At 46.3% G+C, this 60,948-nt stretch overlaps 1 pseudogene; it reads right to left on the bottom strand.

The window, feature by feature from the left end:
* Positions 1–20,482: 20,482 nt before the first annotated feature.
* LOC132234484 (60 kDa heat shock protein, mitochondrial-like) lies at positions 20,483–40,978 on the bottom strand (annotated as a pseudogene).
* Positions 40,979–60,948: the final 19,970 nt, after the last annotated feature.

Genomic DNA, 60,948 nt, shown 5'->3' with positions numbered 1-60,948 from the left:
TTTTGCTGACCTCTGGCTTTTTGGCCCACTCTGGGGCCGTTCACCATCTCCTCTCCCAGGCCCCAGGCCCCATAGAGGTTTATCTTCTCACTGTCTCTACATAAACCTTGTCATTTCCCACCCAAGCTTTTGCTCATGCTGTTCCCACAGTTCTTCTCTCTTCCAAAGTCATTTTTCTTCAAGGCTCAGCTCAGATTCCATTTTTCCCAGGAAACCTCTTTGCCCTTTAGTCCTTAACAATCTTTCTTTCCTTGTTGTACTGTAAGTTGATACCACAAAGCTCAGCATTCTATGTTTATTTTTATGTTGACTAGAAGTTAAGCTCCATCAGATTGGAGAACACATCCTATATTTCCCTGTACATGTGCTCAATGGGCAGTGATCCTCTGACTGGGGAGGAGGTAATGAAGCCACATCTTAGGCTCCAGACAGGGCTCCATGCTTCTGTAGCCATGTATTAATTGTTATTCACTGGATTATACAACATCTCAATTTTCTAGAGATAGAAGTTGGGATGAAGCAGATCCAGTCCAGGCTCTACCCAAAGTGAATATAAAAAGTCATATAAAGATGGCCTGCTCACAGCCACCTCAGTTTTCAGAGCAGCCTGTGACCTGGGTGCTATGTGTTCTGTGCAAAGTCCTTCCCCTCCCTTGGCCCAGCTCTAGAAGAGGACCCTGGCAGGAAATAGACTACCAATGCCACGAACTGTGTGATATGGTGAGGAAGATAGTGAGTTTTGGGATCAAATACATTAGGGTTTATTTCTTGGCTTTGAATTTCCTAATTATGTGGCATTGGGTAAATTAGCTCACCATTCTGACCTGTGATTTTTTTCACATTTAAAATGAGCCGGTTTGGAAGTGCCCGGCTAGCTCAGTCGGTAAAGCATGAGACTCTTAAAATGAGCCGGCTAATGCCTTCAGGGTAAGGTGGCTGGGATGGTAGACCTTACTGAAAGGCTGCCATGATCATCATCAGAAATTGGTGGCAAACGATGGAGGGCAGAGGATGCATCCAGTCAGACTTAATATCACCTTTTCCCACAGCTATCACTAGGTCCTCTCAGGGTCATCTTGTACAACATCATCTCCTGTGAATTCTAGCTAAGCCTGCTGGTCAGATCACAGGAGACATGGCAGATCTGAGACCCAGTGTAACCCAGGTGTCCTGGGCCATCCAAATGCAACTGCTGTGCGTATCCCCTAACTCTAGCTCACCTCCTGCTTTGCAGTGTAATCTCAGGGGCCTCAACACCCTTTCCTAAGTCCTATTTTCTGACCCCAAAGAAACAGAGACAGTCCCTGTCCTTATCCTACTGCTTTCTGTAAACTAATCCTCAAAGGAACACGGGGTGAATGAAAAGGTTAACACTTTCTCACCAACAATCCAGGAATGCTGGAGATGAGCGATGCCTTGGGGCTATCGAAACTGAGGCCCAGAGAGAGGAAACTGACCATGCTCAAGGACATAACGAGTGGTAAAACCGGGCCTCAAGCATTTATTGCCTGGCTTCCAGTTCACTTCCCTGACCCCACACCATGGAACCTTCTGTGCATCAAAGAAAAACCAGTGGGTTGGGCCCTTGTTCTACATCCTTGGCATTCCTAAGAACTCCCTGAATTTCTCCCACACCCTGGTTACTTTTTTCTCTTGCTGAGAGAAATGAGAGAGGAGTAAAGTCAATTCCACTGAACAAATTCTGTATTAATGGATTACAGCCCTACCGGTGAGGCTCAGTGATTGAATGTTGATCTATGAACCAGGAGGTCACGGTTCAATTCCTGGTCAGGACACATGCCCTGATGGCAGGCTTGATCCCCAGTAAGGGCCATGCAGAAGGCAGCCGATTAATTATGTTTCTATCTCTCCCTCTCCTTTTGTTTCTCTGAATTCAATAAAAACATTGAAAAAACCTCTAGAAAATATATTGATGGATTACATAGGCAGAATCTAGAAGTGGAGTGTGTTAAGGTTTTGCACTCTTCTGCTCATTCATTTATTCACTTTAATTCTGATGCTAATATGTCCATGGCATTCAGTTACTCACATGGACACACAAAGACACAAACACATATATTATCATTTTTGCTATCATTACCCCCCAAATTTTGTGGACAAATAAACAACCATTCTATTTCCTCCCAAGTCTGTGGATCAACAATTTGTGCTGGGCTCAGCTCTGGAAGATCCTGACAAGAAGTGGAAGACTCTCAGATGGTGACACACTTGGTACTTTCTCCAGAGGTCAGTAAGGTGGTTGCAGTCACATGGTGGCTTGGCTGGGTCTGGGTGTCAAAGATGGCCTCACCCACACGTCTGGTGGTTGTGCCGGCTGTTATTCAGGCTTCTCTCTCCACACGGTCTCCCATCCTCAAGAAGGCAGTGGCAGAATTCTTTTTTTTTTTCCTATTTTTTTTTTTATTGCTTAAAGTATTACAAAGGGTATTACATATGTGTCCATTTTTCCCCCCCGCCCTAGACAGTCCCCTAGCCTCCCCTATCCCCCGGTGTCTTATGTCCATTGGTTATGCTTATATGCATGCATACAAGTCCTTTGGTTGATCTCTTACCCCCCTACCTCCTGCACCCCCACCCTCCCCGGCCTTCCCGCTGCAGTTTGACAATCTGTTTGAGGCAGCTCTGCCTCTGTATCTATTATTGTTCAAAAGTTTATAATGGTCTCTATTACCCATGAATGAGTGAGATCATGTGGTATTTTTCCTTCATTGACTGGCTTATTTCACTTAGCATAATGCTCTCCAGTTCCATCCATGCCGTTGCAAATGGTAAGAGTTCCTTCCTTTTTAGAGCAGCATAATATTCCATCGTGTAGATGTACCACAGTTTTCTAATCCATTCATCTACTGATGGGCACTTAGGCTGTTTCCAGATCTTAGCTATGGTGAATTGTGCTGCTATGAACATAGGGGTGCATATATCCTTTCTGATTGGTGTTTCTGGTTTCTTGGGATATATTCCTAGAAGTGGGATCACAGGGTCAAATGGGAGTTCCATTTTCAGTTTTTTGAGGAAACTCCATACTGTCTTCCATAGTGGCTGCACCAGTCTGCATTCCCACCAGCAGTGCACAAGTGTTCCTTTTTCTCCACATCCTCTCCAGCACTTGTCGTTTGTTGATTTGTTGATGATAGCCAGTCTGACAGGTGTGAGATGGTGCCTCATTGTTGTTTTGATTTGCATCTCTCGGATGATTAGTGACTTTGAGCATGTTTTCATATGTCTCTTGGCTTTCTGAATGTCCTCTTTTGAATGGTGTCTATTTAGGTCCTTTGCCCATTTTTTGATTGGATTGTTTATCTTCCTTTTGTTAAGTTGTATGAGTTCCCTATAAATTTTGGAGATTAGGCCCTTATCAGATATGTCATTGGCAAATATGTTTTCCCACACAGTGGGTTTTCTCGTTGTTTTGTTGATGGTTTCTTTTGCTGTGCAGAAGCTTTTTATTTTGATGTAGTCCCATTTGTTCATTTTCTCTTTCGTTTCAAGTGCCCTAGGACTTGTATCAGTGAAGAAATCAGTGGCAGAATTCTTATCTAAGAGGGCAAGGGTGGAATCTGTGAGACCTAGACTAGGAAACCATGGCATGTCACACCTGCCATACTCTATTGTCCAGTTTAGTTATCAAAGCAAGTCACAGGGCCAGCCAAGATTCAAGGAAAAGAGATGTAAAGACTCCATTTCTTGAGGGGTGAGCAAAGTCTCATTTAATGGGGCGTGCATACAGGATCAGAGAGGGGTTCCTGTGGCCATTCTGTCTGTCTCTGTCTCTATCTCTATCATCAATATATTATCTGCCTTATCTGGATATAGATATAAATATAAACATAAATATGAATAGATGGATCAATATTCTTAAATATATACATATTTATGTTTATTTATTTATTTAAAAATACTTTTTGCTCAAAGTCACTAATCATCCGAGAGATGCAAATCAAAACAACAATGAGGTACCATCTCACACCTGTCAGAATGGCTATCATCAACAAATCAGTAAATGACAAGTGCTGGTGAGGATGTGGAGAAAAAGGAACCCTTGTGCACTGTTGGTGGGAATGCAGACTGATGTAGCCACTGTGAAAAATAGTATGGAGTTTCCTCAAAAAGTTAAAAATGGAATTCCCATTTGACCCAGTAATCCCACTTATAGGAATATATCCCAAGAAACCAGAAACACCAATTAGAAAGGATATATGCACCCCTATGTTCATAGCAGCACAATTCACCATAGCTAAGATTTGGAAACAGCCTAAATGCCCATCAGCACATGAGTGGATTACAAAACGGTGGTACATCTACACAATGGAATACTATGCCCCTATAAAAAAGAAGGAATTCTTACCATTTGCAACAGCATGGATGGAACTGGAGAGCATTATCCTAAGCAAAATAAACCAGTCAGAGAAAGATAAACATCACATGATCTCACTCATATGTGGGATATAATGATCAACATAATTTGATGAACAAAAATAGATCCAGAGACAAATGGCAGGGGAGGCGGGGCGGGGGGGTTTAGAGAGCTACCAAAGGACTCGTTTGCATGCATATTAGCATAATGGACACAGACACTGGGGTGGTGGGGGCTTGCCTGGGGTGGGAATGGCTGGGGGCAGGGGGAGGGGTCAATCAGAGAGAAAGGAGACATATGTAAAACTTTAGACGATAAAAAAAAAATATTTTTTATTGATTTTTACAGAGAGGAAGGGAGAAGAGTAGAAAGTTAGAAACATCCATGAGAGAGAAACATTGATCAGCTGCCTTCTGCATGCTGCTTACTAGGGATCAGGCCTGCAACCAAGGTACATGCCCTTGACTGGAATCGAACTCAGGACTCTTCAGTCCAAGGGCGGACGCTCTATCCACGGAGCCAAACCAGTTAGGGCTGTATAGATATTTACATATAAATGCAAATACAAACAAACACACATTCTTGTCCCAGTGGAGCTCACAGTCTAGTAGCATAGACTTAGTTTGATATTTGAAAAGTGACACGAAAAAAGGCAAAATGAGTAGCAAGTGCTGAGCTCAGGGAAGGGAGAGATCCCTGTGGGCTCAAGTGAGGGTGAGTGGGCACTGCAGGGGCTTGAGGGTTCACTTTGAGCACACATGGAACGGGGAGGGAAGGTGTGCGAAGCCTATCCAGGTACCCATGAGTGGAACAGTCCAGAGAAGGTGAGGGGTAGGGTGAGGCGAGGCCAAAATTGGGTGGGAAGTTAGACTGAATCAAGCCAACTCCTCAGTGTGCTGCCTGAGGAATTCTGATCTGGATAAGGGGGAGCCATGGAAGGGTACTGAGAAGGCATGGCTTTTATTTTTAAACTAGAGGCCTGGTGCACGGATTCGTGCACTGGTGGCGTCCCTCGGTGTGACCTGTGGGGATGGGGTGAAACCAGTCCAACACTGCCTGCTGCTCCTGCCTGCCACTCCCACTTCCATTCATCCTGGCCTGGCTGTGCTTGCTGCGTGCTGGTGCCCTGTCAGTCCCCATCCAGAGGCTCGTGCCACCGCAGTAGCGCTCACCAGCCGTGAGCCCTGCATCTGGTGCCCATTGGTCAGCTTAACGGCACTCCCAGTGTGGTAGCACACTGACCACTAGGGGACAGCTCCTGCATTGAGCCTCTGCCCCCTGGTGGTCATTGCACATCATAGCAACCGGTAGACCGGTCGTTAGGTCATTCAGTGGCTTAGGCATATATATCCTATCTAATAAAAGAGAAAAATGGTAATTGGTGTACGACGATACCCTTTTCATTGGCTAATCAGGGCTATATGCAAATTAACTGCCAACTAAGATTGGCAGTTAACTGCCAACAAGATGGCGGTTAATTTGCATATGTAGGCACAATGCAGGGAGGCGAAAGGGAAAGCAGGAAGAAGCCCCCTGCCACTGACAGTGATCAGAAACCCGGGGGGGGCGGGGGGGGGCTAAGAGCTGGGGGGCAGGGCAAAGGCGGCCCTGGGGCCGCCTTTGCTCTGCTCCCCAGCCATGATCAGAGAATCAGGTGCCTTTTCCGCCCTGGCCAGTGATAGCAGGAAGTAGGGGTGGAGCCAGCGATGGGAGCTGGGCACGGTCGAAGCTGGCAGTCCCGGGAGCTAGGGGTCCCTTGCCTGGGCCTAAAGCGGAGCCCGCGATCGCGGGGCCGCTGCAGCTGCAGGTCCCCGCTGCCCGGGCGGGACGCCCAGGCCAGAGGCGTTAGGCCTGGGCAGGGGCAGAGCCTGCAACCGCGGGGAGCTGGGGGTCCCCTGCCCAGGCCTGACACCTCTGCCGGAGGCCTCAGGCCTGGTCAAGGGGCCGATCCGGTGATTGGTGATCGGAGGGTGATGAGGGTCAACTCCTCAGGCCTGGGTGGGGGGCGGAGCTGGGGATTGGGGGGATATGATGGTCCCCTTGCCCAGGCCTGAAGCCTGGGTCAGAGGCGTCAGGCTTGGGCGGGGGGTGGAGCAAGTGATCAGAGGGAGATGGGGTTCCCCTGCCCAGGCATGATTCCTGGGCCAGAGGCCTCAGGCCTGGGCGGGGGCCAGAGCCAGTGATCAGGGAGAGATGGGGGTCCCCTGTCCAAGCCTGACACCTCTGGCGGAGGCGTCAGGCCTGGGCAAGGGGCCGATCAGGCAATCGGAGGGTGATGGGGGTCTACGCCTCTGGCCGAGGCATCAGGCCTGGGCTGGGGGCCGATCCTGCGATTGGAGGGTGATAGGGGTCAACACCTGAGGGCTCCCAGTATGTGAGAGGGGGCAGGCTGGGCTGAGGGACACCCCCCCCCCCACACACACACACCCAGTGCACGAATTTCGTGCACCGGGCCCCTAGTATGTATATATATTGTTTTGGCCATGAGCTTTGGGATTTTCCTTTTCCCATTTTCCCTATTCACACTCACCTGCCCCTTCCCTGCCCCAAGCTTCAGGGAAAGATTTTCCCCCTTTTTTTCTAGGGAGCATGGGCAGGTATGCTGCTCCAGCCAGCTGAAAACTGTGGCTTACTGGAGCCACCTCCAGCTTGCCCCGAAGCTGAGCTCTCTACTGAGATTGTGGGTCATTCTCCCATCCTTTTATTTAGCACATTTATTGGAGCCAACTCTTGTCCAGATACTATTCTACAGCCCATATTCATATTTCCTTATTTAAGCCTCAAAACAATCACCACCTTGAACATGAAGAAACCAAGGTCTCGATGAGGAATGGGTTCAAGGTCATATGGGATTCTAATTCAGACACAGACCTGGCCTCTGGCTCCCACCCCACTCCGGGTCCAGCCTCTTTCCACTGTGCCTGTCACTGACTGGAGGAGTTCACTCTGCCAAGTGGGCTTTCTTGGGGGGAGGGGGGCTCCACAAAAGGGGCATATTTGGGCAGGCTCCCCTGGAGGAGCATTTACAGGACATTGAGGGGCCAGTGGGCCCCCCTTTCTGTCACTGGGCAGGTGGCAGCATGCTGGTGGCTCCTTATCTCTAGGCCCATCAGCTGTGGAGACTGGAGCAGCCTTTGAGCACCCGGAGGAAATGGTGCAGGTTCCACTGGGCGGGGCAGTGGGGGAGGCTGGAGGGCAGCACCGCAGCAGAGAACCGCTGGGGACAGGGCAGGTCGGGTGAGACTGAAGGAAATGCCTCTCACATACTTTTACCTGGGAGGATTTGGGTTAGCTCGATGGCTCTTCAGTGTTCATTTAACCTTGCTTTTGCATTAAAAAAAGTTTTTATTCATTTTAGAGAGAGAAAGGGAGAGTGAGAGAGAGATAGAAACATCAATGATGAGAGAGAACCATTGATTGACTGCCTCCTGCACAGCCCCCACTGGGGACTGAGCCCACAACCCTGGCATGTGCCCTGACTGGGAATCGAACCGTGACCTCCTGGTTCCTAGGTTGATGCTCAACCACTGAGTCACACTGGCCAGGCTGCTTTTGCATTTTTATCCATAAACATTATGATGCTTCTGCATCTATTCTTTCATTTTGTTCTTGTAATATGCCCAAGACAGTACTGGCATGGGCGCTATTGTTCTCATGTCACTCATGGGTAAACTGAGGAACAGCATTAAGAGATGAAGGGAAGATATTTACTGAGTACATATGTGCTGGCACTGTCAGGCACTTTTGTAACACATGTAATTTTCTCGATGACAGCATTTCAGAGACTAGGAAACTGAGGCACAGACAAAGAGGTGGGGCCACAAAGGAATTCTGGTCTAGTAGTTAGAGAGCTGGGGCAAAAATCAGCACCTCAGACACCCAGGGTCTGACTCTTGCCTCCTGCAGGCCCTGTCCCCAGGGTGAGACTCCTGAGGCTTCCCTCTCTCTCTTAGCTCCCCCCCGGACCGGGGAGGCAGCAGAGGACGTGAGGAGCACATTCTCAGAGCTGCTGGGCTGCATGTGGGGAGACACACTTACTGCTCTGCCAAGGCCCCTCCTTGGAGGATGGGCTCTCCCTGCTCCCTCCCCCTATCTTCCAGAGCGGCGCCTCTGCTCCCAGCAGTCCCCTCTTTGGCAGTGGGGCCTGCTCATCCCGCTGGAGGATGCCTGAGCATGCCTTCAGCTCACAGACACCCAGGAGGGGCTTTCCACCAGGCCCAACGGTGAGTTCTCCTCAGCCTCGGGTCTGGGACCTCCATCCGGGGCCTCTTCTAAAGGCCCCAGCTCGCTCACTGATTTGCCCCGGGGGGGCGGGGAGGGGGCGTCTCCAAGGCCCAGAGTTCAGATGCCCTCTTTGCTTTTTGTGACTTATTCTTCCTCTTTGCATGAAAAGGTAGAAGAACCCTATCCCACTCCCACCCCCCAAGTTGTCCAGAGGATTATGAAAGAGAACAAAGTCACACGTGGAAAATACCATTTCATTACCGAGCACCTGGAGGGCACCTGACACTGTGCGAGGCTCTGCAGGTGACAGAAAACACACCGGGAAAGTCCCTTGCTCCCAAGGCATTTACAACACACTAAAGAAATCAAAAATCTGTGCAGATAATGAAAACACAGTAACACATATTCAGTCTCACTGACTATTCCCTCATTTCCTTCTCCTTTTTGACCCACGGTCTCCAGGATCCACCCATTTGTTCATTCACTCATTCATTGATCTGTTAGCGGTGAAATGACACCAGAATGTTACCAGCGATTGGACCTTGGTTCAGCAACCTGGGCACTTGAGTTCTGGCTAAGAAAGAATTCAGAACCAAGACTCAAATATAGGGTGTCCCCAAAAATGTATATACACACTTTGAATAATTATAGAGACAGTGCTAAAATACATTTCATTTTCCAGATTAAGCTATCAGCTGTTAAAGTATGTATACATTTTTGGGGACACCCTGTATAAATAAAAGTTTATTTAAAAGTCACAGAGGTAGAAGTGAGCTGTAGGAGAAGTGAGCCAGCTGGGTTGTGTGGGCTCAGGAAACAAGTTAGAGGCAAAAGAAGGGTTCTTTGAGCTTAGGAGAGAGAAAGGCAGAGAAAATGTGACTGGGGGAAGAAGAGGGAGAAAGGTAAAGCAGGGGGGTAGGGGAGAGAGAGAGAGAGAGAGAGAGAGAGAGAGAGAGAGAGATTGATTGGAGAAAGGGGGGGTGGGAAACCCCAGCAGGGTGGCTCAGTTGGTTGGAGCATTGCCCCATACACCCAAAGGCTACGGGTTTGATTCCAGTCAGGGCACATACCTAAGTTGCAAGTTCAATCCCTGGTCAGGGTACATACGGGAGGCAAAAAAATAAAACATAAAAATAAAAATAAAATAAAAGAAAGGGGTGGGGAAAGGCATGGGCATGCTCAAAAGAGAAAAAGCCTGTGCTGGGCCCTTACCTGAAGGGATTTTTTCTGGAGGTCTCAGGGATGATCAATAGCATATTGATCAGCTTTCCAGGTGTGTCCTTTCAGGGTCATGGTCTCCACCCATTGGTCTGCACCAGGGCAGGGGGTCCTCATGCCAGCTATGGCGTCGCCCCGCCTGGCCTGGCTGCGTTTCTGGGCCTGGAGCTGAAACATACATAACTGAGGACTAGATGTTATCTCTAGGGCTTAATGCTTATGGGAGTGGTCATGTAAGGGCTTGATGGGATTTGTATGAGGCCCCCTTACTCCTCCTCCTCCTCATGTAGGGGGTCTGCCACATGGCTATTGGCATGCCAGGGGAGGAAAGGTCAGCTTGGGGACGAGGTCCCACCCTACAATTGTCTGTTGCTGGGCACCTTCCATACCTGTCCTTGCTCTGCTTGTGCCTGTCTAATTGCCTACTACAGGTCCTTCCACCCATCCATCTATCCACCTATCCACCCATTAACCATCTCTTCATTTGTTTGGCCACTCAGACATTTATGGGGTACAAGGTACTCGTCTAAATACCGGAGACACAAAGAGGACATGACAGACCCTGCCCTGAGGAAGGGGGTTGGCTGTGTAGTAGACGGCAGCAAAGTGTACTACACTAAAGACCTTGGCTTAACAGAGAGCTGAGCTATAATCCTACCACTGAGCACAGCACTCCATTGTATTGATGTCTGCGTCCCTCTCTCCCACGCACCTCAGGTATTACGTTCTATTTGCAGGATCCCTGTTGCTTAGCACAGTTCCTGGCCCCAAATACTATCCCAATAAATTATTGACTGAGAGAACAAACGAAATAAGCAGGGTGTTGCCATCCCTCTCGAAGTCTGCTTTCTCCTGTGAGGAGTGGGTGTTAATGCAAGCCTAGCCTGGAGAGGTTAAACGAATGCAGTACTCTGTATGCCTAGCGGGAGGCCGTGCCTGGCTCTGTAACTATTTCCTTTTTGCTCCCTTCCTTACCTGGGGCATGTCGCTTTCTGCTCTCACCCCCTTTTTACAATCTAACACTGAAGGGGCCAGCCCACTGTCTGAGATCCTGACCCAGTTTGATTCCAAATACTGGATACTAGTCTAGTGCTCCGCCTTGTTCCTGAGGAAGGTTCTGTGCACTTCTCATAGCTGTTAGGCACGACTCCTTGCATATTAATGATCAATTAAATATGAATCATCCGTACGATGCTTCAGGTTCCTCAGGGGTCATACCTCAGTGCTTAGAAAAATATCGTAGCGGAGGTTCCTAACTGAACCAGTGCCCACTACAGCTTTCTTTTTCTTTTTCCTTTCCCCCCCCCGATACAGGCCACTGCTTTTGTTGATTGCGTGGATTTCAGCGTGGCTTTTTAGCGATTGTCCCTGTTTTAGGTCTGAGAAACAGAGCTGCTTATATGGGAGATTGTGATTTAATGAGTGTGCAGGGACGGAGTGCTGCATTTAGTCGTCCAAAATGGCACGTGGGGGCCCCCTGCTGTCACTCAGCCACCGGGGGTTTGGACAAGAAAACCCTGGTATTTGGTCTGCATTGCCCCCTGGTGGTGAGACCCAGTTTTGGACTGCCAGGGCGGGCTCTCCCTGGGCCAGGCCCAGAGCCACCGGAGAAACTGCAGATACGTTAGTTCCAGTGAATTTCCTGGGCACTTCTTAGGCTGTCCAAGACACCACGGGGTCATACAAGAAGAATAAGGACTCAATCTGCCTCCAGGGAATTTGCTTTCCGGCCTCTGACCTTCCCTTGGAGATACCTGTCTTCTGGACTTCTCATTCACTTACTCATTCATTTCCTTCAACAAACATTGTTGAGCACCTTCTGTGTTCCATATGGTGCTGGGTTACAGAGGTAAATGAAACAAACAAGCTCTACCTCATGGGTGCTTACACTCTCGGGTCCCTGCCTGAGTGTCTGGTCCTTGACGTACTCACACTGTCACACTCCTGGAAAACGTGGCTTACACCTGATGGCCATTGAATTCCTTGTTTAGTTAGAACTTACGATGTTCTCCTTCTGTGGGATATTTAGAGTTTGTTCAAGAGAGAGATGCAGGGCCCTGGCTGGGGTCGCTCAGTGGGTTAGAGCGTTGTCCTGATACACCAAAGTTGTGGGTTTGATCTCTGGTCAGGGCACATACAAGAAGCAACAGATGAATCCATAGAGAAATGAAACAACAAAATCAATGTTTCTCTCTCTCCTTTTATCTCTCAAATCAATAAATAAAAAAAGTTAAAACGGGTTCTGTGGAAAAGAGAAATATCAAAGACCTGGAATATATGATTATTATTATTTTAAACATTTTTTTAACAGTCTCCATTTTTTTTTAAATCCTCACCCGAGGGTATTTTCCCATTGATTTTTAGAGAGAGTGGAAGAGAGAAAGACAGAGAGAAATAGCGATGTGAGAGAAATGCATTGATTGGTTGCCTCCTGCAAGAGCCTGCAACTGAGGTACATGCCCATTGACCAGAATTGAACCCAGGACCCTTTCAGTCTGCAGGCCTACACTCTATCCCAGTGATGGCGAACCTTTTGAGCTCAGCGTGTCAGCATTTTGAAAAACCCTAACTTAACTCTGGTGCCGTGTCACATATAGAAATTTTTTGATGTTTGCAACCATAGTAAAACAAAGACTTATATTTTTGATATTTATTTTATATATTTAAATGCCATTTAACAAAGAAAAATCAACCAAAAAAATGAGTTCACATGTCACCTCTGACACGCGTGTCATAGGTTCACCATCATTGCTCTATCCACTGAGCCAAACCGGCTAGGGCTGGACTATATTGTTAATGGTAGAATTTCAGGGTGGGGAGTTTGGGGGACAATTGGGAAATTCCTGACATTCCCCCAAACTGCCACCCAGGCCGCGTCCTGCTCTGCCTTGCATGTATTGGCTCCGCCAGCTCTCTTATCCCAGGGTTGGTTGGGGCGACATCACGAACAGTGTGAGTTATGAACGTGACCCTGGACTCCATGGGAGTACTGTATGGAGTTTCTTTCCAATATAAAGAAGAAAAAGAATCCCGATTTTTATTGTTCTAACCTCAAGGACTTTATTGTGTTCTAAGAGGAGAAACAAGTTATGCACATATACAATTACGAGAGCGGCACAAGGACAGGCTGGAGGAGCTCTCAGTGGGAAGAGTCTATTCATAGCAAGAAGGCTCAAGGAAACTTTTATGCAAAGGGGTGTTTGACTGGTTATATTATTATACTAGAGGCCTGGTGCTTGAAATCTGTGCACGGGTGGGGTCCCTAGGCCTGGCGTGCGGTCAGGGCTGATCAGGTTCCCTGCTTCCCTGCCTCCCCGCCTCCCCCCCTCCTCCTTCCCTAACCTCCCACATGCTGCCACAGCATGGTTCCCTGCCTCCCCGCCTCCTCCGTCCCTCGCTGCCCACATCCACCACCACCCATCCCCAGCTCCCAATCCCATCCCGGGGGCCTGGCCCTGATCAGGCGATTGGAGCCTGTCAGCAGCGGGGAGGGACCAGGAGGTTGGCCAGCAGGCACCATCGGGGCCTGCAGGCTGAGGGCAGCTTCTGCATCGAGCATCTGCCCCCTGGTGGTCAGTACGCATCATAGTGACTGGTTGTTCCATTGTAACAGTCACATAGGCATATATATATATATATATATATATTAATAATAATAATAATAATAATAATTATTATTATTAAATGAAGGCTTGCTGCAGTAGGAGACCTGGAGAAGAAGAGGTGTTTAGACAGCAGTTGGGGAAGTGAAGCTTGAGACCTGAGGGCTTGAGGACAGTGTTCTCATTTGGCCTTTGGAGATGCCCTTGAGAATTGCTAGTCTCCTAAGTCAATGTGCTTTCATGGTCCCGCCCCGCCCTTCACCCAACCCCACTCTCCCAGCGCTAGTGGGCCAGGTCGCTGAGCTAAAGGTCACTACCGTGGGTGGCCTCTGTCACCTGCCTCAGACCCATTCATACTTTGAGTTTCTGTAAGACTTGCATAAGGTGGCACAAGTCAGCTCAATAGCAAGTTTCTCCTACATTAGTTTAGGATTTCGTTTTTTTCCTCCTTGCCTAGGTATTTGCCACTCTGCTATATTTCAGACTGGGATTCGCTTTTGTTTGGGAAGTGCTAATGCTTTAGTTCTGTCTTCTGTATTTTGAAGCTGTGTTGGGTGCTGGGTGCAGTCACATTGTGTGCATCTTATCCATCCTTTGGCGATTTGGAGCAGTGGGACACCGGAAAGACTGGGGGTTGGATTAATTCACATGTGGGCTGTGGAAGGAACCACACTCAACCCAGTGAAAGGTACCCCAGGTGCCCGAGCTGAAGAAAGAGCCCTGCTTATATCTAGGATTCTTTCAGAGCCCACACTGACAGATCTCAGGGAAAAACTGGGGGGCGGAATATCACCTGTGAGGTGGGACATGGGAAAACGTTCAGTTCCCTTGGTCCCCTGGCTGAAGGTCCTCAGCACCAGGTTGGCTGCTTTTCTGTCTCCTGCCTCCAGAGGGCGACCTGTCCACAGCTCTTTCGAAACAAGCCTGCAAGTGGGAGGGTTCAGGCACAATTGCCTTTTCCTCTTATTGTTTGGGCAGACCTGCCCGTATGTCTGGTCCAGAGAGAAAAGAAGGCTGCACACAGGTTTTTGAGCCTAAGGCACGCGTTCCAGTCAGACTTCTCCCGGTGAGTCGTGGATCAGGGTAACATAGGGCTTGACAACCAATGATCATGCCACTTGTGTGCAAACTCCCTTGAAAATGTCAAGGGGGGACACGTGACCTGATGGCTATGACTAGGCATTTCTAGGTCCTTCCTTAGTCACCAAATGTCACCAACTATTTGTTCCTAAGGCCCTGCTGGTTGCTCAGGTACCCAGACCCCTAAAGGCCTTTCATAATCCGCCCCCACTGACTGGCCACTTTTATCTTCTCTGCATTGCTGCTGGCCCTGGTCATCCCTGGGCTTTTCCTTCGACTTTCAAGACGCTGTAGCCCTTACGTGCTGTTGCTTCTTCTGGAAATGTCTTTGTCACCACTTTTTTTTTTTTTTTAATTGGGAAAGTCCTTCCTTTTCTTCAAGCTACAGCACAGACATATCATATTTGGTAAAACTTCTCTAACCGCCCCAACCTCTCTCGGTGACAATGCGACCGTATTGTAAGAAGTTGGGACTGTGTACCTAGCTGTCTTCCCCTGGATGTCAGGGACCCTGACATACTCATCTTCGTGGCCCTAAACCCTAGCATCATGCCTGACACATATGAGATGCTCAATAACTTGTTGAATGATTGATGGCGTGTTTGTGTACGCGCATACATGTGGCATTCTTGGGTCGCAGAACCGTACGGGCAAAGCGTGTGGGGAGAGAAGGAACGTGCCAGGTCCCTGGCTCTTTGTCCAGCGACTGCGTTCTTGACACTAGTTGTCATGGTTCAAACACCAGTAGGGGAGAGGAAGCTGCCATCTGTGTCTCACCACAGGACTGCCTGCTCCACGAACCAGCCCTGCAGCCCGGGTGCGGCCTGACCATGAATCATTCTGACCCGCCAGGCTCCACTGGGCCCCTGAGCAGATGGCGATCATTTAGAACCATTCCAGCTCCTTTAGCGGAATCGAGCTTTTTATTGCTGCCGACTGGCTGCCGGGCCTGCTTCCCCCACGTCCTTGGTTGGAGAAGTCAGCCAACTTCCGGCTGTAAGAGGACAAGTTCCCAGCACAGGCTGCCGCCACCCCTTCCATTCTGCCCTTTCCTTTCCGCTGGGGAGACCTGCTCCGGAGTCCACTGCCCTTTCTGTCCCTTCCACATACAGATGACGGGAAAGGACCGTTCTGGCAGCATCTTGAATGTCAAAGGAAAAGGACTCAGCTGCCCCCACCTCTGCTCTCTGCTAAGCATGTCCTATTGCCTGCACAGTCTGAGGCTATGGTTGGGTTATAGCTGATCTGTAAGTCCCTGTTCTCCTCGTGGCTGCTGCAAATGCCCTGGGGAAGACCAAGAATTTGACTTCTATTTGGAATCTGAAGGAGATGGAAAATACATAGATTGGTCTCGGGAGGGAACCCAGCCACCTGCAGCTGAAAACTCGTGTCTTGTTCAAGGGCTCTTAAAAAAAGTTTTTATTGATTTCAGGAAGAGGAAGGGAGAGGGAGAGAGAGCGATAGAAACATCAATGATGAGAGAGAATCGTTGGTCGGCTGCCTCCTGTCCTCTACTGGGGATCGAGCCCGCAATCCGGGCATGTGCCCTGATGGGGAATGGAACTGTGACCTCCTGGTTCATGGGTTGACACTCAACCACTGACCCACACCAGCCAGGCCAAAGGCTCTTTACTGTCTGGGGCTGACTTGCTTTCTCCCGCTGTGCACCTGCCCCCTTTCTCCTCCTGTCCCCTCTCGCCGGCTCCAAGAGCCCCTGGCATGGCTATATTTCCCCTGCATTGGAGCCCAGGCTTGGGCATCATGTCTTTGTTTGTTTGTCTTCCAGAGAGAGGTTGGTTTGGTGAATGTCTGTAGCAGGTGGATGACTGTAATTCTATCCGATTTGCTGTCTCACCAGGTTGTGGCACCCACCTCCAGCCCCAGACCATCCAAATTCAGGACATAAATCACCCGCTGCTGACATGCTGCTTCCCTGGACAAGAACCTGGATGGGTCTCTGTGGCTTTTGCATCCAAACTACTGCCTGGTTTTCAAGATCCTCCACATGCTGCTCCTGTTTTCATATCCAAACAACTGTATCTCCAGCCTCTGCTTTCCCAGCACAGTTGTCTCCACACTCCCCACCCCAAACTCACATCACGGAAAATTACACCAGAAATAAAAAAAAGGAAATTTAAAATACAGGCAGGCTTATTTTTATGTTCTAGTCTGGAAGCACCCTTCATGTTCACTTCTCTGGCTCAATACGACCCATCTTTTGAGTCCAGTTTCAAATCCTATCTCTTGGAGCACTTGAATCCACACTGACAGCTTTCCTGATGGCCCAGAGCACTCTGTGGGCACCAGACGGGTTGGTGTGCAGTTGTGCTCCAGATGATGATGTTGAGTTGTTTACCCTCATTTTGCACATTGTTCTGTAATCATCACTGAGTGCTTGCTATTCTGTTCCAGGTGTTGGCTCATTCCTTAGTCTAGGAGTTGCCCTGACTTTTTTCTCCAACCCCCACGACCAATCTATCAATCAAGTGGGCTGAGAGATGCTTCCAAATGGTGTGCTGTACCCAGTCACCCCTCCACTCCTTTACCCCTCCACCCCTCCACCCATCCACCTCTCTACCTCTCTACCCATCCACCCTTCCACTCCTCCACCCCTCCACTCCTCCACCCCTCTACCTCTCCACTCCCCACTCCTCTACTCCTCCACTCCTCCACTCCTCCACTCCTCCACTCCTCCACTCCTCCACTCCTCCACTCCTCCACTCCTCCACTCCTCCACCCCTCCACCCCTCCACTCCTCACTCTCCACTCCTCTGTCTCCTGTCTGGACTTCCAAAATAGTCTTCTCACTAGCCTGCCACTCCCATTCCTGTCCCCATGCAATTCCTTCTTGAAACAGAGTGAGTGTTAAAGGAGGAGATCAGACTATCGTGGTCAATCACCTTGGCTAGAACCTCCTGGTGGTGTTCTATGACACTTAGAATCGGGTAGAAGTAGGAAATAAAGTAGTGCCTCTCCACCCCCCACCATGGCTCCTAAGGCTGCTTGTCATTTGGCCTCTGCCCTTCTCCCATTGGCCGCGCTGCTTCCCTCCCATCTGTCCTGGGCTCAGCCTCCTGGCCGTCCTTCCGTGCGTGCCAGTGCCTGCCTGCCCCCGATCCTGGTCACTTGCTGCTTCTGCCTAGGATGCTCTTTCCAGACGTTTATGCCACTAAATCTGCGTTATCTTCATCTGGGGTTTAGCTCAAATATCATCGACTTAGAGAAGCCTCCACTGACCTTATTTTATTTACTTATGTATTATTTATTTATTTTTATTGATTTCAGAGAGAGGAAGAGAGAGGGAGAGAGAGAAATAGAAACATCCACCGGCTGCCCCTTGCATGGCCCCTACTGGGATCGAGCCCACAACTCAGGCATGTGTCCTGACTGGGAATCAAACAGGTGACCTCTCAGTGAATGGGCCGCCCTCAATCACAGAGCCACACTGGCTGGGCCTCCCCTGACCTTATTTTAAATGTTGCCTCTTGGACTCATGGGTCGGCTTTCCCCATGACGCTGTTTTATTTTCTTTGTAGCACTGGCCTTATCCATCCAGTGGTTTCTTTCATTGCACGGGAATGCAGTTCCAGGAAAGCAGGGCACTCCCAGCCTTGTTTCCTGCAGGGCTGCCAGCACCTCGGACAGGGTCTGGCACCCAGAGACTCAGTGTTTGCTGATGTGAAGGAATGAATGATTGGTTAAATGAGGGTGTGGAGAGTGTATCCAAGGTGAACAAACACAGCCCCTGCCTTCAAATAGTTCACAGGATGCTTGTAAAAGAGAGAAATTAATGAATATTTCCCATCCAAGGAAACAAATGCCGTAACAGAGACATGTATAAAAGCACTATTTGAACGCAGATGAGGGAATAATTAAATCTGCCTCCTATGACTAAGTCTTATCTTTGCTTATGAGTTCTGTAAGGACAAACTGTACCATAGACGCTGTTGTCGTCCCCACCGCAGCGGTTTCTACAGGCCAGCACTGGGCAAGCTGCAACCAAATCAGCCAGGGGGCCTAAAAGCCACCACAGACGTCTGGTTCTGATTCTGCTGGTCTGAGCAGAGCCCAGGGTGTGTCTTTGCTTCCTGGGCATTTCTGAGCTCCTCAGCTTGGGGACCCCCGTGCCACACTGCCTAGTACAGGGCGAGGTGCATCGTGAGGGCCGGCGGGCCTGCCTGAACCGGAAGAAAACCATCGTTGCCCATTCCTTTCTTTACCTGACCAGCCCCTGCTGATGGCGGGGTAAATCACCATGGGTATCTGCAGCTCCTGCGACCGGCAGGGAGAGGGGGAGACATGCGAGCAATCACTCCTTTCTCCAGCATGATGGCTTTAGTGTCGCTCATATCTCTTCACAGGGATGGTTATTACCAGCCTGATGGGTCCTTTTATTTTTATTTTTTTAACTGAGCAGCACACAGGCATTCTCCTCTCTGTCCTGTCCCTTGTGAATATCTCATGGCAGCCCCGGGGGTATCGTCTCCTCTTTCTTACAGGGGGCGGGCCACGTTGAAGGGCATGTTGGAGTTTGGGCGTGTGTGCTGATGTCAGATAGGAGCCGGGGCCACAGAAAGGTCGATGGACTTCCATGAGCTCTGGTGCTGACTCACTGGGGCCTGGGCTTGGCAGGCTGGTGCCTGGTGTGCAAGTCAGGGAATGGCTTCCCTCCAGCACTGGGAAGCCTCTGGAATCTTTGACTGGTCACGGTGTCCTTACCCTGACTTGTCACTGGGGAGGATGCTATGCACGTGTGGCTGGGAAGCCAGGGCTGACCAGCAGGTTTCCTGGATGCTGGTGACCCCAGAATTTTTATGCAGGAAGGACTTAGGGGTGGCAATATGTCCAAGAGAGAGTGAGAGATCTTTTCTAGAAAATAGGTTTTATAGCAGGCACATTGCTTGTACTTGAGTTGTATGTTGGGTAGGGGGAGCCTAGGGGTCTGATGAAGGTTATAGGGAGAGAACACTAGAGTCCCCCCCCTCCCTCCCCCTGCAACACTGATGCCACCTGCCTGTGCCTCTCAGGAATGCCACCTCTGTTCTTATGGTTGAATCTAGAAGCAAAGTTTCTCCAAACCTTATCTCCCCACCTCCCTTCTTTCTTCACTCCCTTACGCCAACTATGTTCATCACAAAAGCAATAGGTTCTTAGCTCGGCTTGCTTTTAGCATCTGGCTGCCGATGGGCAGACACTATGCACATCATAGACTTTAGTCCAGGTACTTGGAACATGGCAGAAATGAGGAAGCAAGGGAAGGGGTTTCAGAGCAGGCAGGGTCGTCCCAGCGAACATGGGCTCAGGCTCATGCCTCCCGCAGAGGGAGAGCCTCTGTCCTGCACACAGAAGGACCCATTTTCCTCTTCTTCCATAGCACGGAGAGTTGTTGTTTGACTTTCCCGCTCATGGTACCATAGAAATAGCAAAGTAGAAGGGAGCAGAGATTGCTAGGAGCAGGCATAATGATAGCAAGAAAAGGAAAGAGAGACAGACAGGCAGGCAGATAAGCGGACTGAGTGAGTGACGCGCCGAGCTGGGCACTCCGATGGGCAGCGCTTGGCCAGGAGCCCAGGTGGCCATGTGGAGGGTATGGGGCCTGGGAATCAGAACACCCAAGTTCACACGCTTGTCCTACCACCCGCCCCCTGGGCGGCCTTGGCCCAGTCTGTTCATTCTCTAGGAATCAGCTTTCTCATCCGTAGAAAAGCAGTAATTACAACCCACATGCCCTTGGGCTCTATCCAAGGAGGGAACAAGGGTCAGGGTGCTGATCTCTCCTGTTTACTCTTCTGTTTGCTTGGTACAAAAATAACACACTTGTTTGTTGTATAAACAACTTACTTGTAAAAATAAAGAGATGGAGTGATTCAGAAGTACATGGAGTTAAACGAGAAAATACTCTCTACCTTTTCAGACTACCTCTTCCCCCAGATCCGCTTCCTCCTTCCAGAAGCAACCACTGTCCCCAGACAGGATGCATTTCTCAGACCTCATAGTGCTTTGCCAACCTGTGTGGAGAACAAAGGTGGGGATGGGAAACCAAGAGCCCATTGTACCGCAGCGGGTGCGAGGGCCTCTCTGTGTAAGAACTCGGAAAAAGGACGTCAATTCTGAATGCAAAAACAAATAAACAAAACACTGAAAGTCTCAGTGGAGTGCGGCACACTCCGTTTAGTGGGGCAGGCAGGCACTCGGTGCTTTCGGTAAAGACGCCCATGACCGCTTCCCACTACGCAGCGGTTCTGAGAGGTGGTGAGAGGAGACCTGCCGACACTGGCAACTCAGGTGGAAAAGCTCATACCCTCTCCTTGCGCTGCAGTTACCATAGGGTTACAACACGTACAACTTGTTGACAAGTTAATCCCTCGCAGGTACGCAGAGCAGACACCAAAAGCGACAGTGAAATCTTTCTCCCCCGTTTCCTTTAGCAGCGGGTACAAGTTCGTGTTGATCTTTGTTTTGTGTCTGTGTCTGTTTCTTTACTCTTCCTTGGTGCCCTTTCCCCAAGATTTTCAATGGGAGCTACATTAGCTAACCAGCTTTGCCTTGCCTTCACTGGGCCCTGCCTTTTCCAGTTGGATTTTGTTTCTTTAGTCCCTCCTGTCTGGCTATGGTCATTCTGGAAGTGGGGAATGTCCCCCTGTCTCTGTGTGGGCAGCTCAGTGCGGCGTGTCCCCTCTGTTTTGCAAAGAAATGCCGCAGGGTGGAAATTGGCCCAGGCTCAGTATCAGGAGTCCCCGAGTTGAGATGAGCGGTGTGGTCCTCCATGTCACTCCTTGGGGGTTTCAGATTTTTCCTCTGTTGAATGATGTTTCCAGCTCGGATGTTTTTGGATTCTAGGATTCTGTGCTTAATTGTGGTTTGCCTGTTAATGTTTGCCTACAATGGGACTCAAAGTTCTATTCCGGCCCCTGTGGCTGGGTTCTTTGGCCGCCTGCAGACCCAGATGCAGCCCCCAAGTGTGGGATGCCAAGGAGAGGGGCTGGTTACTCCTAGGGGATCCATCCACCCAGCTCTGCCTACGGACTCAGGCTGGAGAATACAAAAGAGTCGGCACTCCAGAGGACCCAGGGTGCAAAGCTTTGACCATTTCTCACTAAGAAGACAGGCTTAAATCAGCCTCAATGTGGGGCTCAAGAAACCGCAAAATTATAAAAGTTGAGCTGAAAGGGTTTCTAAATAGCTTTTAAAAATTTAGTTTTTTATGCCTGGCCAGTATGCTCAGTGGACTGAGTGTTTTCCCATGCACCAAGAGGTTGCTGGTTCGATCCCCGGTCAGGGCACATATCCGGTGTGGACTCGATCCCCCGTAGGAGGCATGCAGGAGACAGCTGATGGATGATTCTCTCTCTCCCCCTCTCCCTTCTTTTATCTCTACAATCAATAAAAACATATTTTTAAAAATTTAGTTTTTTTAAATCATAAAAATGCTACATGGCCTGGTTAAAAAAAAATTGCAACAGTAGTTAATGGTATAAAATGAAAAGGAAAAATATGCTTGATCTCTACCCTCAGTGCCACGCCACAGGGAATCTGCTGCAAAGAGTTTCTTACGCATGTGCTGAGAACGTGTCTACGCACAGCCATGCACTTACATACAGCCTTGCACCCACTCAGCTCCACCTGCACTTGGGCTCACACACAAAGGGGGCCATTTCATAAAGCCTGGGTTTTGCTTTTTGCATTTGATCAAATGTGTTGGAAATGTTCCACGCCACCGCTCAGGGGTCTGTGGTGTGCTCTGTGAGGCCTGGCTTTGCTGGAAGGGAGGAGGCTGGCCGCAGCAAGCAGTGGACGCCAGGTTTTTCCAGCTGTTGTCAGAGCAAACAGTGCTCAGAGAGCCTTTACGTGAGTGTTTTCTCAGGTTTGATCCTTGGAACACAAGCATTTAGAAATACTCAGGGACAGAAACAAACAAACAAAAAAGCCAGACACACAAAATATGGTTTAGAGGTTAAACATGGTAAGTGCAGGAGGTTAAACATGGTAAGTGCAACCTTAGATTCCCCTCTTCCACTAGCCTCCCGCAAGCTCTAGAAATCCACCCAGGAAGGAAACCTAAAAACATGGCTTCACGCAACGTTTCTCAAATTTGCCTTTTTTTAAAAATATCCTTATTGATTTCAGAGAGGAAGGGAGAGGAGAGAGAGAGATAGAAATATCAATGAGAGAGAATCATTGATAGGCTGCCTCCTGCACGCCCCCTACTGAGAATCGAGCCCACAACCTGGGCATGTGCGCTTGACCAGAATCAAACCCAGGACCCTTCAGTCTGCAGGCTGAGGCTCTATCCACTGAGCCAAACCAGCTAGGGCTCTCAAACTTGTTTTGGACCATTTCACTGCTGAAAGCATTCTCTCCCAGTTACCTACTTTGTTTGAGTGTAAGTGCACAGCTGCTAACGTTGTACATGAAAACGGAGATTCTCCGAAGAAGACACCTTGAAAATGCTGCTCCTTTATCCACAGACGGGGCCGAGCCTCAGAGAGGGAGTCACTTGCAAAAGGTTACGCTCATATTTAGTGGAAGGAACAGGAAGGGAACCCAAGGCTTATACCTTTTGCTCCATACTGCGTTTGAAAGCCCTTTCTCAGGCCATAAAACATTTGAACCAAAGCTCACTGAGTGTGGCAAGGAAGCTGTGTCATAAAATATGCCTGGATATCATCTGGGTTAAAGAAAAAGTCAGTTTAAAGAATGCAATTGCTTTAATAAGAACAGTTTGGTAAGTTAATTGGTTGGTAACGAGGTTCACACTCACAGAGCTTCATGTGTCATTTTGGTAATGCCACAGGAATTGTCTGACAAACCCAAATCTCATCACAATGTATGGTCCTGACAGAGGTGAGGTGGCCTTGGAGCTGGGGGTTATGGGGCTTTTCCTGGGGAGGGGGAACCTTTTGTCTTGACCTTTCAAAGCCTCCCCAGAAGTCAGATGGGGGAGGTACATGAGGCCTGTGATGCAGATTTTATGTGACGGCATCACAGGGTGCAGAGATATCTGGCTAAACGTTACTTTCGGGTATGTCTGTGAGGGTGTCTGAAGATGGAAGTAGCTTCTGAGTTGGTGGACTCAGTGAGGTGGGTGGTCCTCCCCATTGTGGGTGGGCCTCACCCAATCCGCTGAGAGCCTGTTTAGAACAAAAGGGGGAGGAAGAAGGAATTCGGCCCTTCTTGCCTGTTGCTTGAGCTGCAACATTGCACAGTGCTCCTGGTCCTCAGGCCGTTGGCTTTGGCCTGAGTCACCCCACTGGCTCTCCTGCGTTTCCATCCTGGGGCTTGCCAGCCTTTATAATTGCATGAGCCAATTCTGTATATTTCTTCACACATATCTCCTACTGGGTTCTGTTTCTCTGGAGAAGCCTGAGACTAAGGATGTAGAAGCCAACACGTTCTCAGCTTCTTCTGATTGCATTTTGGAACGCTTAGAAAGCTTTCTAGAACAGACTCTTAACCCACTCAAGGAAGCTGCTTGTCTGTGCAGACCAGATCTAGAGAACCTCTGTAGAGTTAAGGAAAGAAAGAAGGAATAGAGATGCTACTCTGGGCTAGGAGTATTATCCACGCACAGTCTATTGTGAACATTATATATCTGAACATTGCATAGAGAGGGAAATTGAAGACACAGAGATAAAATGACTTTTCTAGAGTCACCCTGAGCTGAACTGATATCTCCAGGGGATGGTTCTGAATTACTGGCAAGGCCAGTCAGAAATCTGTCTTATGATAAATCTTGTCTTTAGATGGGCTATGTCGTTTTCAGGGCTCCTGAGAGTCTGAATGAATATGACCCTGCCAGACCCTCAGCTGCAGAGCAGCCATTGTATATATGGTATTGGGTAAAATTAGATCCACGATTTAAGGGCAGTCTTGTCCCGGCCTTTCCTAGCTGTGTGATGTTAGCCAGTTTATTCAGCCATTCTATGCTGGTTTCCTCAGGTGTGAATTAGAAACGATGAAACCCACTTTCCCATGCTGTTGGAATTTAACACAAGTAGGCGAGCATGTTTAGCTCAGTCCTGGCATATGGTTTTGATCCATCACCTTCCTCATGCTGGGTCACACTGGAGGTCCCCATGGCTGACCTCTCCTATAGTGTCACACAGAGATGGTACCACTCTTCCGGTGCATCGAGTGCTGCTGTGGGTCCTGGTTGGCTTTTGCTGACTATGTTGGGTGGCTGAGACCAGACAGTATTTGCCACATGGAGGGCCTCACACGTATTGGGTGCTCCATAAACATTTGCTGGCTGATTGGATAATCGATCTCCCTTTCTCCTCCATCACTAGCGCTTGTCTTTTTTCTTAAACTGTTTGCTTATTGCCTGCCCCTGGAAGCTCAACCGGTATCCAAGGACAATGAGGTGACCTCCACATTACCCCCCTGCTTCTGCTCATTGACTAAGACAGCAGCTTTTCCCGGGCCAGCTACGATGTTTTCCCCTTGGGGGCTCAAGCTCTTTCTTGGTCTCGCTTCTCATGGGGTTGGCACCTACTGGGGTCACCTGGCACTCCCTTCCAGGAATTATGGCACTCACTGCCCTCATCATTTCTCCCATCTTTTCCCTGTATTGATAGCTGTGGGGTGCTGGGTTGCCATGACAACTGATTGATTAGCATCCAATTCCCGGACAGAAAACATGCAGCTATAAAGAATTACAAATGATGCCTGATTGTCTGCTGCCAATAGGCTGATTGCTGCCATTTTCTGGCAGGTAGCTCAGCCCTAACAGGAAACCCTGTGCTGTGCAATTATTGAGGCTTGATTGATGCCTCGCTATAGTTACAATCTGTGGTGTTCCCAGCTCAGGAGATTTTTTTTTAAAAGAAGAAAAAATTTCCTTTCAGATGGAAATTCTTATAAATGAGGAAGGAGTATGGCGTGGGGGAGGGAAGTGGGGCTGGCAAGGCAGGTGAGTATGGGCTAAGCGCCCAGTTGGGGTTTCAGAGGTGATGAAGGGAGAGGGGGCAGGAGCAGCGGCACATGGCTGGGGAGAGGGGTGAAGAGATGACCGCTGCCTGTGCCCCCTGCCCCCTCCACCTTCTGGGCCTTGCAGCATGCTAAGGGTGGTTCAGAAATCACTTCCAAACTCCAGGCCTGAAAAAGCAGGGGTGTGTGGGAGGGAGAACAAAAAATACATGGGCCGCAGGTGGCGTGCTGCTCAGGCCAATTACTGAAGTGCTCTCCTGAGTCTACATCATTTGTGCTGGGCAGAGAGCAAGCACCTGGGCCTGGAAGTAGTCAGGGAAAGAGGCCATGGTGCCAGGTGGACGCTGGGCGGAGAGTGGGCCGGTGTGGGGTTGAGCCTGCAGTGAGGCTGGTGCACAGAGGCTTTGGGGCAAAAGGAAAAGGTTTTTTATTTGACCCAGGGACAAGGTGCCTCTCTGCTCCTTAATTGGATAAATACTTCTCAAGCTGGTAGAGAGGGAGAAAGAGAATGAGATATTTGTGACTGTTAGGGCCAGACTTATTGCTAAAGATGCAGTCTTTTTTTAATAATATATTTTATTAATTTTTTTACAGAGAGGAAGGGAGAGGGATAGAGAGTTAGAAACATCGATGAGAGAGAAGCATCGATCAGCTGCCTCCTGCACACCCCCTACTGGGGATGTGCCTGCAACCAAGGTACACGCCCTTGACTGGAATCGAACCTGGGACCCTTCAGTCTGCAGGCTGACGCTCTATCCACTGAGCCAAACCAGCTAGGGCAAGATGCAGTCTTTTTGTTAAATTGTTGAAAGTAGTACAGATGTCCCCCATTTCCCCCCTTTGCCCTCATCCACCCAGCCCCTGCCCCACCCCAGGTCTTCGCCACACTATTGTCTGTGTCCATGGGCTATGCATTTATGCATATAAGTTCTTTGGTGGATCTCTTCCCATCCCCCATCCTCTGAGATCCGTCAGTCTGTTGCATGCTTCCATGCCTCTAGATCTATTTTGTTCGCCAGTTTATTTTGTCCATTAGATTCCACATATAAGTCAGATCATGTGATATTTGTCTTTCTCTGACTGGCTTATTTTGCTTAACATAATAAATAATCACCAGGTCCATCCATGCTGTCACAAAGGGTAAGAGCTCCCTTTTTATAGCTGCATAGTATTCCATTGGGTAAATATATCACAGCTTTTTTGTCCACTTATCTATGAGTCTACTGATGGGCACTTGGGCTGTTTCCAGATCTTAGCTATTGTAAATAACATTGCTATGAGCATAGGGGTGCATATATTCTTTCTGAGTGGTGTTTTTGGGATTCTTAGGCTATATTCCCAGATGTGGGATTGCTGGGTCAAACAGCAGTTCCATTTTTAATTTTTTGAAGAAACTCCTTAACTGTTTTCCACAGTGGCTGCACCAGTCTGCATTCCCACCAGCAGTGTGCTAGAGTTCCCTTTCTCCACATCCTCGCCAGCATTTGTTGTTGATTTATTGCTGGTAGCCATTCTGGCAAGTGTGAGCTGATATGTCCTTGTTGTTTTAATTTGCATCTATTTGATGGTTAGTGACATTGAGCATTTTTTCTTATGTCTCTTGGCCATCCGTATGTCTTCTTTGGAGAAGTGTCTATTCTTTGCCCAGTTTTGTAGTTGGATTGTTTGTCTTTCTTTTGTTGAGTTATATGAGTTCCTTATATGTTTTGGAAATTAACCCCTTATCAGATGTATCATTGGTGAATATATTCTCCCATACATACAGTGGGCTCCCTTTTCATTTTGATGATGGTTTCTTTTGCTGTGCAGAAGCTTTTTAGTTTGAGGTAGTCCCATTTGTTTAAATTTTCCTTTGTTTTTCTTGCCCTAGGAGATGTACTGGCAAAAATCCCATTATATGACATGATTGAGATTTTATTGCCTGTTTTCTTCTAGGATTTTTATGGTTTCCACTTTGCTGAGAGTTTTTAACTAGGGGCCCAGTGCACGAAATTCGTGCACTGGGTGTGTGTGGGGAGGGGAGTGTCCCTCAGCCCAGCCTGCCCCCTCTCACATACTGGGAGCCCTCAGGCGTTGACCCCCATCACCCTCCAATCGCAGGATCGGCCCCTTGCCCAGGCCTGATGCCTCTGGGACCCTCATTTCCCCCCATCACTGGTTCTGCCCCCAGCCCAGGCCTGATGCCTCGGCCAGAGGCGTAGACCCCCATCACCCTCCGATCACCTGATCAGCCCCTTGCCCAGGCCTGACGCCTCCGCCAGAGGTGTCAGGCTTGGACAGGGGACCCCCATCTCCCCCTGATCACTGGCTCTAGCCCCCGCCCAGGCCTGAGGCCTCTGGCCCAGGAATCATGCCTGGGCAGGGGACCCCCATCTCCCTCTGATCGCTTGCTCCACCCCCCGCCCAAGCCTGACGCCTCTGACCCAGGCTTCAGGCCTGGGCAAGGGGACCATCATATCCCCCCAATCCCCGGCTCCGCCCCCCGCCCAGGCCTGATGCCTCGGCCAGAGTAGTTGACCCTCATCACCCTCCGATCACCAATCACCGGATCGGCCCCTTGACCAGGCCTGAGGCCTCCGGCAGAGGTGTCAGGCCTGGGCAGGGGACCCCCAGCTCCCCGCGGTTGCAGGCTCCGCCCCTGCCCAGGCCTAACGCCTCTGGCCTAGGTGTCCGGCCCGGGCAGCGGGGACCCGCAGCTGCAGCGGCCCCGCGATCGTGGGCTCCGCTTTAGGCCCAGGCAAGGGACCCCTAGCTCCCAGGACTGCCAGCTTCGACCGTGTCCAGCTCCCATCGCTGGCTCCACCCCTACTTCCTGCTATCACTGGCCAGGGCGGAAAAGGTGCCTGATTCTCTGATCATGGCTGGGGGGCAGGGCAAAGGCGGCCCCAGGGCCGCCTTTGCCCTGCGCCCCAGCTCTTAGCTCCCCCCTGGGTTTCTGATCACTGTCAGTGGCAGGGGGCTTCTTCCTGCTTTCCCTTTGGCCTCCCTGCATTGTGCCTACATATGCAAATTAGCCGCCATCTTGTTGGCAGTTAACTGCCAATCTTAGTTGGCAGTTAACTGCCAATCATAGTTGGCAGTTAATTTGCATATAACCCTGATTAGCCAATGAAAAGGGTATCGTCGTACGCCAATTACCATTTTTCTCTTTTATTAGATAGGACTAGAGGCCCGGTGCATGAAATTGTGCACTCGGAGGGGTCCCTCAGCCCAGCCTGCGCCCTCTCATAATCCGGGAACCCTTGGGTAGAGTCCCTAGGCCTGGCCTGAGATCAGGGCCTATCAGGGCTTTCCTTCCTCTGGCTGCAGGCACCTAGCCCCACCCCCACCACTGCCACTGCTTGCCATCTGTGCAGCACTACCCCCGCCTCCCCTGCCACTGGTGGCTTCCCTCTGCAGGTGACAGGTGTGGGATGTGGTGGCTTGGCTGGCTTGGGCCTTCCTCTGCGGGGTGATCACTGGCTGGCCACACACCCGCCACAGAGTCACCGCTAGTGGCCTGGGCCTCCCTCTTTCTTTGCTGGGGAGTGTGGCCAGCCCTGCAAGGAGCCGTCTGCCTACCTGATCACCCCTAACTGCTTGCTGGGGGTTGGGGTCAGCCCTGTGTGGGGCTGTCTGCCTAACTGATCACCCCTAAACACTCTTCCTGCCTGCCTGATCACCCCTAACTGCTTGCTTGGGGGCAAGGCCAGCCCGGTAAGGGGACATGGTGGTTCTAGTGTCTGATCATTCCAGTCATTATGCTTATGGTGGCTGACCTTTTATTATATAGGATGAGTGCTGGATTTTATCAAATGCTTTTTCTGCATCTATTGATATGATAATGTGATTTTTATCCTTCATTTTCTTTATGTGATCTATCACATTTATTGATTTGTGAATATTGTACCAGTCTTGCATCCCTGGAATAAATCCCGCTTGGTCATGGTGTAAGATCTCTTTAAGGTATTGCTGGATCCAATTTGTTAATATTTTGTTGAGGATTTTAATATCTATGGTCATCAGGGATAATGGCCTGTAGTTTTGTTCCTTTGTGGTATCTTTATCTGGTTTTGGAATTAGGATAATGCTGACCTCATAAAAAGAGCTTGGAAGTCTTTCTTCCTGTTGAATTTTTTGGAGTAGTTTGAGGGGTGTTAGTTCTCTGAATGTTTGGTAAAACTCACCTGTGAAGACATCTGGTCCAAGACTTTTGTTTGCTGGGAGTTTTTTGATTACTACTTCAATTTCATCAGCTGTTATTGGTTTATTCAGGTTTTCTGATTCTTCCTGTTTGAGCTTTGGAAAATTGCATGTTTTTAGGAATTTATCCATTTTGCCCAGACTGTCCAATTTGTTGGCAGATAGTTTTTCATCATATTTTCTTATAATCCTTTGTATTTCTGTGATGTCAGTTGTTACTTTGCCTCTTTCATTTCCGATTTTATTTATTGGGTTCTCTCTGTTTCTTGATGAGTTTGGCTAAAGGTTCATCAATCTTGTTTATCTTTTCAAAGAACGAGCTCTTGGTTTCATTGACCTTTTATATTGATTTTTTAGTCTCTATGTCATTCATTTCCACTCTGATCTTTATTATTTCCTTTCTTCTACTTACTCTGGGCTTTTCATGTTGCTCTCTTCCTAATTCTCTTAGTTGTAGGGTTAGATAACTTATTTGAGATTTTTATTATTATTATTTCTTGAGGTAGATCAGGACTACATTCGCTGTATCCCATAGATTTTTGGGTGGTTGTGTGTTCATTTTCATTTGTTTTCAGAAAGTCTTTTATTTCTTCCTTCATCTCATTGGTAACCCATTAATTGTTTAATAACGTGCTATTTAGCCTCCATGTGTTTGAATGCTTTTGAGTATTTTTATTGTAGTCGATTTCTAGTTTCATGCAGTGCCACACCTCACTGTGAAATGTTGGGCAGACTGTTGAACCTCAGTTTTTCTCTATGTAAAATGAGGAATAAAACAGCACTGATTTCATAGGGTATTTAAAAAGATGAATTGAGAGAATGCATGCAAAGCAGTTAGTACATAGCAAGAATTCAGTAAGTGTTGCGTTATTATTATAATACTTAATTCCTGGCTTAGAAGTCAAGTGCTTTTTATTTAAAAAATATAAAAACAACATAAATGATCACTTGAAAAGGTAACATATATTGGTATACCTCCAGCTAATGTCTTGCTTCTTGCTGAACAGCAGCTATAAAATAGTTGTGTTATGGCCCAAATGTAAAAACAAGTCCACTTGTATTTAGGAGAGTAACTATGTCCACATTTGTAGTACTGTTTAGAGCCATTCAAAACCATCAGCATTGATGTCCCTGACCTGAGATAACCTAGACAGATAAAAGCCGGTTTCCATGGCAACGAGCTTTGCTTTCTCTTCCCTCGAATTAAAATCCATTTACCCAAGACTGAATGTTTTATAAGTACCTTCCAATGAGTTCATTTGATTTACCAAGCTCAATGCCGGCACGGGCAATGTACCATTTGCAACATCAGTTAACTTCTGTCAAGTGTTGGGACGGATTCTTCCCGTATCTGGTTCACTTGTAGTTCAGACTTGACAAGGATCAGTTTCCACAGAGCGTTCTGTGCACCTGTGGCATCTAATGTTCTGTAGTCTTTCTGAGGAATCAGAGTTTGGTCAATTTTCTTGGTGAGAAAAGGTTTCAGGTTGGTTATACACATTTCTTTGCATGTATCTGAGGGCAAGGCATACATTTTAGGGATTTTGATTCCGCCATTCAATTCCATTGTATTTAAATGGCACTGCTCACCTCCAAGCCACTCACACACTGAATTTTCACCACACACCTGCAGAGCCTTGGCTTTCTTTGCTCTTTCCTCAGAGAAGGAAGTAGAGGAACTCTCTGAACTCAGGCTCTGTTTCCTGGTGTTTTTTTATTGTCGTTTACACTTTTAAAACTTATTTTTAAAAAATAATTTTTAATTTTTCAATTATAGTTGATATACAATATTACATTAGTTTCAGGTGTACTGCATAAGGATTAGACATTGATATGCCTTATGAAGTGATCACCTACCTCTAGTACCATCTGACACCATGCATAGTTATTGCATTACTATTGACTGTATTCCCTGTGCTGTAATTTACATCTCTGTGACTTTTTATAACTGGCAATTTGCACACCTTAATTCTTTTCACCTATCCCCCAACCTCCCTCTCACCTGGCACCCATCAAAATATTCTCTGAATCTATGAGTTTGTTTTGTTTATTTATCCTGATTTTTAGATTCCACATCTGAGTGAAATCATCTGGCATTTGTCTTTCTCTGTCTGCCTTATTTCACTCAGCACAATACCCCCTAGGTCCACCCATACTGTTGCAAACGGCAAGATTTTGTTTCCTTGTGTGGAATAACTGTTATCATCATCATTTCCTATCCTCAGCAAGAAAGTCCTTTTCACAACTTACGTTGTCTCGGCTGTTGGAGGGCTGGGAAGATACCCCAGATTTAGGCCGGGCTGCCTGTCGGAGGAGGAAAGAAGAGGACCATGGAAGCCCACTTCACAACTCGGAAATCAAACATCTCCAGACAAAAGCATCGCTGCACGTCCTTTCTTCCTCCGTGTTGGAAATCATCAGTGTTCTCTTCAGCTATTTCCATTCGGAGAAGCCCCAGGAGCTTCCAGGAGCCACGAAGCTGCCCCAGTTCCCTGTCTCTTCCTACTCGTTGCACTGGTGGCAAGAGGCACCTGGGCTTCTCTGGCAAGCTTTGGGGTCTCCACACGATGTGGCCTCTACCTATTGCCAGGTTTCTGCCACCTGCTCTGCTTGGAGAAGACAGATAAGGGCGGGGAGGGCGAGGAGGCCCCTGCCAGTTGGCAGGCATGTCTGTCAACCTAATGCCGAGCTGAGCAAGCTGCAGCCTTTTAGGCTGGAATTGCCTTGGAACAAATCCGTGCAGGGAATGGCCAGATCCTGGCAGAGGGCAAAGGGAGCCCAGATGGAGAAGAAAGCTTGAGAGGTTAATAGGCTTGGAGCAGGCTTCACTGAAGGCATCAGGGGATCCCGTCAACATGCTTCCCTGGGCTCTGTGGGCGAGGCTCCAGGAAGGGACCCATCAGCTTCTCATATGCAGCAGCGCCTACCCCAGTGCCCTGTTGTTTCACTCCATGACTAGCTTACAATACCAGGCTTCTCTAAGGTGGAAATTGAGTCTTCATCCCTCCCTGGGTCCCCAGACTTTAGCCAGGGCCTGGCAGCAAATCAGGACTCACTTAACTTTTCCTGATTTGAATGGAATTGAGGGAAATTGGTGGAATATGTTTAGGGCCAGAGAGAGAGAAACACCTGGGTGCCTTAGACAAGCTAACAAGTTGGCACACCTTTAAACAGTATTGCTAAACATTTTCTCAACAATTATTTAGGGAAGAGGTTGAAGGCTGAGTGAACAAAGAGCTGTTAAGGAGGACTCCCCTCTCCCCCATATACCTCACTCATGTTCAGACCCCGTCAGATAAAACAAAGACCTACAGCAAAACAGACCCACCCTCCTTAGAAGCATTTGAACAGTCAGCCTGCCCTTGGGGTGGTGGTGATGGAGGTCTCTACATGGATATTTCCTTTGTAGGAGTTCTGATAAATACTTTCTCCACCAGATTTCTGATGATGTTGTAATGCCTATGGGAGCAGGGCTCCAGCCCTGGCCTGGATGCCGTTGGCCTAATCCAATGTGCAAATGCATCTATCTTTAGAAATGGGGTTAAGTCAACTACTACTGATTTTGTTTTGCTGTGTTAAAAAAATGTGTGTATTAGTATAACAACTTTAAAGGCCCTTTCAACAGAAAAATAAATTACTCTCTATCACAAGAGTAATAGGTTTTATTTTTGTGTATTCTGGAGACTTTGGCCATAATCATACATATTTTACATCAATGTAATTCTAGAGAACATAAAATTTTCTTTCTCCTTTCTTCTCTTCACATTACATCAAATGTTTTTCTATATTGTTCCATTCTTTTTCTATTTTAATAGCTGTACGCTATTTCATCAAGTGGATAAACAAACTATTTAGATTGTTGACATATTTTCTGCTATCATAAGCAACCGTGCAATGACAATTTTGTGTTATAGCTTTTTTTTCTTGTTGAAATTATTTTGTTTAGGGTTCATTTTTAGGAGAAGGATCAAAGGCAGAGGTGTGCTGGAGCTGGGTCACACCAGCTTGTGAGAGCCCATTTTGCAAACCTCTTGAACTCTCTTGAAATCAGCTGTAATAGGTAGGATGACTTACACCACAAAAATGGACAAATACTGCAAATCAGGGCTTTTTTGTTTTGTTTTTGGAGAGCTGGCTTGCTAACAATACTGATCAAAGGGTATAAACTTGTTTATAGTGCTTGCTATATTACTGATTGCCATATTATTTTTAAAGAACTATATATAATATATACATATAACACATATATATCCAGTTTAATTGAGACATTTTAATTTATTGAGGTGTAATTATGAAATACTTAAATTTCTTCAATAGTTGCTAAGTTGTGTTTTGTCAAAAACCCCCCTTCCCACTGGGTTTGAGCTCCCTTAATACAGGTTGTCCCCCAAAGTGTATAAACACTGTAACAGCTGATAGCTCAATTTTGAAAATGAAATGAACTTTAATAAACACCGCCTTTATAATTATTCAGAGTGTGTATGTACATTTTTTTGGAGGGGACACCCTTTATATCTGATTCTTAAATTTAGAGAAAAATGCAAAAGAACCACAATATCTAAAGCAACTTTGAAAAAGGAAAACAAAGTTGGAGGACTTGTCACTACTTGACTTTGAACTTATAAAGCTCTAGTAATTAAGATAATGTGGTGTATGTGTAAAGATAGACAAATATATCAATGGAACAGAATAGAGAGTCTGGAAATAGACCATACATATATGGTCAATCTATTTTCAACAAAGTTGCAAAGGCAGTTTGGTTAGTGGAGAAAAGATAGTCTTTTCAACATATTGGGCTGAAATAAATAGATACCCATAGGCAAAAATCCCCCAAAACAACAATAACAAGAACATTCTACTTATTCCTTGCACCGTATACAAAAATTAAATTAACATGGATCAAATACCTGTGAACCCCCAAACTATACAACTTCTCAATGAAAACATAGAAGAGAATCTTTGTGATCATGGATTAGGGAAAGATATCTTAGCTATAATACAAAATGTATGGTCCATTAAAGAAATACTTAATATTGTAAATAACACTGCAAGGAAAAAACCAACTTCATAGATAGACAATAGCATGGTGATTACCAGAGGGGAAAGGGATGGGGAGGTAAAAGGGGATATGGGGATAAATGGTGATGGAAGAAGACTTGACTTTGGGTGGTAAACACATAATACAATACAGATGATGTATTATAAAATTGTACTCTCGAAACCTATATAATTTTATTAACCAATGTCACCCTAATAAATCAAATTAAAAACTTAATATATTTGACTTAGAATGTTTGCCTTTCAAAATATATTGAGATAGTAAACAGGTGAGCAGAGACTAGAGGCATTTATTCACAAATCAGAAATCTTGACTTCAGAATTTATGAAGAATTCTCAAAATTCAATTAAAAAACAGTTTATTATTATTATTATTATTTTCATAAAAAACAGTTTTTTAAATGGACAAATGTAAACAGCACTTCACCAAAGAATACACTGTTGGTAAATAAGCACATGGAAATATGCTTAACATCATTATTTATGAGAGAAATGCAAATTAGAAGCACAATGAGAAGCCATTCATTACACACCGATTAGACACCCCTGAATGGAAAAGACGGACCATCTGAAGCGCTGCTGAAGACATGGGGGAACTGGAACGCTCAGCTGCTGCCGGGAACGTGAAATAGCACAGCCCCTTAGGAAAGCAGCGCGGCTGTTTCTTAAAGAGTGAATCCTACACCTGCTTTATGACCCCACGAATCCACCCCTAGGATTTTATCCAAGAGAAATGAAAGTGTGTGCTCATGTAGAGACTTGTACATAATGTTTGTAGCAGCTTTATTTTCTCATAGCCCTAAACTGAAAGCAGCCCAACTGTCCATCAAACTGAATGAATATAATAAACCATGGTATATCTGTTCAATGGAATACTAGTTAGCAATAAAAAGGATTACAGGTGGGATATAACCTACAACTTGGATAAATCACAAAGTAATGTGCCAGGTAAAAGAAGCCAGACACAAAAGAGTGTATGCTATATAATTTTAGAAATGCAAAATAATCTTTTTTTATACGTCAATTATATCTTTTTAAAAATTAATTAATTAATTAATTAATTTATTGTCTAAAGTTTTGCATATGTCTTCTTTTTCCCTGATTGATCTCCCCGCCCCTAGTCATTCCCACCCTGGGCAAGCCCCCACCATCCCAGTGTCTGTGTCCATTGGTTATGCTAATACGCATGCATACAAGTCTTTGGTTGCTCTTTAACCCCCCCCCCAGCCCCCGGCACCATTTGTCTCCTGATCTATTTTTGTTCATCAAATTATGTTGATCATTATATCTCACATATGAGTGAGATCATGTGATATTTATCTTTCTCCGACTGGTTTATTTTGCTTAGGATAATGCTTTCCAGTTCCATCCATGCTGTTGTAAATGGTAAAAGTTCCTTCTTTTTTATAGGGGCATAGTATTCCATTGTGTAGATGTACCACCGTTTTTTAATCCACTCATCTGCTGATGGGCACTTAGGCTGTTTCCAAATCTTAGCTATTGTAAATTGTGCTGCTCTGAACATAGGGGTGCATATATCCTTTCTGATTGGTGTTTCTGGTTTCTTGGGATATAGTCCTAGAAGTGGGATCACTGAGTCAAATGGGAGTTCCATTTTTAGTTTTTTTGAGGAAGCTCCAACTGTTCTCCACAGTGGCTGCACCAGTCTGCATTCCCACCTGCAGTGCATGGGGGTTCCTTTTTCTCCACATCCTTGCCAGCACTTGTCATTTGTTGATTTGTTGATGATAGCCATTCTGACAGGTATGAGATGGTACCTCATTGTTGTTTTGATTTGCATCTCTCGGATGATTAGTGACTTTGAGCATGTTTTCATATGTCTCTCAGCCTTCTGTATGTCCTCTTTTGAAAAGTGTCTATTTAGGTCCTTTGCCTATTTTTTGATTGGATCATTGATCTTCCTTTTGTTAAGTTATATGAGTTCTCTGTAAATTTTGGAGATTAAATCCTTATCTGAAATATCATAGGCAAATATGTTCTCCCATGCAATGGGCTTTCTTGTTGTTTTGTTGATGGTTTCTTTTGCTGTGCAGAAGCTTTTTATTTTGATATAGTCCCATTTGTTTATTTTCTCCTTAGTCTTCATTGCCCTAGGAGCTGTGTAGTAAAGATACTGTTACGACATATGTCTGCTATTTTGCTGCTTATGGAGTCTTTTTGGATTTTTATAGTTTCCTGTCTTATATTTAAGTCCTTTAGACATTTTGAGTTTGTTTTTGTGTATGGTGTAAGTTGATGATCTACTTTCATTTTTTTGCATGTACCTGACCAAATTTCCCAGCACCATTTATTGAAGAGACTGTCTTGACTCCATTGTATGCTCTGGCCTCCTTTGCCAAATATTAATTGAGCATAATGGCTTGGGCGATTTCTGGGTTCTCTGTTCTGTTCCATTGGTCTACAAAATAATCTTTAGTGAAGGAAAGCAAGTCAGTGGCTGCCTGGGGATGCAAGAGGTGGGCAGTGGTTTGAGGAACTGGATTATAAATGGGTAAGAAGGAAGATTTGGGTTTTGGTGTATAGGTTCATTATCTTGATTGAAGTGATGGTTTCATAGGCGCTTCCATATGTAAAAACTTATCAAATCATATATTTTAAATAAGTGTATTTTATTGCATGTTAATTATACCTGGATAAAGTTGTTAAAAATGACTAAAAACTGTGAGCATAAGCTCATTGTGCCATGGTATACAGTATCCAAAAATGATATTCCATCGAAAAAGGAATGTCCCCCAAATTTGGCCACTATGTTTCCTATAAACATCAATATTATAATATAAGGCAAACACAAAAATTACATAGATATGTCATACATGAAATGGACAGACGGTAAATCACACCAAAAATTTCCACAATTTAATCAAGAAACAAGATTCTATGATGTTTTAGGATAAAAGTAAATATGGAGTCGCTCAATAATTAGCTTGAGAACTGCCAAAAAAAAACCCTAGCTCTGTGGTCGGCAAACTGTGGCTCGTGAGCCACATGCGGCTCTTTGGCCCCTTGAGTGTGGCTCTTCCTAAACCTTAGGAGTACCCTAATTAAGTTAATAACAATGTACCTACCTATATAGTTTAAGTTTAAAAAATTTGGCTCTCAAAAGAAATTTCAATCGTTGTACTGTTGATATTTGGCTCTGTTGACTAATGAGTTTGCCGACCACTGCCCTAGCTGATGCCTTTCTATATGGCAAAGTGGACTTGCCTGGGTCTGGGGCTGTAGAGTAACCCTGTAAACCTCTGCAAACTAGTCATTCACATGGACATTGACACATATTATAGCAGGGATCACCATGTGTTAATAATATTATCTAATCTTTGCTTAGAAAGAGCAGAGTCACAAATGCAATTGAAGGAATATTTTTATTTAATTTATAAGAAATTTGGTCAAATTCAGTAATAGTCTTTGAATGTTATTGGAAAAACACACGCACACACAACACCACCAAGAAACACATTGCCAGGTTCTGCCCATTTCTTTTTTCTTTGACTTTAAACAAATTTTTATTACACAAAGTTCACATAATTGGGTATTTCTCTACTTTGTATGCAATTATTCTTACTCTCCACAGAAAGGCTGCTTCTTAACTTCTCATCGGGCGATGGCAAGCACTAAAATCCTGATATTAACAGGATAGTAGTAAAAATGCCTCAGTGATTTAAGTTGAAAGTAATACATTGATACATGGCTCTTGCATTTAGTTACCAAGAATGTTCAAATGTATTTTTATTCAAAAATACAAAATAAACTATCTGTAGGCATGGACAACGACAACAGCAAATCATTGTATGTTATCAACTGAAACCAGAAACTGATGTTATAGTGATTTTCATTAAAAAAATGTATTTATTGATTTCAGAGAGGAGAGGAGAGGGAGAGGGCGAGAGAGAGATAGAAACATCAACGGTGAGAGAATCATTGATGAGTTGCTTCCTGCACACCCTATACTGGGGATTGAGCCCACAACCTGGGCATGTGCCCTGACAGGGAATTGAACTATGACCTCCTGGTTCATAGGCCAATGCTCAACCACTGAGCCACACAGGCAAGGCTTCTTTTGTGTCTGTTTTGTTAATCCTCACCATTGATTTTTAGAGAGAGTGGAAGGGAGGGGGAGAGACAGAGAGAGAGAGAGAGAGAGAAATGTCGATGTGAGAGAGACACACATCATTTGGTTGCCTCTCACACTAACCCCTATGACCCCTATGAGGGCTAGGAATCAAGGTATGTGCCCTTGACCAGAATCAAACCTGGGACCCTTCAGGCTGATGCTCTGAGCCAAACCAGCCAGGGCTATAGTGATTTTCTTAAACATTAACCATCCTTTTCTTCAGTCATTTTCTTCAACCAACTTCTCTGAAGTTACAGGTGAGGAGCACTGCCCTGAGCTTCCTCACATAGTTCTCATCAATGACAGAGAAGCACTATTCCAGGATTAGAACATGCCACCTCTCATTCCAGCGTCCTTCTCTTCTTCCTTTTTAAAAATATACATGTTTTTATTGGTTTTTAAAGAGAGAAGAAGGAAGAGGGGTAGAGATACGGAAACATCAATGAGAGAGGAACATCACCGATTGGCTGCATCCTGCATGCACCCCGACTGGGGATTGAGCCTGCAATCGATATGTGCCCTGATACAAACCGGTGACTTCTTGGTTCCTGGGTCACCCTCAACTGCTGAACCACACCAGCCAGGCGGGTCTTTCTCTTCTTCAGGAATTTCTGTGACCACAACTTCTGCTGTTGTTAACAGAGAGGCCACTCCAGCGGCATCCAATAAAGCTGTTCTTACAACCTTAGTTGGATCAATGATTCTTTTTCCCACCATATTCATAAAATCTACAAGCATAGTGTCATAACCAGGAATTGTGAGTGCTTTTTAAATAATTTCTATACCAATTTTTGGATCTTCATTAGCTGAGTCCTAGGCTGGAATGCACCGGAGCAGGGCACAACCCACTCCTAGAAAAATGCCCTCCTCAACAGCAGCTAGTGTAGAATTGAGGGCATCTGTGACTCTGCCTTTATTTTCCTTCGCTTCCACATCACTTGCCCCACCAACCTCCAGCACAGCTACTCCCTCTGAGAGTTTTGCCAGATGTCCATTTAGTTTTTCCTTTTCATATTCACTAGTCATATTATCTAACTGCTCAATGATTTCTGGAATACGTTTTTCAACTTGAGCCTTGTCCCCTTTTCCTTTCAAGAGCATGGCATCACCTTTGGTCACAATGACCTCTCCAACTTTTCCCAAGTCATAAGGCTGAATGTCTTCAAGATTTAGAGTCAACCTTTCTTCTCCCCCAACACTGCACCACAGTAGCAATAACCATGACTGTAAGCTGGTTCTTTCTATTGTCACCCAAACCTTGAGCTCTGACTGCTACAAACTGAAGACCAATTTTTAGCTTATTCAAAACAAGTGAACTTAGAGCTTTTCCATCCACACATTTAGCCATTATGACCAAGGGCTTATGGTGAGTATTGGGAGTTTCAAGAACAGGTACAATGGATGGAACACTAGACATTTTATTTTCACTCAATAGAACATAGGCATCTTGGGATTTACATTTCTGACCTGTTGCTGTATTAATAAAGTATGGAGAAAGATAACCTCGATCAAACTTCATGCCTTCAATCATTTCTAATTCATCATCCAGTGTTTTTTTTTTTTTTTTTTCATCCTTTACTGTGATGACGCCCTTTCTTCCAGCCATTTTCATTGGGTTGAAAATTATGTTGCCAGTTTTTTTGGTCTCCATTTGCAGGAATTGTAGCAACCTGAACTATTTCTTTAGGGGTTGTTACAGGTTTAGGCTACTTCTCAAATTCAGCAATTACAGCATCAACAGCTCACATCACGCCTCTCCTGATTTCCGCTGGATTAGCAAACCTTCACTAACCTTCTCAAAGCCTTCCTTGGAAACACAGCATGCCAGTACAGAGCAGTGGTGGTGCCATCCCGGCCTCTTCATTTGTATTATTGGCAACATCTTGAACAAATTTAGCACCAATATTTTATATTTATCTTTTAAGTAAATGGACTTTGCAATGGTCACACCACTTTGGTTACTTTGGGACTTCTCCAGCTCTGTTCAGTAATCACTGTTCTTCCCTTTGGCCCCATAGCAATGGCTACAGCATCGCCTAAACGGTCTACACTTTAAAGCATTAAGGCTCAGGCATCCGCACTAAATTTTCCATCTTTGGCATAAGCTCGCGTGAGAGGAGGAGTCAGTGCCCTGGACACTGGCCTACTCTGGTGAAGGACTTGGTGTGATCGAAGCATTTCAGTGGCAAGTGAGGGACCAGGTTCTGCCCATTTCTGACCATAGATTTCTGATTTCATCTCTTTGCCTGGAGCAAATGTGGTTTGAATTCCTGTCCTGAAACATGCATGGACACTTGTTCCAGTCTAGGAGCAGCCCCTGCACCATCATCCTTGGATCTCAAGAGCAGAACTGAGCGGGCTGGATTAGGCAGCAGATTCCTGACCTACCACCAGATCTGTACACACAGCAGGACTTGTCTTTTTCATGGTACAAAAAAACCTGGGAAAAATATTTTAAGCAAAAGAGGATGTTGATTACTTCAAGTGACTGAGAAGTCCCAGCAGAGGGCTGGCTAGATGCAGGCCTTAAATGATGGCATCAGGCCTGGTGTCTCTCTTTCAACCTTTTTTTCCTTCTTGTTGTTTCCAGATGGTGGCCTCTGGAAGCTGTGATTGCAGTTCCAGGCCTGGTATCCTCTTAGGGTTAAATCCAGTGGGAAGGAGAGCTTCTATTCCATAAGAATCACATGAAGCAGCTGGGTCACTGAATCCATCACTGAGATCAGGGATTAGGAGGTCTATTGTGTGTGCCTTATGGTCTGGGATGTGAGAAGGAGTGCTTTCCTAAAGAACCTGGAGGAATGCATTTCCCACAAGTGCAGTAGGCAGTTGCTGGGTGAAATTCACTGATGGCCCTGGATTCAGCGTGTCTGGAGCTCATTTCTGTTTCTGCACTCTGCCCAGTGAATCCGGTGAGCTCGGCTTTCAAAAGCTTCATTAAGTCCTAGGCTGATTTACTGTTAAAGTCTCAGGGAAATATATTTCAGGGAATCTAATTTTTGAGATGAGGAAGAGTAGAGAGAAGAAAGACTGGATTCTCAAGCTCTGGAGTGTTAGGTACTTCATTTAAGCAGCTAAAGTTGGAGAGAACACATGGCGTAGAGTTGGACCACAGCGAAGCAGACATAGCCTCATTGTTATCCATTTTATGCTGTGTGTGGGCGTCTGGGGAGGTCCATCCCCGGAAACTCAGATGTCCTGGATCCTCATATTTAAAGAAAATGGATTTATGGAAACTACATCTGTGAAACCTTTTCCTCAGGTGTCAGGCTTAATCCTAACATTAATAATGAGGCTAATCATGGCAATAACAATAAAGCAGGCATAAAAATATATAGATAATTAGTTTGTAGCAGAATTTCTCTTTGGGAGAATGCTGCCTTATCTAGAAGGTTGGTAAGATGCCTAGAGTAGGAACTCTTAGAACATATATGCCGGAAGCCAATTCCAGCATGTCATAATTGCAAGAGCTTCATCCAAAGGTTGATGGAACCTGGGGACTCAACAAGGGCTGAGTCACACATGTAGTCACTTGTTGGGAATGGCTGAAGGCATTTCCCCAAACCTGAAAAGGGATGATTGCTTGCTGCCAGACAGCTCAGGGCACCTTAATCTACATGGTATTGCCTCCTACTGGCCAAACACCTGAACAGCCGTAGGCGATTCTTCCATTCTGACAACGGACTCTGTATACGAAACCCTGACCCTTTGAAGTGTATATCTCTGCCTCGCCTCGGGACAATTTGTATTAATAAAAAGCATGGGGTCCTGAGATGAGGAGATCTTAGTTTCTTAAGCTAGGCTCCTCTGACCCCCAAATGCCTTTCAAAATTATGCTTCATCTCTGGACTCATACTTAAGTTACACACAGCCCCTTTTCCAGATTGCTGAACCCTTCTTAATGCTGGAACAAGAACCCAGGCACATAGACATTAACAGTTGCAAAGACAATAAAACAGGGAAAAGGGTTTTCTTCCTGAAAAAATGTTGACAGTAAACTGTGAAGTACCTGGAGTGAAGTGGCCCATGCAAGGTCTAAGGGCATTTTAGAGAGAAAAAGCTTAGTATTCCAGTTTCAGTTCTTTGCTTCACTACCATGTACAACCTCTCTCTTGCACCTTCAGTAAAGTCTACTAAACACACCAGTGGCTGTGCCTGAGTGTTATTCACTCATTTATTCACTCAGTGAAACCAAGGTCAGGGTTGGCTTTCCCGCCTGAGTCAGTATGGAACGCCACAGAAAGAGCCTGTGTGAGATGTTGGATGATCCATAAATGGAGTGAACAAGAGCTCAGAGCTGAAGGAGTAGAGGAAAGTCCCTTAGGAATTTTACAGACGTTTTCCAGTACATTTCAGACATCTAAATAGAATGGAATTGGAGGTTGAAGTTTTCTCTAACCAGATTTCAAGGGACAGGAAGGTCCAGTTGATATCTACTTAATCACGACAATATTATTTATTATTTATGTGCTAATGTTAGTTGTTTTGCTGAGTCTTTTATATATCTGGCAAGATGAAGTGTCATCTTGATGTTTCTTATTCTTATTGCATTTGGTTTATTTGCTTAATAATGTTGACCCCCATCTGGGTTGACATGGTTACTTATTCACAATGTTTTCTCGGTTATCTCCAATGACACAGCAAACTCCGCAAAGGCAGACATCTACTTATTTCATTGGCCAGCTTTTAAACAGCACTTATTAGTATCATGGTACCAGCACTTAGTGATCACTCTAGAGATGTTACCTACTATTAGCATGGCAGGCAGCCAATAAATGAGTGAAATTAAATAAATAAATTAATTAAATGAGTTAATTTTGTAGATGAAGAAGCTGAGGTCCAGAGAAGTTTGCCGACTTACCAGGAGGCCATGTGACTAAGAGTGAGCAGTGTCAAGGTGCCATTGTAGATTCCAGCTCCGGCTCAAGCTTGGTTCTCACCACCTCGCAAACACTGGGGCAGCTCTTTCAGGAGGAGCCTCGGTGAAGCTGGTGTTTCTGTGCCAAATGTGGCTCCCTATCCCACAGAGTTTGGGAGAGGAATAAAGAGGCACCCTGAAATAGCCCGAACCCAGGGGCTGAGGCCCAGTCGGCTCTCCTGGGGCCCTGCACAGAGTCTGTGAATTGTGGGAGCACAGCCTGCTGTGTCTGGCTGGCGCCTGTGTGGTTACACCGCATGCCTGTGCCGCCATGGAGCTCCCTGAGATCTTACCTTGGGAGGTGGTGAAGATGAGGGGGCCTGTGGATCGCGACCCACTGGAAGGCCCAGGCTGCCTTGCATAGACCTTGGGGAGGAGGAGAGTATGAGATGGCTTTTTTATTGTGGAGTTTCACGTATGTAAACATTTCTGTGTGCCTTTAGCAGGGTAACTGTGATGCATCCACCCAGACACTAGCTTATCACCATCAACTCACTCAGTAGGAATAACATGCTTACATGCCAACCTACAAGGAGGTCCATGCGATCTCCTTAAACAGAAAACATCAAACACATCACTGGGCTTGCATGCACCAGGTATTATGAAGATGCCACTTCTTTTCCCATTTGTTTTCCTCTTGGTGGGGACCCTCGCTCTGCACCCAGAAGTACCTGAGCCTAAAGCAGCGGTTCTCAACCTGTGGGCCACAACCCCTTTGGGGATCGAACGACCCTTTCACAGGGGTCGCCTAAGACCATCAGAAAACACATATATAATTACATGTTGTTTTTGTGATTAACCACTATGCTTTAATTATGTTCAATTTGTAACAATGAAATTGGGGGTCACCACGACATGAGGAACTGTATTAAAGGGTCGCGGCATTAGGAAGGTTGAGAACCACTGGTCTAAAGCCTCTGTCCAGGTGGCTCCGACCGGGCCTGCTGCAGGCAGTGAGCAGCTGAGGACCTGTGTCTGCGCTGGGCCAAGGCAGACTCTCCGCTCCCGCAACCAGCCTCCTTAAAGCCAATGCTTAGCCCTCGATGGAGGCAAGTCTCAAGCTCCTGCTGAGCTCCTGGAATTCTGGCTGGGATACAGACTTCTGAGGGAGACTTGGGGTTTTATGGAGGTGACTTGAGCCCCTTTTCCTGCAATCTTCAGAGAAGGGCCTTGGGAGTGGCAAGTAGATCATGATAATACCCAGAGCACAGGTGAAAGAGCATAGACATTGGAGTCAAATAACACTGGGGTCCAATCCCAGGATTGCTCCTTACTGCCTCATGGCCCTGAACCTGTCAGTGCACCTCTGCACCTCAGTTTCTTTGTCCATAAAATTGGAGAATAATGACTACTTCTAAGGGAGATTAGGAGAGTTAAGATATTATATATTACTAGAGGCCCGATGCACAAAAATTCGTGCAAGAGCAGGCCTTCCTTCCCCCAACTGCCAGCACCAGGACCTGGGCTGCTTCCCTCTGGCCCCAGCTTCATCCGGAATGATGTCCGAATGACATCAGTCTAAGTAACATATTACCCTTTAATATTATAGATGATTATTATACTGTGATATATTAATGTTATATATAACATTCCCTGGGAAGTGTCTATCATTGTTAGCACATAGTAGGTACTTAAGAAGTGGTAGCTAATATCAGTCTTCAGATGATATGTGCAAAAAGATGATTACCATAACATTGTTTATAAACACAAATCTTCGGAATGGCATCAACGTATACCAATAAAGAAATGATTAAATCAGTTACGATATACTTATATGATAAAATATAATGCAGCCATTGTAAATCCTGACTTTTTTAAAAAAGGGAAAATACTCACAAAAGAAATGTCAGGTAAAAAGAAGATCCAAATCATACACACACACACACACACACACACACACACAGTGGGGCCTTGACTTACGAGTGTCCCGACTAACGAGTTTTTTGAGATAGCAGCTGTCTCTCTGACGATTTTTTGCATTGAGTTGATAGAGTAATTTGAATTAACGAGCTCCTTAACGAGCTCCTTAACGAGCTCAGTCTTGGAATAAATTAAACTCGTAAGTCAAGGCCCCACTGTATATCTACACTAATAAAAGAGAAACATGGCAATTGGCGTACGACCGCTACCCTTTTCATCGGCTAATCAGCGAGATATGCAAATTAACTGTCAGCCAAGATGGTGGCTGGCAGCCAGGCAGCTTGAAACTAACATGAGGCTTGCTTGCTTCAGTGACGGAGGAAACCAACGTTCCCCGCCTGCTGCTGCCGGCCTCTGAGCCTGCAGTTTAAGAAACATAGTAACAGATACCTCCGGACTTCAGCCAGCAGGATTGCAACATTGTAAGCAAAGGCCAGAAACCTACTTTCAGCCGCGGAGGCCTAAGAGCTGGAGCCAAGCCTCAAGCTAAAGCTGGCCCAGAATAAAAAAAGAAAAAAAGGAGCAGTTGGGAGCTTCAGTCACCCGCCAGCCTGAAAACAGCCCTCAGCCCCTCACCCAGAGTGGCCAGGCACCCCAGTGGGGACCCCCACCCTGAAGGGTGTGTGACCAGCTGCAAACAGCCATCATCCCCTCACCCAGGCTGGCCAGGCACCCCAGTGGGGACCCCCACCCTGATCCAGGACACCCTTCAGAGCAAACCAGCCGGCCCCACCCATGCACCAGGCCTCTACCCTATATAGTAAAAGGGTAATATGCCTCCCAGCACCGGGATCAGTGGAGCCATGAGGCCTCCCAGCACCGGGATCAGCGTGACAGGGGGCAGCGCCCAAACCCCCTGATCGCCCTGTGGCTCTGTGTGTGACAGGGGGTGGGGCCACAACCTCCCTATCGGCCCTGCTCTGTTCGTGACAGGGGAAGGCGCCCCAACCCCCTGATGGGCCCTGGTCTGTGCATGATAGGGGGGAGCTCCCCAACCCCCCCCCCCCATGGGCCCTGCTCTGTGTGTGACGGGGTAGAGCCATAACCTCCCCATCGGCCCTGTCCTGAGTGTGAGAGTGGTGGCGCCCCAACTCCCTGATCAGCCCTGCTCTCTGGGTGATAGAGGGTGGTGCCCCAACCCCCTGATGGGCCCTGCTCTGTGCGTTACAGGGTACCGAGCCCCAACCCCCCTGATTGGCCCTGCTCTGTGCGTGACAGGGGGTGGCGCTGCAACCTCCCCATCAACCCTGCCTTGAGTCTGACAGGGGGCGGTGCCCCAACCCCCCAATCGGCCCTACCCTGAGCCTGACTGAGGGTGGCATCGCAACCTCCTGATCCGCCCTGCTCTGTGCATGACAGGGGGCGGCGCCCCAACTCCCCAATCGCCCCTGCTCTGAGCCTGACCAGGGGCTGCACCTAGGGATTGGGCCTGCCCTCTGACACCTGGGAGCAGGCCTAAGCCAGCAGGTTGTTATCTCCTGAGGGGTCCCAGACATTTTTCTACTAAATTACCCTCTAGTATATATATATATATATATATATATATATATATATATATATATATATATATAATATATATATATATATGTATGCATATATATGTATATATATTCAAATAATAATTATATATATGTAATTCTATATCTTAGAATTATATATATATTTATATTTTTTTAATTTAGGGGGGAATAAAATTATGCTATGTACATGTACCATTGAATAGGGTTCTAACCCTCCCTCAAAAGAATTTGGAAAATACCACCCAAAAGCTATAGTTTCTCTGTCTAAGCAGTAAGAGTATGGGTGGTTTTCATTTTCTTCTTTAGCCTTTTTCTATTTCCCCGATTTCCCACAATGAACATTTCCTACGAATATAATACAACAAGAAGCAAGCATTGCTTTCTGAAAGCGATAGGAGAAGCAGCACCTCATTGTTTTTACAAAGCAACAGCTGCTGCTGGGAACTGTTAACCTCCCCCATCCATCCTAATGACCCACCGTAGCCTGGCAAGGGTGGGACCCGGATGGCTTCCAGTCCCGGCCAGCACCACAGATGGGCTCCCAGGGCAGGGGGAGTGCCCAGCCTTGCCAGATTGCCCCTCCTCCTCTCTGTGGCATCTCTTCCGCTATTTATTCACTCACATAGCCTATAGAGTTAAAAGAGGTTTGTTTCTTTTCAGGCTGTTGAGTGCAGCCAGGGTAATTTAGTAGAAAAATGTCATGCTAATGCAATTCAAAGTTCAAATGATCTTTCATTTCGAGGGAAAGAAGAATGTGTGTGCAGTTGGAATGTTAAAACTCACTACTTGCCCTGCAATTCAAATAGAAATATGAGCTGCAGGGGCTACATAAGTCACATGAAGTACTGTGAGTGAAATGTGCAAAATGAATAAAAATGATCCGGAAGCCGTTTATTAGCATTGCTGGGGGCCAGCACCAAACAAGAACCGTGGCCGTCAGAAGCTGCGTGGGGAAGAAGGAGTGTTTGCATGAAATTACAATAATCCTGAAATAATGAGGAAGAAAGTGATCAGTGAGGTTCTTCTTAGAACATCGAAGGCCGCCCTCAGCCCCCTGGGAGTGCGGTGCCCTTTCCAACCCACATGCCCTTTCCTCTCTCCCTCGGCTCCTGGCTCCTGCTCGGCTGCTGCTCTTGGCAGGTGAGTGGGGCTGGAGCCGAGGGGAGAGGTTGCGCTTGCCCACAGTGCTGCCTGGGGGCCACAGAGGTCAGATGGGGAAGCTGTGGCCCCTGGGGCTCTGGCCACCAGAGAGTGTGGTTGGCCCCTTCAGCTAGCTCCCCGGATGCATGGGGATGGGGTGTGTGTGTCTGTCCTTGCTGAGGTAGGCCCACTCCTTCTCCACTTCAGCTTTCCAGGCTCCCTTGCCATAAAGATGTGCTTGGAGAAAGAATGTCAGTTATTTATATCTTAATATAAACTTGCCACCGTACTTCAGCTCATAAAAGATTAGAATTTTCAGGCATAGTTGTTACAATTCATTGAAATACTTTCTTTCATACCCTCCCCTCCCCGCGCCGCCCCTCCCCCGCCACCCCGCCAACTTGGGAAAAAGATGTGAGACGGCAGGGTGTGAATAGTTTGTTCAAGTATTTTTCTTCAGATTTTAAAATCAAATTTGGTCTACCACTGAGATCTCTCTGGTCACCCTAAAAATGACTTTCTTTGCTGTCATCATTATAAACTCCATCTGTGTTATGGACGGAATCCTGGCCCTGAAAAATCCATATGTTGAAGCCTTTCCTCCCAGTGTGACTGTATTTGTAGATGGGGCCCCTAAGGAAGTAATTAAGACTAAATGAGATCATTAGGGTAGAGCCTGGATCCAACAGGATTTAGTGTTCTTATAAGAGACACCAGAGTCTCACTCTCAAAGGATCTCTCTCTCTCTCTCTCTCACACACACACACACACACACACACACACACACACACACACACCTACCCCTTCCAGCAGCCTACACTGAACCAAGAGCAGGCCGTGTGAGCACACAGTGAGGTGGTGGCCCCCTGCAAGCCAAGAGAAGAGGCCTCAAAATAAAACCTCCCTCACCACACCCTGATTTTGGACCTCCAGCCTCCAGAAAGGTGAGAGACACACTTCTGTTGTTTAAGCCACCTAGTCTGTGGTATTTTGTTATGATGGCCTGATCAGACTAATACATTTTTTTTAGAAACTAATCTCCAAGGAACAGTGGGGATATGATCCTCATTTACACAAATACAATAATGTGATAGCCCTAAGAATCTAAAAAAGCACTAGAATTCAAGGCACATGTGTGTATGTGGTGTGTATACAAGCAAGAATGCAGGTGCTTCTTTAGAGAGAGTTAATGTTCTATTATATTTCATCTAAGTGGGTGAAGTTTTTTTCATGTATGTTTCATTGCAGGGTGGAGGAGTGTGATGCATAGATTTGGTGATGGTGGCAGGAAGGGGAGTTTCAGAGGTAAAAAGAAAGAAAATGGGGCACTATTTTCTTTTTACATCTAACCCCAAGAGCAGAAAAGAAGAATTAATTAATTTATATACATGTATCCCAATATACTGTTATGCTTTATTTCCCACATTGACTCCCATAGAATACCAGTTCCACAAAGGGATATTAATGGAAGTTATTAAAGAACTAGAGGCCCATTGCACAAAGAGATTCGTGCAATAGGTCTTCCCTTCCCCTGGCTGCCAGCACCAGTTTTCCACTGACACCAGTTTTCCTCCGGTACCTGGGACCCAGGCCTTTGCTTCTCCTGCCGGAGCCTTCAGTCTTCGCTCCGCTGCTTAGCACCTACATATGCAAATTAACCGCCATCTTTGTTGGGTTAATTTGCATACTCTCCTGATTGGCTGGGGAGCATAGCGGAGGGATGGTCAATTTACATGTTTGTCTATTATTAGGTAAGACTAGAGGCCCAGTGCACAAAAATTTGTGCACTCGGGGGGGAGAAAGGAGGGGGTACCTCAGCCTGGCCTGTGCCCTCTCGCAGTCTGGGACTCCTCAGGGGATGACCACCTGCTGGCTTAGGCCTGCTCCCCGGGGGATTGGGCCTAAGATGGCAATCAGACATCCCTCTGGCAGCCCGGCAGCCCTCGGGGGATGTCCACTTGCCAGCGGGGAGCAAGCCTAAGCTGAAGTCAGACATCCTTAGCGCTGCTGAGGAGGCGGGAGAGGCTCCCACCACCACCGCTGTACTGGCAGCCATCAGCCTGGCTTGTGGCTGAGCAGAGCTCCTCCCATGTGAGAGCGCCCTGACCACCAGAGGGCAGCTCCTGCATTGAGCGCCTGCCCCCTGGTGGTCAGTGTGTGTCATAGTGACCAGTCATTCCCAGTCTTTCTGCTGTTAGGGTCATTTTGCATATTACCCTTTTACTATATAGGATAGAGGCCTGGTGCACGGGTGGGAGCCGGCTGGTTTGCCCTGAAGGGTGTCCCGGATCAGAGTGGGGGTCCCGCTTGGGTGCCTAGCCAGCCTGGATGAGGGGATGATGGCTGTTTGCAGCTGGTCACACTCCCTTCAGGGTGGGGGTCCCCACTGGTGTGCCTGGCCAGTCTGGGTGAGGGGTTGTGGGCCGTTTTCAGGCTGGCGGGCAACTGAAGCTCCCAGCCTCTCCTTTTTTCTTTTTTTTTTTTTTAATTCTAGTATTTATTTACCTTCTATAGCTGTCACTGGAGATGAGAGCTGGCACCAGCTCTGAGGCCCGGCTCCAGCTCTGAGGCTGTGGCTGGCTGAAAGCAGGTATCTGGGATTTTTTTAGCTTCTATAATTGAAACATTGTTGCTGTGACTGCCGCTCTAAGCTCTGAGGCTGAAGCTGGCTGAAAGCAGGTTTCTGGAGCTTGTTTAGCTTCTATAATTGCAACATTGTTTCTTAGAGTGCAGCTCAGAGGCCGGCAGCGGCAGGCGGGGGACGTTGGCTTCCTCTATCACTGGAGCAAGCAAGCCTCATGTTCGCTTCAGCTGCCTGGCTGCTGGCCACCATCTTGGTTGGCAGTTAATTTGCATATTGCCCTGATTAGCCAATGGGAAGGGTAGCAAAGTTACAGTTAATTACCATGTTTGTCTATTATTAGATAGGATTTCTTTGGTCAAGTGATTTTATGACATGTTTTTGCATGGTTTTTCAAAGCCTGGGAATTGTGACTCTCTAAGAAGCAGACCAGGCCTATAGAAGGTCCCAACATAGTTGACCAGGACTCCCTCTTCATTGTTCATTTTTGGGGAGCACACTCAGGGCCAAGGTGCTGCCATGGAAGAGCATGACGAGAAGTCGCACAATTTAGTTCTAGTTGTGCTTGTGGCACACTCCTGAGTGGATCATCTGTTGATGGCTCAGTTGCTTTGCTGTGGAATGAAGGGTGGGTTGTATGATCTTGGCTCTTCCTCTCCTCTGGCATCTGTGTTTCTGTTTCCATGACTTCCTGACCCTACTCACCTACTTTGTACTCTCAGGCAGGGAGTCCATCTCCCTATCTTTTCATAAGTATAGAAACACTTAGCCTGCTTTCCACAGAGGTCTCTTGTTAAGATCAAATGAGTTAATGCAGGAGAAAGTACTTTAAAAAAATAAAGTGCTAAATAATTTTGAATGCCTTCAGGGAAAGCGTTATGACTTTCCTGTCATTCTAGGTACTGTACAAACAAGGTGAAGGGAAGTGTGAGGAATGCCACACCCCTCAGAGCTCCAGCTCTGGAGGTCGACTCCTTGGATTCAAATCCCAGCTCTGTCCTTTTCACTGAATGATCTCAGGCAGGTTGCTAATGTTCTTTGCCTTAGTTTCCTCTGTATTAAAATGATGATGCCTTCTCCTGGGATTGCAATGTGACCAGAAGGGTTAAGTGCTAAAAACAGGGCAGATTATTTAGTAAATTCTCAGTAAATATTAAGTATTCATTATTATCATCATTGTCATCATTATATCATCAGTCATCATCGAATGAAGGAACAGCCACAGCCACAATAACAACAACTAATGAAATAAAAAATAAAAATATGGAGTGGTGGGGTGGGCAGTAGATGGCTAGCTTAAAGGCTCTTAACTCTTTAAATGAGCTGACTGTCCCCCTCAGCTCTCTGCTGGCCTCTGTGGGCTAATAAGTTAAACACATAGATGTGTCTTATTATTAGCAAGTGTTCATTGGGTCTTCCACTTTGCAAGCCATAGTGCTCACTGTAAGGCATAGATAAAAAGGCAGGCTTCTCCCCCTTAAAAAAATTATACTTTAACCCTGGCCGATGTGGCTCAGTCGGTTGAGCTTCGTCCTAAGCACCAAGAGGTCGCTGGTTCAATTTCCAGTCAATGCCCCTGTTGCTGGTTCAGTCTCTAGTTGGGATGCGTATGGGAGGCAACCAATTAACGTGTCTTTGTTACATCAATGTTTCTCTCCCTCTCCCTAAAAAAATCAATAAAAACATATTTTTTTAAAAAGCACAATTTAGAGAGAAAAAAAATTGTAAACTCCCCAAGCAATGAGAGTGTTTTGCCTTTCTTCGGTAAGTCTGTGAATGTTCATGGGAAGAGTAATATCGTTGGTTTCATAGAAAAGGTGGGGCTTGACCAGGCTCTCAAGTGGCATGGATTTGGAGAGCAGAGAGAAGGGGAGAACATCGTGAGTACAGAAACAGAAGTAGGCATGCTGTGTTGAAGGTAGAAGAGTGGGCCATGCATTGGGAGATAGGTCCTTGACGATGAGGCAGAGGAATTTACACACAAGAGACAAACAGTAGAGAACAAACTGCTTTTCTTTTTAAATTGTCTGCTTTCTCCTTGTGAAAGTGGAAAGGTTCTACAATGAAAGTGAGCCATCATTCTTTTCCACTCACTTGGCAATCAGCATAAATCAACGTTTGACTTAGGGGAATGGTCTGGTAGTTACTTAAATCAAATCATGCAGCTGATATGGGTGCTGCCTGCAGCCCTCCTCTCCCTATGCTGGCCAGGGTTCCAAACAATGAAAGTGCACTAGCTCTGAAGGGTTGGTAGGGATGGGGTTCTTGAAGACGGCTGAGGATGAGGACGCTCACATATTGGGGGAATCTCATGGATGAACTTGTTTCTGAAGTGTTGGCGGTAGAAAAGTGTCCTGGGTCGGGTGGGCATGTGTGGAATTTTCACTTATACCGCTGGATAGATGATTGTATCCTAGAGCAGGGAAAAGTGTTATCATGTGCACGAACAAAACAAAGAGAAATTGTCTTGACCTTATGGTCCTCCTAGAAATTTTGACCTTCAACGTGGGGCATTTCAAAGCCCATTAAACGTGGCCACTGCGCCGTTGCATCAGCCCTGCACCCCCCACTGTCAACAGTGCAGCCCGTCCTTCCTGAGCCTGGCCACCAACATGAGCGGCTGGCTCTTTAAGCAGGCATGATCTTTTGTGAAAATCTATATATTATTTAATGCCTTTGCCCTTTGCCTCAGCTCTATCTTCCCACAAGCGTCTCGGCCAGGATTTCAATCTGCTCTGGATGCTTTGCAAGGAGGAATGTCCAGCCGGCTCCGGTGGGAGCTGTGGCTCTCTGTCCCTGATGTCGGGAGCCTTGCAATTTATAGTTCTTTCATGCTGGGGCTCTGCAGCTCCTAATGGGGCCTCACGGTAAAGTTTGGGTAGGGAGAAATCATTCCACTTAAAAATGGCTATGCTTTGACGGTCTCTGTTTTACTGGGAGTTTTTCTTCTCCTTTGTCTTTAAAGCCAGAGTCATTTCCCAGAATAAATGTTGCCCAAATGGCAGAGAAGAAAGGGGGAGAGAATCAAGTCTCCAAAAGATTCAGACACCAGCCGTGCTGGCTTTGGCAGTTCACTGATCAATCAACAAATATTTAATAATCACCTACCATGTATAATGATAGGGACTGTGGAGAGTCATCAAATGGGCTTAAAATTCTGTCCATCTAGTTCTCATAACTCAATAGCTTCTCACTGTTGACCAAATTCAAGGCAAATTCATTGCCCTGATATCCAAGTCTCTGTGTAGACGTCTCCAACCCGCCTTTCTGCGCATGCCCCTTGTTCTGGTTAACCCAGATTACCTCATGTTCTTTTTATCTGAGGATAAATGCCTCTTGGACCTGCAGATCCCTCCCCATCGATTCTATTAAATTTTGTTCGGTTTTTACAGGGTAATTTCAAGCGCTACTTCCTCTGTGGAGCAGGGCTTGATTTGAGCTCAGTTGGATTTGAACTTCCTTTCTTTCAATCCCCAGGGAACTTTGCATTTTTTTTTCTCCAGAGAACAGTGCTTGACTGAGTAAGGAGATCAAAAGCATTTGCTGATTGAGGAATTTAATAGGGGTGAATGGCTCTTAGGGTCCCAGGGGATTGTCAATATCAAAATGTCAGAAAGAAGACGTGGTTTGAACTTTGAACTTGGATATCAATTCTGAGAATTACACGAGCAAGAAAAATTTACCTGAATTGCCAAACAGATAAAACAGTAAATATATATATGTTCATATCCATGCACAGGAGTGATATCTTTACAAACAGCCTAAATGTAGCTGACTGAGATGAATATTGCTCTTCAAAACAGTCACCTTCAGCGATGTACTTCACGGCGGCTGCCGCTGAGAGCGATGTTAGCATTGAGAGGATCCCAGCCCTTGGTGCTCCCACTCCAACCCACCCTTTCTGTTTGCTGCAGTTGTAAGGTGAGCCATTCTACACAACTCCCACCTGGCTGGAGTGTTGGGGGCACCAAGTGTGAACAGCACTGTGTTCAGTTCAGCATGGAGGAAGTAAAAGGCAAATTGTGGTCATGAGTTACAACTACATTTGGGAGAAGCACGTGAAAAAAAATCAAATGATAGTGCAAAACAGTACATGAAGCAGAGCTGAGATGAGCCAGCCAGACAAGGTCAACTTGAATTTAGGAAGGAGTGTGTGAGTGGGAACTAAGCAGTGGGGGGCCAGATGTGGACACTGAGAGGGTCCCCGAAAGACAACAGGGAATGGGAGTGGAGGTTGGGCTTTCTGCTGGGAGACTTGAAGTGTCTAAAATCATACCTAACTTCATCCCACATCCACCTTTCTGCTCTACAAATATTCTCTAAAAATCAACCCCGTTTCCTCTTTATTACCGAGTGTAATCACAGTCTCCACAGCCAAACCTCAAGCAATGTTGCCTTTTTGGTTTCACTAGACACCTACATCTAATCAGTCACTCATTATTACATTTCTCACAGATTGCTTTTGTCTCCAAGTCCAGCCTGTAAATAGAACGCCAGGTCCATACAGCTTCTGTCTTTTCAATGTTGTTCCAGTTTTCTATGGCTGTGTAACAAAGTACCCCCAAACTTAGTGGCTTAAAACAACAACCATTTTATTATCTTTATTATTATTATTATTATATTGTTTAAAGTATTACGTATGTCTCCTTTTTCCCCGATTGACCCCATCCCCCAGCCACTCTCACCCCCAAGGACAAGCCCCCACTGCCTCAGTGTCTGTGTCCATTGGTTATGCTAATATGCACGCATACAAGTCTTTTATTATTTTTTTAAATTTAAATTCTTTATTGCTTAAAGTATTACATATGTTTCCTTTTCCCCTCATTGACCTCTCCCCGGCCGTTTCCACCCCCCAGCACATGCCCTCACCCCCCTACTGTCTGTGTCCATGGGTTATGATTATATGCATGCATACAAGTCCTTTGGTTGATCTCTTACACCACCCCCCACCCCCCACGCCCGCCTTCCCTCTGAGGATGGATGGTCTGTTCGATGCTTCTCTGTCTCTGGATCTATTTTTGTTCATCAGTTTATGTTGTTAACAATCATTTTAATATACCTCATGATTGTGGGTTGGAAATCTGGGCCAAGCAGTCATTCTGTTTCATGTGGCATCAACAGACGTCACTCCCTGGTACTCACTGGCGTGCTGGCAGGTCTGGAGAGGGAGAGATGGTGCACTCTCTGTCTCCTTGCTGGGGGTGGATGGAAGGCTGGGCTCAGAACTATTGACCAGCGTGCCTACACATAGCCTCTCCGGCATGGTGGCCTCAAGGTGGTCAGACTTCCTCTGGGCGCAGAGCCCCCAGAATGAAAGTTCCAAGAGATAGTAAGTAGAAGCCACTACTATCTTAAGATGGTGTGGACACAGGTGCAGTATCACTTCTACCATATGGTATTGGTCATGGAATTATGGAACCAGCTCAAAATATAGGAGAGGATGTCGATGCTACCTGTGGATGGAAAGATTGCTAAAGAAATTGTCCCCATCTATAAATCTATCACAAATATTATACTTTTCATTTTGATAGCAAGGGGCAATGGGAGAATCTCTGTGTTGATATCCTGGGGACCTTGGTGCTGGTCTCAGCTTTCCTGTTATTTCACCCACATGTGAGCTTGAGGGAACCCCCTCACATCCCCAAATCTTAGAACTTCCTCAGTGCTGGTGGGTTCAGTGGTTCCCAGTGTGGTCCCTGACCCAGCAGCATCAGATTTCACCTGAAAATGTATCAGAAAAGCAAATTCTCAGGACCCACTCAGAACCACAGAATCAGAAATGTTGGTTGAGGCCCAGTAGTTTGTGTTTATCAAACCTTTCAGCGAGTCTGATACACACTAAGGTTGGAGAATTTGGGGTTAGCTGATCTCCAATGTTCCATTCAGCTGTCTGTGATTCTAACTACAGAGGAAGCCCTCTCACCCCACAAGACCAGAATTGATAGTAAATTAACTGAAAAAAGAATCAATTAAAACGAGAAATGCTACTTAAGTAGTTGAAACATTTTATTTCAAGGAGAAAGCCAATTTTTGATGTCGGGTCAAGGCCTTTCTTTGAGTCTGCTGGTTGGATTTCTATGACAATGTATTCATAAACCATATCCTGAATGCATGCTCTAAGATGTTCAGGTTTCTTAAAAGCAGAGGGAACATTAATGGTTTTGCCAAGGAATCTGAAGAGTTCATTTTAGTGACTCATCTTTATTGTCTATACTTAAAGCATCAGACTTGGTTTATATAACAACAACATCATTTGTAATATTTAATTACGTCATGTCATTACATAACAAGAATAACTGAAATAAACAAGATTAGGAACAAGTTCAACTGGTGGGAGCAGAGGTTCAGTGAACCAGACAGTCACCTGCTCATCACAAGCATTCACTTTCCCATGGGCACCACCGTTTTGTTTTATGGAAGAGATGAAGAACATGGTCCATCTGGAGAGTTGGTTAAGTAGAAACTGAGTAAGAAAACTTCTCCCACATTGCCGAGTCCTCCTTACCAGAACTCGTGTCTTCTTCCTTCTCCTTCATCGAATTCTTGACATAAGTTTAATTCAAACCCTTTTACCTAACGCTGAGCTATTCTGAAGTTGCTCCTGATGGTCCCACTGCTTCCCTACTTACCTCCTACTGTCTGCTTAAACACAGGATTACAAAAGGCCTCTCATTCCCACTCTCAGCAGGATGGAGCGAAAGAACCCTGGATTGGTAATATTTGTGATGGTTTTGAGTCTCAATCTACTACAGTATTTCTAGTTGTGGACCATTGAACAACTCATTTTACATCTCTAGTCCTTTTCCCTGAAACAAAGATAAGAGAAACCAGTATTATACATACCATAGAGGTTGTGTGAGAATAGATGATGGCATTTTGAAACCTAAAAAGAATTCAACAATTTTAACTTTTTTTTCATTATTATGTGTTAAAGCCCAGCATCCAACAGTATGGTCTTAGCTTATCTTTCCAGCTTTTTTCGAAAATCTCCCAAAAAGGTCCTTTCTACCCTAGTGAAACTGCTGTACTGATGTTACCACACACAAACTTAAATATTTCCTTACTTTGGCTACTGTTCCTCGAATGCCTTGTTCCTTTCCCAGCCCCCTGAACTTTTCTCCTGAGTAAGAGTTCCAACTGAGGTCCAACTTCCAGTTCCAGAGATGACTCTATCCAGGTTGGTTTATCTCCAACTGAGTGGGTCTTTCCATAGAGACACAGATTCACAAAAAAAATGGGCAGAACACAGTAGGTCAAAGCAAGCCACCTCCTGGCCCCTAAGGTCCAGTGGAGAAGAAAACAGAAGGTTTCTAACTAGAGAAGAGAGTTCAGAGTTACAATATCTCACTGTTCTAGGCAGCGTTTGGCACACGCTGAAAGTAGGGAGGAGAGTATTTTATTCTGACAGTCTGCAGCTCACCCATGAAAAGACATCATTCCTTCTCTGGTTGAGACAGGATTGCACCCTTGTCAATGGGACTTAGAAGGGGCAGGAATAACAATGCAGATTCAATGTCTGCTGGACCCAAGTGGGTCATCTATTTTGTAGTCATCTGAGTGTTGGGGTTACCCTTATTCAGACGAGAAAGGAATTGGGGGGTTGAGTGGCCAGGCACAAGTACTAGTAAGCTTCAAGTCCTTTGTAGGTTATAAGACAATTACCCTCTTACATTTAAACACAGTCTGATGCCTGTATCAGTTAGAATTCAATTCAGGTCCCAGCGATAGAAAATGTGACCAAGAGTGGCTTAAATAAATAGGGGGTTAATTTATCGAATGTAACGTGTTCTGGAAATAGGCAGTCCTTAGATGCAGCTGGTCAAGAGAGTCCTTGAAGACTCAGACTTCTCTCTCTTCCTGCCCTGTCATCGTTAGTATCTTTGCTTCCTTTCCTCTTTGTGGCTGCAGGATGGCTGCTATGCCTCCAGGCACGGGGCCTCCCTGCTCCAGGCAGGAAGAAGGGAGAGGGCCTGTTCCTTTTAAAGAACTTTCCTGGGAATGGCATTATTTACCAGCAGTTTACACCAGGAATCCTTTAGAATTGGTTATTTACTTTGACTATTACTGCTACTTAAAAGCCCCACCCAGCAACTTGTGCGTTATCTCATTGTCCAGATGAACTTCCTTGACTGGGAGGAAGTGCGGAAAATTGAATGCATTTACCTGGGCACATTGCCACCCCCAAACAGGACTGGGTTTCTGACAGTAAGGAAGAAAGCAAGAAGAGATATTGGGCAGGCAATTAGGGGAGTCTGTTATATTTTCTAAATTCAAACTTGTGTATTATCACTAAGTTGCACACCTAGCTTTATATTTAAAACCTGCAGACTTTGACTATTTTAGGGACAGTTAGATGACCAGAGAGAGAAGGTCTCATTTTAAGTGGCATTTGCTTGGGGAGCCTCAGGTCACATATCCTCCCAGACCCAGCTCACATACCACAACCTTCAGAAACCCTGATCACCTGTTCTCCTCCTCTAACAACCACTGTTTGCCTGGTTCGCTTGGCATTCCCCACTTCAACCAAATTATAAGCTCCTTGGGGGATAAAACCACTTTTTAAAAAATTTTTATTATTTATTCCCTATGGACCCTCAAATACAACATAAGCGCACATTAGATATTTATTGTTTGGTCCATAGAAAACAAAATCATGGAGGTAGCCTTGAACCAGATAGAACAGGGGCAGTAAGAAGAAAATCTTTCTGGGTCTAAGAATCTGGGTGAGGGAGCAATGAGAGAGAATATTAGAAAGGTACTGTGAAGCCATCTATGCATTCATTTGCTCATTTAATCCTTTAATGAGCACCTATTTTATGCCAGACAAAAATGTGGTCACCTTGGATTCTGTATTCAATTGGCCTTACAACATAGAAAGACTCCAACACCAGTGAGATAATGTGGTAAGAAATCATAGTTGCAGACTACCTGTAAATAGGACACCTTCAATTGTCCTGGTATGTGGATGGGAGGCAGGCACGGGTGGAGTCCTATGTCCTTTCAGCCATCAGGCATCATCCTCACTGTCAAACATGCGTTCTCAGGTAATTCTCCAAGCCACCCTTTGTCTTTTCCTTACATTTGAGGAAACTGAGGCCCAGGTGGCTGTGTGTTGCTCTGGGTCACATGCCTGGTCAGAGGCAGAGCTGGACTTCTCTACCCATGTGTCAGACAGTCAGCCTTGCTCCTGCTCCAACCTGGGCCCTCCAGGAGCGTGATGGCATTGTCTCCTGAGAAGTGAGCAGAAGACGGAGAGCACATCCTGGGGGCTCACAGCCCTTATCCATGCCAGATGTTGTTGTTGTTAAGTGAAGCAAGGTGGAGGAGGAGGGAGAGGCAGCTGTGGGCAGCCATGGCTCAAACCTTCCAATTCTCTCACTGGGTGCTGCTTCACCCGCCTCACAGCTGGCTCAGCCTGGGTGCATGGACAACCATTTTGCACAGGTGGAATAGCAGCTGTGTTCAGCAGAGGTTGAACGGTCACCTTTCATAGCACCTCCTCTGACTGATAGCCTGACTCACGCTGACAGCTCCTCCACTCACTCGCACCCTTGTTGACAGGAGAGCTGTTTGAGCTCTCAGCTATCCGATTGCTTTGACACGGACAGGACATTCAGTGATTCCGGCATTCATTGTGTACCTACCTTATGCCAAGGACTAGGTACTAGGGAAACGGCAGTGACTATGTTAGACAAAACTCTCTGGCCTCATTACAGCTGCATTATGCTAAGTAGATTTATTCATTAGCTACCAAGGCTTTGAAGAAAGGGGGTGGGGTCAGTTAGAGATGTTGGCATCTGATACGTGGTCAGGAAAATGCAAGCATTGCTGCACAGTGGGGGGCCTGGGGTGTGGGACACTAGGACACCCGGCACACCTAGAACACCGGGTACATGAAAGCAAATTGTTTCCCATCTCACACTCTGGTCCTGAGCCATCCAGCCTAGCCAGAAACAATTCAGAATCTTTGAATTCTAAGGAAGAAAAATACTCTTATTGAATTTCTTTAGAGTGAGTTCCCTGAGGGCCCCTGTCTGCTTGGATCATGGCCTCCTTGGTGCCTCGCCCT

The sequence above is a fragment of the Myotis daubentonii genome, chromosome 5, assembly GCF_963259705.1.
Source record: "Myotis daubentonii chromosome 5, mMyoDau2.1, whole genome shotgun sequence".
NCBI lineage: Eukaryota > Metazoa > Chordata > Mammalia > Chiroptera > Vespertilionidae > Myotis > Myotis daubentonii.
Note: the sequence above shows the minus strand (reverse complement) of the source record. Positions and strands in the feature narration are given on the sequence as shown.